Genomic DNA, 72,089 nt, shown 5'->3' with positions numbered 1-72,089 from the left:
ATCACCGGGGGCAAACTACCTGCCCTACAGGACACCTACACCACCCGATGTCACAGGAAGGCCATAAAGATCATCAAGGACAACAACCACCCGAGCCACTGCCTGTTCACCCCGCTATCATCCAGAAGGCGAGGTCAGTACAGGTGCATCAAAGCTGGGACCGAGAGAATGCTACCTTATATAATGTTACTTACCCTACATTATTCATCTCATATGCATATGTATATACTGTACTCTACATCATCGACTGCATCCTTATGTAACACATGTATCACTAGCCACTTTAACTATGCCACTTTGTTTACTTTGTCTACACACTCATCTCATATGTATATACTGTACTCGATACCATCTACTGTATGCTGCTCTGTACCATCACTCATTCATATATCCTTATGTACATGTTCCTTATCCCCTTACACTGTGTATAAGACAGTAGTTTTGGAATTGTTAGTTAGATTACTTGTTGGTTATCACTGCATTGTCGGAACTAGAAGCACAAGCTTACTTCTTACTTTTTTTTTTTCTTTTTTTTTCTTTTTTTTTTTCTTTCTTACGTCTTACTGTCTGTCCTGTCTTGTCTTGTCTTGTCTGGTCTTGTCTTTGCCGGGTGGAGAGGAACCAGGCTCTGAGGGGTGACCAGTCCTCTTCTGGCTGTGCCAGGTGGAGAGGAACCAGGCTCTGAGGGGTGGCCAGTCCTCTTCTGGCTGTACCGGGTGGAGAGGAACCAGGCTATGAGGGGTGGCCAGTCCTCTTCTGGCTGTACCGGGTGGAGAGGAACCAGGCTATGAGGGGTGGTCAGTCCTCTTCTGGCTGTGCCAGGTGGAGAGGAACCAGGCTCTGATGGGTGGCCAGTCCTCTTCTGGCTGTGCCAGGTGGAGAGGAACCAGGCTCTGATGGGTGGCCAGTCCTCTTCTGGCTGTGCCAGGTGGAGAGGAACCAGGCTCTGATGGGTGGCCAGTCCTCTTCTGGCTGTGCCAGGTGGAGAGGAACCAGGCTATGAGGGGTGGCCAGTCCTCTTCTGGCTGTGCCAGGTGGAGAGGAACCAGGCTATGAGGGGTGGCCAGTCCTCTTCTGGCTGTGCCAGGTGGAGGTTATAAGAGTACATGGCCATTTAAGGCCAGGTTGTTCTTCAAAATGTTCAAACGTTCATAGATGACCAGCAGGGTCAAATAATAATGACAGTGGTTGTAGAGGGTGCAACAGGTCGGTACCTCAGGAGTAAATGTCAGTTGGCTTTTCATAGCTGATCATTCAGAGGTCGAGACAGCAGGTGCGGTAGAGAGAGAGATATAAATAATAATATATATACACTGCTCAAAAAAATATAGGGAACACCAAAATAACACATAAATCATCCGCCAACTCCTGGACAGTCTGTGGTGCAATGTGACGTTGGTGGATGGAGTGAGATGTGCTCAATTGGATTCAGGTCTGGGGAACGGGAGTGCCAGTCCAAAAAAAGTTAAAGTTAAAAGTTAAACATTTGCCTCCATCCACTTCCTTATGTCTGAAACATAGGCTTCCAGGGTAGGCAAGCAAGTTCCATCGAAATGCTGTGTGTCATTCACATAGCAGTGAAAGTTTACATTGTGTTTCCGAATGACATCACCAAGAGGTAGATTATACAGTATAGTGAAAGCAATAGTGGTCCTAAAACTGAACCTTGAGGAACGCCAACACTTACAATTGATTTGTCAGAGGACAAACCATACACAGAGACAAACTGATATCTTTCCGACAGATAAGATCTTAACCAAGCTAGAACTTGTCCGTGTAGACCAGGACTGGGCAAAGGCCAGCCCGGGGGGCCTAATGTGGCCCACGACCTAATTCAATACGGCCCGCGGAATCATGCTCAGATCACATAAAGAATTTGCGATGGTAAAGTTTTGAAAAAAGTATTTGTTTATCAAAATAAAATTCCAATGAATACTGGCCTTTGTGTAATGATTTAACCGCTCGTGGGACATTTATTTTGAAGTATAAATAACAACTGCAGGAGGACAGACACGTCACAGTTACAAATAGTAGATAGCTAGAAATTGCGCAAAAATTAGTTTTTCAAGGAAAATGAAAGTAGACAATGAATATAGGGTGTTCCAGCAAGAGTGGAAATATTTATTTCTGTTTCAGGGAAAGCTGTGTGATTATAGTGTGAAAGAGGGCATCGCTGTCTTGAAAGACTACAACTTGTCCTGACATTTCCAGACGAAGCATGCAGAGAAATATAAGAATGTCTTCTGAGCAGAGGGCAAGTGCATCGAAAGAGTTGCTTTCTCACTTGCAAAAGCAGCAAAGACTTTTCACAAAACTGCATTCAGCATAAGACGGAATTGCGAGATCTAGCTATGTACTGTCCCACCAAATCGCTAAACATAGCAAGCCATTCACTGAGGGCGAATGTATTAAATAATGTTTAATTGACTCTGCAGCAATATTTTGCCCCGACAAGAGCTGTTTGAAAATGTTTCCCTGTCAAGATGAGCAGTGACACAGCGTGTTGAGGACATCACAGATCACCTTGGCCCTGGACGAGAGCAGTGACACAGCGTGTAGAGGACATCACCTTGGCCCTGGACGAGAGCAGTGACACAGCGTGTTGAGGACATCACCTTGGCCCTGGACGAGAGCAGTGACACAGCGTGTAGAGGACATCACCTTGGCCCTGGACGAGAGCAGTGACACAGCGTGTTGAGGACATCACCTTGGCCCTGGACGAGAGCAGTGACACAGCGTGTTGAGGACATCACCTTGGCCCTGGACGAGAGCAGTGACACAGCGTGTTGAGGACATCACCTTGGCCCTGGACGAGAGCAGTGACATAGCGTGTTGAGGACATCACAGATCACCTTGGCCCTGGACGAGAGCAGTGACATAGCGTGTTGAGGACATCACAGATCACCTTGGCCCTGGACGAGAGCAGTGACACAGCGTGTTGAGGACATCACCTTGGCCCTGGACGAGAGCAGTGACACAGCGTGTTGAGGACATCACCTTGGCCCTGGACGAGAGCAGTGACACAGCGTGTTGAGGACATCACCTTGGCCCTGGACGAGAGCAGTGACACAGCGTGTAGAGGACATCACCTTGGCCCTGGACGAGAGCAGTGACACAGCGTGTTGAGGACATCACCTTGGCCCTGGACGAGAGCAGTGACACAGCGTGTTGAGGACATCACCTTGGCCCTGGACGAGAGCAGTGACACAGCGTGTTGAGGACATCACCTTGGCCCTGGACGAGAGCAGTGACATAGCGTGTTGAGGACATCACAGATCACCTTGGCCCTGGACGAGAGCAGTGACATAGCGTGTTGAGGACATCACAGATCACCTTGGCCCTGGACGAGAGCAGTGACACAGCGTGTTGAGGACATCACCTTGGCCCTGGACGAGAGCAGTGACACAGCGTGTTGAGGACATCACCTTGGCCCTGGACGAGAGCAGTGACATGGTGCAGTGGTTGATCTTCTTACGAGGCGTAAACCCCAGACTTTGAAATGACAGAGGAGATTGATTCAGTGCTGTCCTTGAAGAACACCACCACAGGGAAAGATTTAATGGAGGAGGTTAATAAGTTTGTGGCAAAGCTGGGACTGAGTTTTGAAAAGTTATCCAGTGGGACCACTGATGGGTGCCCAAACTAGACAGGAAAAAACATTGGCCTTTTCGAGAAGGATATGAGATCAAGAAGCTGAGCTGAACCCAGATCAGACAATTATTTTCCTGCATTGCATTATTCATCAGGAGGTGCTCTGTTAATGTTCTCTGAAAATGAGCCATGTTGTGGATACAGTCACTAAAGTGGTGAACTTCATAAGAGGAAAATCTTTAAAACACAGGCAGTTTGTCTCGCTGTTGGAAGAGACGGCGTTGGGTCATGGAGATCTCCCCTGCCACACAAACGTGAGATGGCTGAGCTTGGGGAGGGTGCTTTAAAGCCTGAAGTCGGAGATTGCTGAGTTTTTGCAAATGAAAGGAAAATATGTGGATTTCCCTCAACTGCAAGGTAAAGAACGGTTGGCTGATTTTTCCTTCACCGTGAACATCATGGCCTCATGAATGAACTGAACTCCAAACTACAAGGGAAGGGCCTTTTTGCACATCAGATGTACAGCCTTGTCAAAGCCTTCAAGGGAAAATTACTCCTCCTGACCCGCCAAGTAGAAGACAACAATCTGACCCACCTTCCAACACTACTAGTCTGTTCCCTATCAGATGACACTACTAGTCTGTTCCCTATCAGATGACCTTCTGACACTACTAGTCTGTTCCCTATCAGATGACACTACTAGTCTGTTCCCTATCAGATGACACTACTAGTCTGTTCCCTATCAGATAACACTACTAGTCTGTTCCCTATCAGATGACACTACTAGTCTGTTCCCTATCAGATGACACTACTAGTCTGTTCCCTATCAGATGACACTACTAGTCTGTTCCCTATCAGATGACACTACTAGTCTGTTCCCTATCAGATAACACTACTAGTCTGTTCCCTATCAGATGACCTTCTGACACTACTAGTCTGTTCCCTATCAGATGACACTACTAGTCTGTTCCCTATCAGATGACCTTCTGACACTACTAGTCTGTTCCCTATCAGATGACACTACTAGTCTGTTCCCTATCAGATGACACTACTAGTCTGTTCCCTATCAGATAACACTACTAGTGTGTTCCCTATCAGACGACACTACTAGTCTGTTCCCTATCAGATGACCTTCTGACACTACTAGTCTGTTCCCTATCAGATAACACTACTAGTCTGTTCCCTATCAGATGACACTACTAGTCTGTTCCCTATCAGATGACACTACTAGTCTGTTCCCTATCAGATGACACTACTAGTCTGTTCCCTATCAGATGACACTACTAGTCTGTTCCCTATCAGATGACACTACTAGTCTGTTCCCTATCAGATGACACTACTAGTCTGTTCCCTATCAGATGACCTTCTGACACTACTAGTCTGTTCCCTATCAGATAACACTACTAGTCTGTTCCCTATCAGATGACACTACTAGTCTGTTCCCTATCAGATAACACTACTAGTCTGTTCCCTATCAGATGACACTACTAGTCTGTTCCCTATCAGATGACACTACTAGTCTGTTCCCTATCAGATGACCTTCTGACACTACTAGTCTGTTCCCTATCAGATGACACTACTAGTCTGTTCTCTATCAGATGACACTACTAGTCTGTTCCCTATCAGATAACACTACTAGTCTGTTCCCTATCAGATGACACTACTAGTCTGTTCCCTATCAGATAACACTACTAGTCTGTTCCCTATCAGATGACACTACTAGTCTGTTCCCTATCAGATGACACTACTAGTCTGTTCCCTATCAGACGACACTACTAGTCTGTTCCCTATCAGATGACACTACTAGTCTGTTCCCTATCAGATGACACTACTAGTCTGTTCCCTATCAGATGACACTACTAGTCTGTTCCCTATCAGATGACACTACTAGTCTGTTCCCTATCAGACGACACTACTAGTCTGTTCCCTATCAGATGACACTACTAGTGTCATTGTGGTCCTTCTGTAGCTCAGTTGGTAGAGCATGGCGCTATGTACAGTGGGTTCGATCCCCGTGACCACCCATACATAGAATGTATGCACACTTGTCTGTAAGTCGCTTTGGATAAAAGCGTCTGCTAAATAGCATATATTATTATTACAAGCATTTCGCTACACTCGCATTAACATCTGCTAACCATGTGTATGTGACAAATAAAATTTGATTTGATTTTGAGACTGAAAAACAGCTTCTATCTCAAGGCCATCAGACTGTTAAACAGCCACCACTAACATTGAGTGGCTACTGACTCAACTCCAGCCACTTTAATAATGGGAATTGATGGGAAATGATGTCAAATATATCACTAGCCACTTTGTTTACATACTCATCTCATATGTATATACTGCACTCAATACCATCTACTGTATCTTGCCTTGTACCATCACTCACTCATATATCTTTATGTACATCTTTATGTACATATTCTTATCCCCTTACACTTGTGTCTATAAGGTGTTGGAATTGTTAGCTAGATTACTTGTTGGTTATTATTGCATTGTCGAAACTAGAAGCACAAGCATTTCGCTACACTCGCATTAACATCTGCTAACCATGTGTATGTGACAAATAAAATTTGATTTGATTTGATTTGATTTGGTTTGGCCACATTCTCAAAGGCCTGCACAAGGCTTGTAAAGGAGAACAATGCAATAGTTCCTAAAAAGGTACAGTCACATTTGACATGGTATATTCATAAGAAATAATAATAATTATATAGGGTATTTTTCAAATGGAGAAAGTTTCTCGTGATGAGATCTTGCATGTGAGCGCTCCCACTGGGCAAAAATGGGTTGAATCAGCCTTTTAAAAAAAAAAAAGTTTAACCTTTATTTAACCAGGCAAGTCAGTTAAGAACAAATTCTTATTTTCAATGACGGCCTGGGAACAGTGGGTTAACTGCCTGTTCAGGGGCAGAACAACAGATTTGTACCTTGTCAGCTCAGGGGTTTGAACTCGCAACCTTCTGGTTACTAGTCCAAAGCTCTAACCACTAGGCTACGCTGCCACCCCAGCATTGTTGACATGACATGGTATGTTGTTAGGCTAGGGGACATAGTATTTTAATGATGTCACCATCATTTTATTTTCATACATTTTGGAGTAGAAAAGTCACCAGGGCTGCATTCAGTATGAAAAAAAAACATAATGCAACGTTCAATTAAAAGGAAACGGTGCTGTTCTGAACGACCAGTTGAAAAACGGGCAGGGGTTGGGTTGTGGGTTGAAAACGCACCGCTGCCCTTCAAATATGTCACTCATTGCTTCAAGCCACACCCACCAAATGGAGAAAAGGTAGACTACCTCAAAGTCTGTTCAAGAACATTGAAGAACGTTTTGGGGAAACGTGTCGTTCAGTACAAGCCATTACACAAACGTAGCAAATGTTCATTTGAACTGAACCTTCACCAGAACTGATTTTCTTACATTTGATCGACAAAACAATTGCCAAGCATGGTTACTTTCTGAACTGTTAGAGTTAGACCAACATTTTAAAGTAATACAGAAATGATTGGTAATTTCAGTTGTGGTTGGGATATATTGACCAAACTATCAGGAAAGTGTGGGATGTAATTTACCTTCAGAATTCAACAGAAAGAACCGTTTCACAGCTATTTTTTTATTATTTTTTATTGCCCACCGAGAAGGGTGTTGACTCCTCCAATATGCAACATTATGGTTTTTCCATTTAGTCCTATTTTGCTACCTTTGAAAAAAAATATTGGTTGCACTGTGGCGAGCTGCACATTCTACCCGGGCACCTCAATCAAAGCGTCCTATTTGTTCGGCGGATAAAATCATGAAACAGGAAAGTGCATTATCCTCATCATCTCCGCTGTGCCTGCCTGTTTCACTGAGGCCAGCTGCTGTAATGATAAGAGCCTCAGACAATCTCTCTCCACCCTCAACATTTCAAAATGTAATTGTGCGTAACAAACACAACTAGTTGTCCGTATTAAAAGAGAAGATGTTCTCAGCTTTCTGCAGGTATCATTTTTTCCCCTCAACTGTCATTATTGAGCTTAGAGAACACGGTTTTACAATCAAAATATCTAATATGGCTTTAAAATACGAATTGAGCAAAATACACATCGCCCAATCTCGAGTGCACTACCCTTCATTGCAAAGTTATTATCTGGATATTACGTTCACTGTTAGATCAATACATGGCTACTAGCAGTTGTGGCTATATTTAGAGTTAGCAAACGAGCTAATGTGTTTTGAGTTTCCACTTCCTCAGGTGGTAAATGAGCACCAACTGAATTAGGCCTTTATATGTTATTAATGCACATAAAGATGAAGGCAAATTAATCTCTGTTGACCTAAAAAAACTGAAATTCTGGAGCTCTGTTTTCAAGGTAAAACTGAACAAAACTATCCTAATTGTCAACCCAAAATTCATAACAATCACATTTTGAATCATGCATTCCTGTTTGGACTTGTTGGATGTAACAACATTGTAACAGTGTATTGAATGCCATCTCAGTAGCCTATTACACTTCTTAGTTAAGCATTGTGAAAGACTTTATAAAGGACCTTATGAGATGATTACTCAAAATGCTTCTATTGCGTGACACTGCAAAGTTTTTTGGGGGGAGGTGCCGTGCCACCAAATCATGGGCTGGTGCCATCAACTGAAAAAGTTAGTGGCTCACCAGTGCTACCAGGACAATGTGTTAGTCTGAAGCTCTGATCTGCAGAATGAATCTGTAGGCCTATATCTGTATATCTGTATCTTACATCACTGTGGTGTTGTAAAGTACATCTTTAGGCCTATAACTATATCCTACATCACTGTAGTGTTGTACCGTATATCTGTAGGCCTATACCTGTATCCTACATCACTGTAGTGTTGTACCGTATATCTGTAGGCCTATACCTGTATCCTACATCACTGTAGTGTTGTACCGTATATCTGTAGGCCTATACCTGTATCCTACATCACTGTAGTGTTGTACCGTATATCTGTAGGCCTATACCTGTATCCTACATCACTGTAGTGTTGTACCGTATATCTGTAGTATATCTGTAGGCCTATACCTGTATCCTACATCACTGTAGTGTTGTACCGTATATCTGTAGGCCTATACCTGTATCCTACATCACTGTAGTGTTGTACAGTAAATCTGTAGGCCTATACCTGTATCCTACATCACTGTAGTGTTGTACAGTACATCTGTAGGCCTATACCTGTATCCTACATCACTGTAGTGTTGTACAGTACATCTGTAGGCCTATACCTGTATCCTACATCACTGTAGTGTTGTACAGTACATCTGTAGGCCTATACCTGTATCCTACATCACTGTAGTGTTGTACAGTAAATATGTAGGCCTATACCTGTATCCTACATCGCTGTAGTGTTGTACAGTACATCTGTAGGCCTATACCTGTAACCTACATCACTGTAGTGTTGTACAGTAAATCTGTAGGCCTATACCTGTATCCTACATCACTGTAGTGTTGTACAGTACATCTGTAGGCCTATACCTGTAGCCTACATCACTGTAGTGTTGTACAGTACATCTGTAGGCCTATACCTGTATCCTACATCACTGTAGTGTTGTACAGTACATCTGTAGGCCTATACCTGTACCCTACATCACTGTAGTGTTGTACAGTACATCTGTAGGCCTATACCTGTATGCTACATCACTGTAGTGTTGTACAGTACATCTGTAGGCCTATACCTGTATGCTACATCACTGTAGTGTTGTACAGTACATCTGTAGGCCTATACCTGTATCCTACATCACTGTAGTGTTGTACAGTACATCTGTAGGCCTATACCTGTATCCTACATCACTGTAGTGTTGTACAGTACATCTGTAGGCCTATACCTGTAGCCTACATCACTGTAGTGTTGTACAGTACATCTGTAGGCCTATACCTGTATCCTACATCACTGTAGTGTTGTACAGTACATCTGTAGGCCTATACCTGTATCCTACATCACTGTAGTGTTGTACAGTACATCTGTAGGTCTATACCTGTATGCTACATCACTGTAGTGTTGTACAGTACATGTGTAGGCCTATACCTGTATCCTACATCACTGTAGTGTTGTACAGTAAATATGTAGGCCTATACCTGTAACCTACATCACTGTATTGTTGTACAGTACATCTGTTGGCCTATACCTGTATCCTACATCACTGTAGTGTTGTGCAGTACATATGTAGGCCTATATCTGTAACCTACATCACTGTATTGTTGTACAGTACATCTGTAGGCCTATACCTGTATCCTACATCACTGTAGTGTTGTACAGTACATCTGTAGACCCATACCTGTATCCTACATCACTGTAGTGTTGTACAGTACATATGTAGGTCTATACCTTTATCCTACATCACTGTAGTGTTGTACAGTACAGGCATTGGATTCAACGAATACGATCACAGTACAGCGGCTAAAATCGTTACCGTGCCTAGTAAAAGTCTACACACTCCTTGCACAGTTGTCCAATTCTGCTGCCTTAACTCAGGTTCGAAGACATACACAATGAAGACATTGTGTTTTTATTTTTTATTTTATATTAATTTAGAAAATGGTCAATTTTCTTTCACTTTGAAAGTCTGGAGCAGATTGTCTCGATCAGTAGGAAAAACCTTTTTTAGGCACTGTAAATAGTCATACAACACAATGGCTGTTCCAAGTTTGGACTTGTGTAATATCTAACTATAGGCAAATTCTATCAATTCTACACAAACAAGAAAGACATTCTCTGTCACAGTTAGGTTGTCTGAGATCGGCATTATCAGCGGCAAATGTAGCATTGCTAATTTGTCATGCTACTACAAATGCCCGGGATTCAGAGAGCTAATAGTGACAGAGAATTTTGACTTGCGTGCCTGATGGTTAGGAAGTCTGACAGCCCCCTCTTTGCTGTGTTAGCTATCGCGGTAATAAAGAGACATTGACTCATCAATTCTCAAACGATAATAAGGATATATGGCAAAGGATACGTGTGGGGAGATTGATCTTATTGTAATGTAAACATACAGTACATGCCTGTAATTCAATACATACCAAATTACAACTCCAGCTATGTTGTTGACATATTCTACATTGACACCTCCATGTTCTTCCCATGTGTATACATTCTTTCCTCTAGTTAGAGGCCTCCAGAAAAAGGGGTAAAACATATTTTCTCCTCAAATTGCCAAAGATGTCATATTTCACACCAAGAGAAATTATGATGAGAATACCAGAGACCAATAAATGAACAGCCTGCTGAAATATACACCCAAACGCATCACCAAATGCATACAGACGCACATTCATAGCAGATTTTTGGTTTTCTTTACAGTATAATTATCTTGTATTGTCTTGCCTGTTTTCGAGTTGTCAAGCATACAGCTATTTACAACTGTGGTGCAACCAGCCAAACTTCTCCTGAAGATAGTCAAGCTTGTCATAGCTGAGTATAAACATGAAATTTGAACCCACATCATTGCAGATACGCAGTAGTTTATCCAAGTATGTAATGTTGTGAGCAATCTTCCACAGCCAAGTAAATCAGTCCATTTACCAACAGCAAACCACAGAAGGAGGTTTCTCTCAGAGATTTCCTACGCTGTGCCATGGTGAATAAACATCTGTTGAGGAGCACTCAAGCCTATTTCTTTCATCTACAACAAACAAACCATTCCAGCAAACCACCGAGGCACAGGCTGCAGCTGGCAGCCCAGGGAGATTAAGTGTGAAAATGGACAAGACAAGCAAAGCAACAGCATCAGAAAAAAAAGAGAAAGAAGATAATACAGTTTTTCACATACACTCCGGGAAAGAATATCTGAAGGGAGCGCTTTCGAGAAAACTGTGGAGTGATGCTCGGAGGAAGAGAGCCTCCCTTTTTGACGGGAAAGGATACTTCTCAATATGAACTAAATCTGTGCGTTTTTTAAAGTAACACTTATGGAAAGCATTCAAGGCTTATCTGAACTACACCCTCCCACAGTACGAAGTAGTGTCCTGACAGTGAACACGCCTCGCAGGGCCAGATACTTCACTACCTAAACCTGCTCACTCAACTATGTTGGCAGTAGTCAGAGTGATGACCCACTACCTATACCTGCTCACTCAACTACTGTATGTTGACAGTAGCCAGAGTGATGACCTACTACCTATACCTACTCACTCAACTACTGTATGTTGGCAGTAGTCAGAGTGATGACCCACTATCTACACCTGCTCACTCAACTATGTCGGCAGTAGCCAGACTGATGACCCACTACCTATACCTGCTCACTCAACTACTGTATGTTGGAGGTAGCCAGAGTGATGACCCACTACCTATACCTGCTCACTCAACTACTGTATGTTGGCAGTAGTCAGAGTGATGACCCACTACCTATACCTGCTCACTCAACTACTGTATGTTGGAGGTAGCCAGAGTGAGGGAAAGGAATGTGCTACCATGCTGGAGCCCTTGCCAGGCACACACGGGGCTGCATTCCCAGCAAATACAGCTGTTTCCGTGGATAGACTTCAACACAGTTTGCATCCTGGGGGATAACGTCATCCTCCCACCCTCTTCGACACCCTTCTGGAACAGGCAGGGGCTGTCAGGAGGCTGGGATGGTGAGACAGATCTGGAACACTCTTCTCAGTGAGAGACCCCAGGGTCAAAGGATCCACACCCAATGACACAGAATACAGTATGAGCCACATGACCATGGGGGAACACGTCCACCAATGACCCAATCATGCGCCGTTCTGCAGCCCCTGCCCTTGAGTTACAGTCAAGAGTCAGTTACATTTTTCTTGACCTAGGCTACATAATGACTGTCCATGCATTTTCTCAATTCATCAGTTGTAAACTGTAATTCAAGGTATAGTGAATTTGGGGGACTCCACACCCTACACACTCCAGCCATGTTCCTCTTGAATGGTTTGTAACCAGCGGGTTATGCCACATGGGCAGGGTAAGATTCTGAGCCACAGCACATCCCGAATGCCACTGCCTCATGTTACAGCTATCGGGTTCATGTTTCATTTCAGTTTTGGGTGGTGAGAGGTTGTGTGTTGTGTTGGCACGAGTGAAATTAAACATGAAACCGATAGCTGTAACATGAGGCAGTGGCATTCGGGATGCGCTGTGAGCCCAGATCCAAAACACCCTTTAAGTGACAGCCTTGAGTAGTCCTCTAACGTCAGTGGTTAAGCAGATAGGCTGCCGTCTCATGTGTGTCAACATGGTCTTGGATTGTAAAGTGTCTCTGAATATCGCCCTCTCAAGGAATTGACTTACCAACATTAGTTTTCAGTTCCCCGTAGTTTTCCTGATCGGCCTCATACTCTGATGAAATTGCTGAAGTTGAAATTGCTAGCCTCCAGTTTGTGCTCATTCAATTTTAGATCCTTGTACTTTTTCTCCTCCAAGGATGAGTTTTTGGCTTTCTGTCAAAAAAACGTAGGAAATTTAGCGAGCAGGCATTTCCGCATACCTCACAGCAAAACGACTCCACACAGAGTCTCTCAAGCTGGAAGTCGGTGATTGCATAATCTATTGGGAGGCTGGAATTCCCAGTACAGTAACCATAAATGTTTTTCTCATAATTGCTTTGGATGGTGGCCTGGAGCTTTTGAATTGAATATATGTTATAATAAATTGTCTGATTCATCTGGTAACATTTATGCACTTCAAATCAGATTTTTGGCGGTTGATTTCACTAAACAACAGCAAATATTTGAATAATTGACCACTGTTCAATGTCCCAAATGTGTTAATTGTCCACTTTTATCATGAGATCAGAACAGTCAAGTCTGAGGGGTCGGTGGGAAACGTTGTGTTATTAGATATTGCTACTAGTGCTGACATGGGGTTCAAGAAACTGTGAACACATGCCCACTTAGATTTATGATATGTGTTCGCTAATAGACAAAAATGATGTGAAACACAATTCCTGCCGAAAGTCTAGTTGCCACGTAACTTAGAAGGGTCATACACGCTGTTCTATCACCAGAGAAGTCCATTTATCAAGTGCCGCCGACGTGCCGAGCACACAAAGGACAACACATCCTTCGCTTTGCTATGTTTCCCTTTCTTCTGTCTCTTTCTCTGTTATTTAAAACTCTTTCTATAAAACCTTAACAACTACTCACAAAAACAAAGAAACAACCCTATTCCTTCTTTGTGAGAAGGACGTGGACTTTATTAGAGAACTGATATGCGTCTTTAACTGTGAAGGAATAAGTCATTTGGGTCTAGTGTTTTCCTTTCTCTAGGGGCCCTATCCTCCCTTTTCGACCAAACCCGAACACGCTTTTTCAACTACTAGACTACAGTTCTTCAACAAATGCAGCTGCTTTATATTTTCTATTGAATTTAACTGCCAGGAGGAAAATGCTCAGGTTTTTCCATCTGTGTTTCGTTGAGGTACAAAGTCAACTTTTCTTAATGGGTCCATGTTGGGAAATGCCTTGAAACTATACTGCCCGGAGGCAGGTGAAGACCAGAGTGGCACAACACCAAAAATAAACGATTCATGATTGGGATATCTGAAGTCCCATGTCGGCCATGAAAGATAGGTCATCAATGGAGTTGCCTTATCATGCCCGTTTCTCTTTCAGTTGATAACAATACACAGCTGGGAGGGAAAGTGTCACAAGACCTCTTGGCTTTGACTTTATATGTGACAGAATATAAATTACTTTTATTTGCACGCCATAACAGCAGAGAAAATGGTCCATTATTAATTGTGACTTGTGATATTATTCTTCCCAAATGTGAGCAAAGATCATTATTTGAAGAAAAAGTGAGAGCACATGAAGGACACATTTCACAAAGGCAACGAGAGACAGAAAGCGTTGGGTTCAAAACACTGCCGGTCTGCTGTGGCAGAGCCTTTTTTTTGTATAGCCTGTTTATTTTCCACTGACTCAAGTCGAAAAGGAAAAGTTTCCCATTTCATCCTACTGCTCCTTCTACCTCACGCCAAACTCAGACGAGAATCTCTGACCATGACACAGGAGGCACACAAAGAAGCACAATGGCAAACCATCAACGAGCGTCCAAGAGGAGGGCGGTTTCAGCAGAAAGGAGGTAGTGGGGAAAAAAGAGACCTCTTTTTAAGTCGGCATGCCCCGTAACAGCAGTCGCTAAACCCTTCTCTTTATTGACATTTCTCCCTCTCTCTGCTTTTGTTCACCTTGGCCTGATTGCATCAGCACCAGAATAACCTCAGAGGGAATGGCTGCAGTTTTCCCATGAAAGTCTCTCTGCATTTGCAAAAGCATAGAAAAGGGAACGTTGGCTAATGATGAAATTTACAACACGACTCATTACAGCGGTAATGAGGACAGGAAAAGGATCATTTAAAAAAAGGGCCAAATCAGCTCACAATAACATGCTGGTTTTTATAATTACTTTTTGAGTCATTTTAAGGCTGCCCACTGAGCGTAAACTGGTTGAATCCACGTTGTTTCCATGCCATTTCAACAACAATAATGTATTGTGATGACGAATCAACATGGAAATAGATTGGATTTACAAAAAGTCATAAAGTCATTCGGGAATTGTTGTCTTTTTTTCACCCAACTTTTAATCTAAATCCAATGAGATGGTTACATTTTTTTGCTGATTTCCCCTTCGAATTGACGTTAGTTGACAACTCAGGATTGAACTGAAATCTGTGCCCAGTGGGTGCTGTTCAACAGCTAATTCTGCCAGCCTTAGATTACCATCTTTTATGCTAGCCGAGTTTCTTGCTCAGAACTGCGTTTATTCTTGAACTTCTCCAAACTTGTATCAGAAAGGAAGAAAAAAATGTAAACAGGAAAAACTTCCGATGAAAGGTTGAGTGTGTCGAGAGCGTAGAGAGACAGCAATCTTCAAGCTCTTATTAACTGATGGAGGCTTTGTGCACTTTCAAAAACCCATTCAGCAACACCTTACGCCTGTCTGCCTAGTCTTTCCTCCCCCATTCCTCTTATCTCTCATCTGCCAAGTCGCATCTCTCCGTCTCTCAATGTGTCAGAGAGACCAAGCCAGAGCACGCTCGGTCCCCCTCCCTCCAAACCCCCAGCACTTAAAATCCCGGGATCTATAAGAAACAAGCAGTCCGTTTCCAAACTGCGTGCCACTGCGCTCAACTGATAGAAATCACGATAAGCACAACAATATTGGAGGGGGAAGAGAGCACTATCCGCTTTGGCTACTTCACACCAACCGTTTAATTTGTTTTGACTCCTTTTTATCTCCTGCTACAATAAAGGAACTGTGGATGATCAACATATCTTCTCTCCAGAAAGAGACAGAAAATCCTCTAAGCATGAAGTGCACTTGAAGTGCATGGAGGCAGGTGAAAAGCTGGCAGCCTTCAACACTCCACGAGGACATACACCCATACCCATAAGTACAGCAAAGTCAGGAGTGAGGATCAAACTCTAAGCTTTAGATGATTTCTCTGGCACCCTGATCACTTCCACAGGGCATTGAACACTGCCACTGAGACACACAGTGCCGCAGGTGACGTCAGGAGCAGTGCTCCTCTTACCTGTAACCTGGAGAGAACTCAGAAGATCTAAGGTTTGATTAGAGGCAATGTGAAATCATTCAAAAGCCAGCCTTTGTTTGTTCTTCTAAGATATCTATAGAGAATCTCCATCTGACAGGCTTATGAGGGTGTGGAGCAGTTCTTATACATTCCCTTAGGGTTTGATCATGCCCCAGCTGCAGGATAGAGCAACACACGCACAGTATACACATGCTCGTCGTCCAATGCTTACAGTAGGCTTCTATGATGTAAGTGCATAGGTAAAAGAGACGATTCCTGCAGGTGCAACATCACAGGAGACGAACTCTGGTCCCTTTACCACAAATCAGCAGAGGCGGAAGTCACCTAGCATAAATATTATGATTTATTAAACTACCTGAACGGCTCATAGCAGTGCATTGCGGTGCACAGTTTCCCAGTGATAATTTCCGTTCCCTCTGTCGACGCGGCCCTAAACTGTCAATTCCCATATCGGACGCTCAATTACTGCTCTGGGACTGGATAGCCCAGATTATGGAGACAGCAGCTGTGGAGTCACGCAACACTGGAGCAAATGGTCATAGGGGATAATTGTCCCAGGGCGGCTGAAAGTGTGTGTTAGAAATTGGGTAGTGAGGGGATATGTGAAACAAGCCCCATGTTATAGCTTATGCGTGATGGGATGAATGGCAAATATTCCCATCTGTCAGTAGAAAAGCTAGAGTGTTCATTCATTATTTGGATGTTGGAAAAGAAGGCCATTATCTTGTGACATTTGCACCCGTCTGCTTCCTACGTCAACACTACTGAGGATGTTGTATGAATTTGTTACAATGGGAAGAGGAAGAGGAGGAAAAGGAAGAAGAAAAAGATACGGATGGAGAGTTGATATGTATTGGTGGGAATACAGAAACGTTTGGGGACACGTTGAGTAACTGTGTGCGTGAAGTGTCTGTGATTACTCTTAAGGGCTTTGTATGTATTTGTTCATGACCCCCCAGACTTACAAGATAAAACCCAGACATCTTGCCATATAGAGACAAAAACAGAGCATCTCACCCATTTTTCATCCCGTTCGCACAGCAGACTTAACCATTTCAAGACACCTCTGCCTGTTGCCTGTTGTTCCAAGAAACCCTTCATACTACTGCAGCAGTGCTACTGTATACTGAGAGTGACCTTATGGAAGAAATGGTACTGGGATTGTTGAGGCGAGGTGACTGAGTGCGAATCAAAGACAGGGCAGCAATTTTCTGCCAATCTTCCATCCAGGGCCTCGGGGAGCAGAGCACATTTCTCAGTTGAATTTCAGAGCCACCGATAATGTTACGATTAAAGGCAGAGAAGTTAATCCACCGGCCCTGTGATTCTTGACATTTGTGATATGAAGCACTGGGCCGCCTGAGGGGAGTATCGCGCTTGTTTAAAGCATCTGTGAATAAGTGGAGAGCGCTGGCTCGTCTCCCTCAGATCCCTTTCCTAAGACACAGACAAGTCTTAATGAAGATGTCACAGTTCCTCCTTCTCATCACTGACCACAAGAGAACCACGTCTTACTTACTGTCTTACTAACAACTTGCATACAGTGGCAGGCTTTGTGCCTCTGGTTGGTGAATGAGGCTCCACCTTACTCAGTCTCGATATGTTCTCCATTTTACAGTATGCTGATTATGGCGGAGGCCTGGGGAGTAGTGCCGGATGGTCAGGTATTCTCACCTCTGCACAACAACAATAACAAAAACAACAAACAATCCTCCGCTTCTGCTCATTCAATCATCGGGACAATTAAAACAAACATCCGCCCACTTAAGGTCAGACATCTTTTTCGAGACAGGAGGTCTGCCATGGGCATATACAGACTTTCGGATTCTTAATTTAGAGTCAGATCGTAAACAGGAAACACAATCTTGAATCAAGAAAATAATGCCGGAATTATTCCACATGGATCCGGGACCTAGTTGTAGCTGTACAATAAAGGGAACCTGTTGATTTGTCCACAGTAATGATGGATAGGAATGGGAAAACATGCTTTGGAGAGAAGCATCTATTTCCTCCACTCCTTCCGATTACACACGTCACTGGAATTATGGAATACAAGTTTAACTATTAATAATACAAGTTAACAATCAGGAAAGCCTTGTCATTTACAGACCACAAGGGCATCACCAGTGTCGTCATTGCTGACCAAATCCAGGCATAGATGGAATTCTTTTTATCAGACGGGTTTCCTGTTAACTTCCAAGTGCTTCCTGGATCAGGGCAGATGTGGTTGTGTTGCGGTTCTGTGACTCACTCCGCTCCCGGGAGGGTTGCCCATCAGGCAGATCCCCACTGGTCCATCAGGAAGACCTCCACTGGCCCATCAGGAAGACCGTTACTGGCCTACAGTCACGTCGCCACAACAGACCGCGTCCTGAGACTGCATGTTCGACATTATAAGCTTTTCTTTAACGCAAACATAATTAGAGATAATACGATGCAAATGTTTTTGATCTTTATTGGCAAGTTTGTGTCGACTCGTACATTCCTATCTTAATAACTCGGGGCGTTTTTAACGGTTTGTAAATCCACAAGCAGTCAATTTCCGCAGCCAGATGCACCTGGAACCCCGCAAGTATACACCAGCTTACTCAATATAAACAGACAAATCCCTACTGATATTCGACAGTAAAAAAAAAAATGCCTCTTAATACAGTCATCCCAAAAGGCATAGAAATGAGTCCTAAAACATGGAACGTAAAAAAAATGGAGTATGATGGAATGTGGGAATTATACGGCCAACCCCAGATTGAGCAGGGACTATGCTATTTCCCAAAATGTCAGTCATTGTGCAACTTCTGGGACACAGGGGCTTTAAGAGACAAAGGCTGGGCTATGTGAGGTTTAGGGTGGGGCCTTGGGGGGCCGTTCTCAGGTCTCTACAGCAGTAAAAAGTCCCTTTTTTTGTGACAGCACATAGAAAAGGTATCGGGGTTTTGACCAAGGGAACACCATCCATCATGTGTCACTGTTCCCCTTTAGTGACTCTCTAGCGCTGTAGGCCAGCCTCAGTTAGCTTACGAGAACCATCATATATCAACTTACATATTATGGAAAACACGGTTTGTGTTTGAAGGATTAAAAGGTAAAATAATGAGCTACGGTTTCCAATTTATGAAATATTTTCTGTGTAGTGTGAACCATTTCCCTGTTCGAACGCTAACATTTATGGTTCAGTCATATTTTGACTGCAGCTTCTGTATTCTGCTGGAAAGGGTGAACCTAAGCAAACCTGCAAAACCAATGTGAAGGGTTGGGTAAGGGGGAAATTCTGTAGATATTTCTGATCAGAACAAATATGATTTTACCCCCCAAAAAACATCCATATCCTTTTTGGAAATAAACCAGCTTTATTTGTATTTATTATGAATCCTCATTAGCTGGTGCCAAGGAGGCAGGTACTGTTCCTGGGTTCCAGCAAAATGAAGGCAATTATACAATTTTAAAAACATTACAATAAATTCACAACAGATTTCACAACACGATTCCAGGACCGAGGAGTGGACAGTGTCAGGAACAAACATGCAGTTATCTGGGCCCCCGTGGGTTCGGCTGAGAACGCTGCTCCTCACGGACCAACTTCCCTATTTCACAGCTGAGTGCTATTGCCAGGCACAGGGTGGGAAGGATGGTCTCGGGGCCCAAGGGTGTAGCCGCGGGGCTATAGCGGTGTGACAGCGCATCCGGCTTGATATTCTTGGATCCCGGTCGGTAGCAGAGGGAGAAGTTAAACTGGGTGAAAAGCAGGGCCCACCTAGGTTTCCTGGAATTGAGACACTTGGCGGTGCGGAGATATTCCAGGTTCTTGTGATCCGTCCACACAATGAACGAATGTTCCGCCCCCTCCAACTAGTGTCTCCACTCCTCCAACTCCGTTCTTCACCGCGAGAAGATCACGATTTCTCACATCGTAATTCCTCTCTGTGGTGTTGAGGCAATGAGAGAAGAAGGCGCAGGGATGTAAATTGAGGTCCGGTGCAAAACGGACTCTGGCAGTCCTCCACATGTACCTCTTCCATATCTGCACCAGGTGGTAAGCGTTCCACAGGTCCAACTTGGAGAAAACGGTGGCCCCCTGGAGCGGCTCGAAGGCCGAGGCGATGAGTGGTAGCGGGTAGCGGTTCTTCACCGTGATGTCATTGAGGTCCGGCAATCGATGCACAGGCGCAGAGTTTTGTCCTTCTTCTCCACAAAGAAGAACCCTGCACCGGCATGGGAGGCAAAAGGACAGATACACCCTGCAGTCAAGGCTCAGGAGAAGACCCAGATGCAGGCCGTTTCGAAGTAACAAAACAGGGGAGCAGGCAAAGAACAGGTAAAGGGCAGGCAGAGGACAGTAGTCTAGAGCAGGGTCCGAAAGGTACAGAACGGCAGGCAGGCTCAGGGTCAGGCAGAGGTCAGTAGTCCAGAGCAGAGTCTGAAAGGTACAGAACGGCATGCAGGCTCAGGGTCAGGCAGAGGTCAGTAGCCCAGAGCAGAGTCTGAAAGGTACAGAACGACAGGCAGGGTCATGGCAGGCAGAATGGTCAAAAACCAGGTAAGCTCGAAAACAGAAACTAGAGACAGAAATGAGCATGGGGGGGAAACGCTGTTAGGCTTTACAAAACAAAATGAACTGGCAACAAAAAAACAGAGAACACAGGTATAAATACACTTGGCATAATGAGGAAGATGGGTGACCCTTGGAGGGGGGGTGGAGACAAGCACAAAGGCAGGTGAATACAGATCAGGGTGTGACAGTGTATGCATGTGTCTGTGCCTATGTTTGTGTTGCTTCACAGTCCCCATAGTTCCTTAAGGTGTTAAGTGCATTGTTATCAGTTTTTTTAAATCTAATTTTACTGCTTGCATGAGTTACTTGATGTGGGAAAAGAAGTTCCATGTAGTCATGGCTCCATGTAGTACTGTGTGCCTCCCATAGTCTGTCCTGGACTTGGGGACTGTGAAGAGACCTCTGGTGGCATGTCTTGTGGGGTACTTAATTGCTCCAATGGCGATAGTGAAACAGGTTGCATTCAACATGATGTGACAAACTATTCCTCTTCTCTATGGACAAAGCTGATAAGAGTACTTGTTACAGTTGTCGTGGTCGCCCGGATAGTTCTCACAATTCGGTACCAGAAATGCAACCTTTCCTCTTTACACGTCTAATAAACAAACGGGGGGGGGGGGGGGACAAGTGCATTTATTTCAGAGCATTTACAGGGAGGGTAGCTTTCTGACTGCTTTGTTCACCACAGAATGAAGCATTGGAAACGAAACCAGACAAATTACTCAGAGTCAGTGAAACAAACAACTCGAGAGATTGGATCAAGCCAATGAGTCTGCTAAGTTTTTCCTAAGGGGACACTGACTTGAAATAACGCAAAACATTTCAACGCCATGCCCTTAGTCTCTAAGGACTGGAGTTTTAGACAGAGAATAGTAGAAGGGAGCTACATTCAAAGACTACTTTATCATCAAGAGCATGTGGTTGGTTATTATGATAAACCTTGACACCCCCCACCACTCCTCCTTCCCTACCCCCGCCTGCCTTTCCTTCCCTCTCTGTCTTTAGTGGGAGGGTCGATGTGTGTGGGGGGGGCATTGTGGGTGGGGTGGTCCCCTTCTCCAGGACCCACAGAGTCAATGATACATAAGCCACATGACCGACTGGGCTCCTGTTATCCAAGGCAAACAGAGGACTTGCACACACATACAGCCAGACAGACCTGCTTCAAACTGCAAGCTGACTCCCAGCACATTCACAGCTCCACTGAACTTGGCACAGGCTGCCGTGTTCTCAGAGAAGGAGGGAAAAAAAGCTGCACACCTCCGTGGGAGAGCTCAGATAAAGACGTGCCTTCAGTCTTGGAGTGGCGTTGTCTGTCACACACTGATATACAAATACGCATTTAGACACACACACATACAGAAATACACACACGCACCAGGCAGGCAGGCAGGCAGCCAGACACACACACACACACACTCCCAGGCACACACCAGGGTGCATACAGAGGCACGCGCACACTCTTACACACACACAGAGAGAGAAGCAAACAGTCTTGCTCTCTCCCTCTCTCTCCCTTGCGCGCTCAGTCGCTCTCTCTGCCTCTCTCCCTCCCTCCCATCCACACACACACACACACCACTACAGTATATCAGCTAGCGACTACCGGAGAGCCAGAGGGGAGTGCAGAAATGAATGTGAAGATCCTGACGCTGGTGATTGTGCTCTTGGTGTCTCTGCTGTGTTCTGCCAGTGCTGGTGAGTACAGGGCTCGCTCGGGCTTCTGCCTGTAGCCTCCCTATGCTTTCTATTTTCTCCCTCTATATCGGCCCTGAGGCTCGGCTAAGGCAGCTGTAGTTGATCAGTTACCCAGTGTGATTAGCCTTGTGTGCCACTGAAAGGGAAGGAATATCAGTGACTGTGTACAGTACTGCAGTGCAGTGGTTTCCATGTTATTGTTGCCGGGGCTGTATTTTGTGTTGAAGTTTATAAGGTGCTATAGGTCATATGCTTTCACTTGATTCAGCTTGAGGGACAGCAGAGATTGTGGCTCATATGAAATATTTAGGGGCTTTTATTGATGGCCATTGCTGTCTATGCTGAGTGCTGTGGCTGAGTGTTGTCAAGGCTGTATTGCCAAATGACTGTTGTGACTGTTATGAAACGGACAGTGGACATGGCATGGCACATGTACTGCAAAGGTAGTTGTACAAATGTAATTTCACCTGATCTAACGCATTTATAATGTATCAGTGTATTGCTATAAGTACATTGTAGCAACGCTCATGCCTGTTCTCATGGTAATCCAATGCTCTAATTCATTTGGTGTGCTGCTGATGAGGATTGTATTTAGAATGTCTATGGGGGAGGCACATAATCCTAGATGCATGGTTGGATGGTCTCTTGAGGAGCTCAATTTGTGCTCCTTTGTCACAGTACATTTCCGTAAGATGCTGCCGCAGCTCTGGAGCCATTGTGTTGGACTCGAGTGTGAAATGAGAATCTCTGTGCGTACAAATTACGACAAGCCACAACGAACGTGGAGAATAGTATCTGGAGGTATTTCTCAGTGGTGGGTCATGGGAGTAGGAGCCTTGAGTGATGTGGGAGGTGTGTGTGTGGGGGGGGCTGACCATTGGCCGGCCTGCAGATGTGGTGCAGGTAACAGTGGAGTGTGAAAACACAACAGTGGGTCTTGTGTCAATGCTTCTAGCTACCTCTCTGAGGATTGACATCTATCTATGAACCACTGCTGGTTGGCATGTGCGTGTACATAATTGTGCATCTGTGTATATCTACTTGTATTAGTGCCTGACTGTACATGCATCTGCGAGGTATACTGGCCACACTTGGTGTATAAAACGGCAAGGTGCAGCAGTGAGAGCTCATGTCTCCCTTGCTTCCGAGCGTTGCATTCATCACGGTGTGACGTGCTATTTTTGGTCTCGGCCACACGAGTAAATGGGAAGCAATTATCCTGCATTACGGTCAGTGTCGTTTTTCACAGCCCCTGCGTGTGCCTGACCATGTTCCACGCCCGAGAGCTCACCACCGCGCTACACGTCCCCTTCCCTGTGCTCTGATGACGGAGGAAAAGAAGCTGTGCGAGCTCAAAAATGCTTATTCAAATTATTCTACGTCTTTCAGGACATGCTGCCTATATCTGCTCTTTCTCCTTGCCTGTTTCCCTGGCTGGTACTATAGAATTGTCTACATTGAGAGGGAGAAAGGGAGGCTACTGTATAGCAGCGTTAGTGGGTGTGGGGAGAGATGGATGCTGCTAGTTGGAGCTGGAGTCTGTGTCTGTGCCTGTGCAGCACCAGCCTCTGCTACATGCGCTGTGCTGTCGCGGGAAGGTGTCGGGTGAAGGCTCTGTGTGTAGGAAGTGGGTGTGAAGCCTTTCATCTTGAGACAAATGCTTTTCCAGTTCACTAGGAGTTTTCCCAGGTTATCTGTTTTCAGGCGTGTGTGTGTGTAGGCTGAAGCACTGGCATGGTCAGGCAGAGAAAGGGTGGGGACTTGTGTGTGTGTGTGTGTGTGTGTGTGTGTGTGTGTGTGTGTGTGTGTGTGTGTGTGTGTGTGTGTGTGTGTGTGTGTGTGTGTGTGTGTGTGTGTGTGTGTGTGTGTGTGTGTGTGTGTGTGTGTGTGTGTGTGTGTGTGTGTGTGTGTGTGTGTGTGTGTGTGTGTGTGTGTGTGTGTGTGTGTGTGTGTGTGTGTGTGTGTGTGTGTGTGTGTGTGTGTGTGTGCCTGCTTGTGTGTCTATGTGTGTGTGTTTGGCAGTCAGAGCTCATGGTGCAACAGGCGACAGAACCTCAATCTAACACTCCCCTCCGGCAGTTCTTCAGTGTCACCGAGTAGATTCAGTAGCACTACAGTGGCCTTGCTGGTTCTATATCACCATCCCTGAACAGCATACCGTACCTCAATTACCCATCTTCAAAAAGGCACACTCTACCTTGAGAGCAAGAGAGAGCAGGCAAAGCCTCAGATGTGGTATTCATAATTCATTCTGAAGGCGATCACTTGTCTTCCTCCCCCTCTAACTCTTAAGGGCTGGTATGTAAACAATCCGTATTGTGGAAACAGTCTGGCCTCTCAGGCCTGTCAGCCGAGATATCAAAACCCCATCTTTCACAGGCACAGAAACACCTCCGCCCATATCCCTAAATGCAGAGAGTTGCACAGGAGGAAAACAACAGATGCTGACATACACACACCACACACACACACACACACACACACACACACACACAAAAGGCACAATGCTTCTGAGGTGTGTGATGTTAGAGGCCTGGTTGACTCCCGGTTGACACCCAGGCACATTTGAACAGGTGAGGTGGTTGTTGGTTTTGTGAGGTGGGCATGATAGGAGGGCTCCTCTTACTGGAATTATATATGGGAGACATCATCTGCATTCGAGTAGGGAGGCAATTTCACGTGAGCTGTCAGCAATGCTATCATTCCATGTTAAACTTTGATGTGTTTTCGGTTCTCGGGATTCGGGCACCAGCATAGTCCCATCTCAGCTGCACCTGTGGTGCTTTCTGGGTCAGGGAGAGCCACAGAGAGGCCCGGAGAAAAGAAATACAGGCCCTCATTAAGGCACCTACATCCACACAATGTTTCTTTTCAACAATCAAAAAAAAAGAGGGAAAAGGGAGGCGGCGAGGAAAAGCCAAGATATTTGGCGAAACAACATCAATGGGACCTATGCTAACAGTACACAGGAAGCCTTAAATCATAATCCCAGCTCCTTCACACTGGCTCTGGTAATGTAAAGAGTTTTTTCGTGTCCGCTGTTGCTGCAGTGATTATATGGGCCGTAGAGAGAACAAAAACAGGCAAACTTTTCCAGATGTCCTGTAATAACATAATAATGGTGGGCAAAACATTTGCGACAGAGTGGGCGCAGTAGTTAGGTTATTAGGGGATTATGGGGAATCATTCACAGGGTCTAGCTTAGCTGGGCGAGTGAGTGGCAGCTGGGTTTGTCTTGTTCTCTCCCACACACACAGATACACATGCAGAATAACACATTGTGAATAACCTGGATTTCCTCTCTACGCAACGCTGGCAGAGAATCAGAGCCAAACCATCAGTTTCAAGATAGGACAGCTGAGAAACACTGCACAGACACTCACGGCTCTGTTTCTTTACAGAGGCAAGCAGACATGCGCAATAGACAGCGAGAATGTTTGACCACTGGCTACAGTATGGTGCATGGTGACAATCCTGAATGGACACATCATGTAGGCCTAGTTTCATTCTTTCACCCCCAAATCAGGAAAAGCAAATGATTTTATCAGCAACCTCTACTAACTTGCTAACTACTTGTTGCCCTCGCCACTTGCCTGTCATGTAAATGAATGACAAACATGGAGAAACCAAAATACAGTCCTAAATCCCTAGTAAAAATCCATAGCCTGCGATTTACTGTTTTGAAAAAACAGTCGGATCTTGTTGACGTCAATAATAAAGTATTGGGACTTTATTCGTGTTTTTGCGATAAGCCACTTCATACTGTACATTGGTATGACTCCCACTCGCCGTGGACTTCATATAAACCGTCCACAATTGCGTTAGAGGAGAGGGAAGAGATTTGGGGGGGAAATCATAAGTCAATCGGTAGGCTCCATGAAGTTAGCATATGCGACTGCTGAGGCGCTGTATTGTAATTCAGAAATCCGCTGAATGAATAAATCAACTCACTTAGAACTTCGGCCAGAGGTGTAGGCCTATGCATTAGGAAAAAGACACAGGGAGCGGAAAATAGAAGGAAAAAAAGAAAGGGAAGACAGAGAGAGAGAGCGGCCATCTTGGAGCACAAGGGTCGTTTAAGCTTTCAGTGGCGAGGGGAGCGCCATGCACGACACTGAAATATTAAAAAGCCTCTAAAAACTTCACAGCTGGTGGTCTCACTTGCCTTCCCAAATTGTTGCAGGTGGACGAACAAGAGCAATAAAAGGTGGCATGCAACGGTAGTAAAACAATTAGTCTTGAAACGCTCTCTGCCTCTGCCTGACCCTGAATCCATTATGTGGTCCTAGCTGTTCCGGAGTCGGGCCTAAGTCTGTCTCCCTCATATGAGAGCTATGAGAATGCTGCCCTGGGGCAGATGGTTGGGGTTACCCACCATGCTAGCCAGGCCTCTTCTAAGCACCACCAGATCCCTATCCCCAGGCCCAGGTTACTCCTATTCTCGCACCTAATAGCTTAATCAAAGCCAGATATTTTTCAAAAAGCTGCGCTAGTTCCACCAGGGGCTCAATATTAATGTGATTTATGACTCCCTGTTCAAACATTAAGTGTTACATTTAAAGTGGGTGTCAATTGGGATACGATCGGAGTGGACATTTTTATTAACAGCACACCAAAAACCACTGAATAAATATTCTAGAGCCGTTGGAATGAATGAATGGAGCTTTAATTACCTACGCGGTCAATTTACGCAAAACATGGAAGGGGAAAATATTACTCTTGAACAGTGGTGGTCACAGGTATCATTTCCCATCATTTCTTGTGGCCAAACACTGTTTTGTTTCATCTCATTCTTTCATGACAGATATCCATAATTCAATGCTTGGAAAACACAGGAGCAGCTGGACATCACTTTCGAATGAGGTGAAACAGAAAGACAGTGGAATGAAAATATAACCAAAGGCAACTTTGTTTCCCTATTAATGCTAAAATCACATACAGCACACTCAATATGGACACAGTCCGTTTACCTGGTCCAAGGCAAGACACAGCTGGCACTTGTTAGGGACTGTTATTGATAAGGAGGACTGGGGAGATTCATGCAAATTCCGAAGTCGTGGATCATGCATTGGGGACGATGGGGCTGTGCAAAGGGGGCTTTGCAGATTTTAGGAACACTTACCAGTGCCCACACTGGGTTTAGTCTTACCTCCCAGGCCCTAGGCCACAGGATATCCTTATTTCGGCTATGCCTCTTTATTCTCTCAAAGACACGCATATAAAGTCAAGGTGGTGGAGGTGTACCTCCTTTCTCTCCCCACCCCTCCCGATTTAATTGAAACGCATGGAACTAGAAACTATCAGATCACTTTTCCTTCCTATACCCAAGTGGGCTACGCAGGGAATCATTCATTTATGAAACAATACATTATTCACGGCGGGAGGAAGTTGCCATTGTGCGTAGTTTGTTTACTAATGGTATTTGACTATTTCACGCATGCAGAAGAGAGAGAGAGAGAGAGAGAGAGAGAGAGAGAGAGAGAGAGAGAGAGAGAGAGAGAGAGAGAGAGAGAGAGAGAGAGAGAGAGAGAGAGAGAGAGAGAGAGAGAGAGAGAGAGAGAGAGAGAGAGAGATCCATCGTGGGTCAACCAGCCTGTGACTGATGGATGGAATCTCTCAATATGTTTCCTAATGGCCATATTTGGAGTAGGGCTGGACCTCCCACAGTACCTCTTTCTCGATCTCATTTACTGATGAGGAGAGAGAACGGTTCCCTCCTTTCTTTGCTGGCCCCTGACGATGAACAGATGTTTGTGAAAGAGGAAAACAAGAAGTGGGATACATAACCATATGTCTCGTTCAGGCAGAACGTTTAGTCAAGTAGCGGCGGAACATCTCAACATCTCAACGGGGCGGTAGGGTAGCCTAGTGGTTAGCGCGTTGGACTAGTAACTGGAAGGTTGCAAGTTCAAACCCCTGAGCTGACAAGGTATAAATCTGTAGTTCTGCCCCTGAACAGGTAGTTAACCCACTGTTCCTAGGCCGTCATTGAAAGTAAGAATTTGTTCTTAACTGGATAAATAAATAAAAAATGCTCCAGGACAAACACGCACAGCCACTTTAATAATGGGAAATGATGTAAATATATCACTAGCCACTTTAAACAATGCTACCTTATATAATGTTACATACCCTACATTATTCATCTCATATGTATATACTGTACTCTATATCATCGACTGCATCCTTATGTAATACATGTATCACTATGCCACTTTGTTTACATACTCATCTCATATGTATATACTGTACTCGATACCATCTACTGTATCTTGCCTATGCTGCTCTGTACCATCACTCATTCATATATCTTTATGTACATATTCTTTATCCCCTTACACTGTGTATAAGACAGTAGTTTTGGAATTGTTATTTAGATTACTTGTTGGTTATTACTGCATTGTCGGAACTAGAAGCACAAGCATTTCGCTACACTCGCATTAACATCTGCTAACCATGTGTATGTGACAAATAAAATTGGATTTGATTTTGAGGTTAGCATGTGCAGTGCGTTTGTCAACAAAACGCTGTAAGAAGCTTATATATTGAAGTTTTAATTGACCCAAGGGACAAGTATCTATACCACAGTTTGTATATAAAACCCTTTTAGAAAAGCCTTACCCCTTGACTCGAACGTTCACAGGAATATTGTTATAAATGCAGGTGGCATAAATCCTGCTACTACTAGGATGTCTGCCAGTCGGGTAAGAGTAGCTGACTAGGCTGTTCACCTATGTGTGCATTTGCAGTTTTACCTAACCATGTCCGACGTCAAAATGCCCTCATTAGCTGAGAAACAGCCTCATGCAATGTTGATGCTATGTTCCTTTAAATCCTACCCTAATGGAGAGGCACTGATCCCTAAAGTAGCAGAACTGCAGTGAACCTTTGGCGTCTCACATACACACACACACACACACCTCCCCTATAACATGGGAGAGGGAACGTCAGTTCACAGCAGGGGGGCAGTGATGACACAAGAGAGGGAAGGGGCGAGAGCTGGTGCTTCACATTTGATTAGCGTGCCCATGGAAACGGACGGTTGGAGGATCCCTCTGCCCTTGCCTTGCTTTTTCTGGAGATTAAAGCTACACCCACCTCTCCTCCTCGCTGATTAGTCTACATACCGACCAACGTGCTGGGCCTCGGCCCGCTACTGCTTACTGGAATATCCAGGTCTAAATCGCCATTCGCCTACTGCTACCTCCAGCCTCCTACTCGGGGTGTTAAATCCTCTCTCAGACAGCAGGCTGCTACCGAGTTCAGGGAGAAATCCATCTTCAAATGCTATGCGTGATCGGCTCTCCGATTTTGCCTTGTATTTAAAAGGCCCTAAAATGTCGTAAACTCCTCGCCATAGACTCACACCAATCCACTGAGTTGGATGGTGGATGAATGAAAGCAGCCAGGAGGTCCAGTGGTGGACTCCGTTGCCTCAGTAGTTGATGCCTTCAGCATCGCTGGCGCCGCCCGAGGCCCTTTGAACGCGCAGAGCTTTGACCATAGCTACCAGAGCAGGCTGCCCCGTCTCACACTTCATCACGAAGCACTCTCGCTCATTTGGGAGCATGTGCAGTTCACTCAGAGGGCTGCAACCTCGCAGCCGACCGAGGGGGTAAGGTGGGGCACAAAGGGACATCTGCCGAAACAAAGCGGTCTGCGAAATTTCTTTAAAAAAAAAAAAAAAATCTGAGCCCTCAACTTCAGTGAGTGACAGTTAGCAGAGTTTATAACGGGGGTTAAGTTAGAGCTGGGAACGTGCAGCGGGCCCTACATTTAATGCACTTTCGTTTCCTCTGGGGAGTGGTTAGGGACAAAGCCAGCCTTCATTTCACCCCCACAAACCCATTATTATCACAGACGAGCACCACAATGCTACATATCAAACAGGGAACAGTGGAACACACTGCTTGGAACACTCCGCTTGCCATGAAAGCAAAAGGCTGACACACACACATACAGGGCCCAAGCCCCTCTCGCCCAGGGGAAAGGGTTGAACAAAATAAGCTGCCCAGTCAGGTTAATTATGCGCTGAAATTTGTAAACTGGGAAACCTGATCCATTTCAACTGACAATGTCATTCTTTTTGCTCCCCGAGTGCATTTCACAGTGGCTGCCATGGTAACATGGGTCTGAAAGTCCGCTAGGGAATGGCACCAGTTTCTGCCAAGGCCCAGAGTTACTGGTAGGCATGCGATTAGCAGCACACTGACAGACTCCGGCTTCAACGGGCAGAACATTTCCAAATGGGGGTTCTGAATGCTGAACAGGGCAGGGGTGTCTGCTCCTTCCACTGCGTTTCCACATCTGAGGTAGTGGTAGATGCAAAGGCGAAGGCTCGACTAGCAGACGGCTAGCAAATCCACCACCATACTTCAGCAGCATCAGCAGGAGCTCTGCTCTTGCTAGGGCCAAAAGAGCGAAGCTAGGAAAATGGGTTGGCTTGTACTGCATGCACTTGCCTGATTAACGTGTCTCATTTGTGCCTAAACATTCTCGATCCCCCTCATATACCCCTGGAGGGTGTGGGGTGTGTCTGTGTGTGTCTGGGTCTGTGGGTTAGTGTGTCTGCGGGAGTACTAAACACACAGGGAATCACTAGCTACACGTCCGTGCCTTATTTTAGTGAATGAAGGAAGCATGTGATGGAGACAGTGTACGTCACACTAATAACCATAGCTACACTCACTAGGGTATTTATTCTTACTCTCACGCAAACACATCCCTAGCAGTGTTCCCCATAAGGATCCCCCAGGCAAATGCACGGAATTAGGTGCAAAGCAAACTGTCTCAGTGTTCTGTATGTACAGCTACAGACTATGTGTATGCAATGGTGTGTCTAAAATGCTGCAGATGGTGTTAATGGTATGACATACACATAATGAAGTGCCATCGTACCATTCACCGAAGATGGCTCTTCCCTCGGCTAATTGGACTACCATGAAGCAGAGTGTCTTTTCTGCGGGGGTTATTACTTCCACGGAAAAGGGACATGCTGTACTGTAGGCTGCACTGATCCATGGTCCTCTGGCTCAGTGGGTTTTGAACAGAAAATGCATCTCTGTCTGAATCAATGGAGCTCATTATCACGTCCCTGTCACCTGTGACATGAGGCACTGAGCCGTTGCCAGCATCATACATGAGCCAGACGACGCCCCATGGTAGATGTGGCATCAAGCGGCGATGCACTGGGCTAGGCACTGGGCTAGGCACTGGAGCCAGTGTTTTACCAAGCGAGGCTGCTGGTTCTCTTCTTTTCTGTTCTTTCCTGTTCTCTCCTCCACCTTCTGGTCCCTCCCCTTCTCATCTCTTCTGTTCTCCTCTCCTCTTTCTTCCACTCTCTTCTCGCCTGTTCTCTCATGTCCTCCACCCTCATCTCTCGCCATGGTTACTGCAGAGCAGAGCCCGGTTCCAGTCCGATGCTCTCGTTTCCACTCTATGGCAGCTGCTTGTTTACACATCAAGGGCCTCTCAGGCTGCCTCATCCTCTGCTTCCATGGAAGGATGGAGCGGAGAGAGCAAGATGTAGGGTGTGGAGGATCAGGAGGAAGGAGGGATGGAGGGACAGATGAAGAAAGAGAGAAAACAGAGCAAGAGGGATTGTTTTCCAATCGCTCTGTGAACCGTGAAAGATAATCGATGAGACGGTGCACTGATTCATAATCAGTTTAGCTGAGCAATGAGCAAAGACTAGTCCAGTTAAGAATCAGATGAGATTAGTTGAAACGATGTATTCATTCGTTTTTACGCACAGAAAATGAAACACTGCAAGGATTCAATTTCAGTGCGACACGCTTGAGGAGCCTTGTTGATTCTGTATCCCATCCATAAATAACCAGTTCAGCCTTCTCACCTGTTGCTGGTTTACTCATGGACCTGGAAAGAGAACAAATCTCATATTTCCTGGCGACAGAGTTAAGTCTAAAGCCATTGGTAAATGTACAAGTCCAGAGATATGTTATGTGTGCATCTTGGCATCCTACACAAATCAGCTTTTCTCTACAAAAGAAACAGTGCTCCTCATTCTCCATCCCCTGTGCGCTTCCTCCATCGGCGTGCCACGTCTCAGCAATGTGATATCCAATTAGCCCATGTGGCTATCGATCGCTAGACTTGGCACCAGACAGCAGGCATCCATTTCTCCCTCTCTCTCCGACAGAACGACAAGCGCTGGGAGACGTACAACACGGCCCGGTTGACGGGGATGCAGGGGCATTGACAGGGAAGGGCTGTCAGAAACGCTGTGTATCGGCCGGTTCTGAAATGAGATCGAGAAAGTGAAAAAGGCAACATAATGGATGGCACCTGAGGAGTGTGGTGAAACAAAGGAAGGGGAATTAGATAGCAGCCGACTGGTGATGTATCATTAAAGCCTGGACGCAGGCCAGCTTGTGACACAGCTCTGCTTCTCTCAGTCTTCCTCTCGCTCTCTCTCTCTCTCTCTCTCTCACCACTTCCCTCTCAGACAGGTCTGGAGAGGCAGCAGCGGTAGCTACAATATTTCCGGCATTCCAGAAATTCCCTATTAATTCGAGTTTACTTAGGGAATTACCAGAAGGGGAAGAAATGCCTGAGTTTGGTTGTGATGAGGGCCTGGGCTCTGGGGTCAGATGTTGAGATAAGGAGGGGTGGTGTCGCGAGAAATATCTAACCTCTGCCATATTGCTTCCTTACCCGCTGATCATGTTTGTGGGAATCCCACAGTGGGAAAATATCACATGGGATGCTACATGTGCTGGATCCATTTTCACAGCAATACGATAGTATAGTGGTTTTTGTTTATGGAGATGAAATGTGCATTAACAAATGATTGCTTTGAGTTGGGCCTCATTTACAAGGTATTATGTCATTTGGATGGCTGCCTTCTCATCCCATCTATCCAGATATGGCTAAGGGTACATGCCTGGAACTGGCCCAGCTTGATACCTTCTCTCCTGTTGGGAAGAGTCAATCCATAACTGCCAGTCTTATCACTGGGTCCTGGCTTATTTTTAGCAGCTTTCATTACACCTTTCTTTCCTGTGGCCAGACGAGCGGTAGGGCTGAGATCTGTCAGGAGATGTGCTCCCGTCAGAGCCCAGAGTTGAGCAGCGGCTGACAGCTCGCCGTGGCAGGAAACATCTAAATTGTCTCATTACAGATCCGGGTTATGACAGACTGAGCGACCCAGAGAGGAGAGAGAAGCGGGTGATGAGTTGTGTTCAGCACAGCCGGGCCGGGTGTAATTACTGTGTGTGTGTGTGTGTGTGTGTGTGTGTGTGTGTGTGTGTGTGTGTGTGTGTGTGTGTGTGTGTGTGTGTGTGTGTGCGTGCGTGCGTGCGTGCGTGCGTGCGTGCGTGCGTGCGTGCGTGCGTGCGTGCGTGCGTGCGTGCGTGTGTGTGTGCGCGTGTGTGCGCATATGTCAAAGTGCCTTGAGATGTCTGGCATTTCATGGGGATATACATCGAAAACATTTTTTTAAATGACATTTGCCTTTTGGTACAATAACGGTTATTCACCATTGTGTAAAACCCTTCAAATCGTGGCGCTGTCTCCATTTCCTGATTCTAATGCTATTCTAAACTGTTTAGAACATGATCAATGAATATCAAGTGTCAAAATATGTTGGGGGTTCAACCACTGTACATGATATGTGTGCTGATACGTCTGCTTTCACTGTAATGGCAGGTGGATAATGAATTAAATTCAGGCAAAAGCTGTTCCCCATTCAAATGTGTTTACCTTGTCAGCTGGAGAAGGGGTCTGCATGTGTGCAGCGGAAAGATGTTAATTCAATGCTCCTTAACAGAAGATGAGGATCCACCATCCACCACCCCACTGACAGCCCTTGCTAGTTAATTCGTCAGCCTCCGTTTCTCCAGGTGTGTTTTGATGTGCTGGATACAGGAAGCAGACATGGGGGGGAGACAGTAATGGTCTCCAGACACTTTCCATAAACCTAGTCAATGGGGAGAATCACTAGAGGCTAAATGTAATCATGGCTTTGACAACTTCTCTATTGCGGCCCTTAAGTATCTCTGCTCCTTTTCCCACCTGTACGGGAGGATGTGGATGATTGTCCAGTCTAGGAGAAGACATAACACCTAAGGAAGGTTCTTCCCGGGAGAATTCTAAAAATGGTGCCAGTCTCTCCTATGGGAGGAGCCTGGAATGTCATGACACCATGTGAGTGATGTCACTTTGGTTTTTGACAGGAAAACCCTAATGGGAATTGTTGTTTATTTTCTCAGGAAAGGTATTTATCTGCTAAATGACTTAAATGTAAATGTAAAATGTAAAAGATGCCTCTTTTAGGAACGCACACGCATCTTTGGTTTCGGATGGACGTGAGGTTGAGAACGGAAATGTGTGACGAATTCTGATCGATGAAGTATAGCTTAGATTTCAAATGCAAAAATATTCACTTGGTCGGAAATAACCCAGCTAGCACATTTGGTTCCTTGGATGTTTTGGGAACATACTATGTTTTTGGTTTCACATTGGTTGTGGGAATGAAGCCAGATGATTCTTGACCGGGTCAAGCAGAAAGATTTGAAAATGTTCTGAAAACAGAAGTGAACATTTTGAACTGTTCTGGGGTTACGTTCATTAGGTTGCAGAGGAGGTCCTAAAAAGGTTTTACTCCTTGAAAGGTTTTTCCCTGGGAGGTTTTATTGCCGCTCTGAGAACGTAGATGATAGGTGATTTGGAGGTGTTTGAATAAGTTCCTTAAAACTTTCACTGAATGTTTCAATAAGACTTTTCATAACAACTGTTAAGATTATTTTGGGTTTACTTTTTGAACTCCAAGCACAGATGGGACACATGGAAATGAATTTCCTTATGCGTTAATCATGCAAACACGTGCATTTTTTTATTGTGACACGGCATCATTGACATTGTTCTCTATCGACTGTGCCATCCGAAACTGTTAATTTTTGTATATTCAAACAGACCACGTTTCAAAGGAAACACGCACTCATTAACCCTTTACACTCGTACCTGTATACGGGTTGAAAATGGCAGATTTGAACACTGACAAGTGCCTAAACTGAAACGCAATGGCTGTACGGTAACATGCTATACATGGCGTCAGAGCTCAGGTTCTCCGCTTCACAACTCTGTGTGGGTTTTGACTGACAGCCATTCTGAACATGCCCCCATCCCTCCCACTAATTTGGCAACTTTTTCAAATATTTTTCTCCAACTGAGGGAAATGCTGTAAATTAAGAGGACTGAATGTATTTTGAAAGCAAGCCAAACACAAGCCAAATGAGCACTTCAAATGTCCATATCTAAAAGTCTATGTTTATGTCAACGTTTATGATCACTAGGTTTGATGTACAGTTACAAGATGACATAGCATTATACCCTGGGTTATTCTAAACAGAATGAGCCTATGTTTGTTGTAGTGTGGAGAAAATCTGCTGTGGACCACGAATCTGAATGCACTCATGACTCCTTTCTTTGCCCACCAAAATGACCATCTGCTTCTCTGAATTGCCTTGTGAAGCCTTAACACTGTAAGATCGTATTTTATAACTTAGCTAGTCATGTTGGCAATAGAACAAGCTGTCAAATGAGCCCCACCTGACCCAGATTGCAATTCATAATGGACCGTTTTTGGATTGCGTAAACAACAACAGTAAGTGTGTGATGGTGGGGATGCAGTGATTGCTCTAGTTCCTCAATGGCACAGCTAGGAGAGCTCAAAAACACACTTTATAGTCTTCTGTGAGTCATAAAAGTGAATTGAAATTACACTTGGAGACACCAGTTTGACCTCTAACTCAAACCATTGTCATTTTGTTGTGTCTCATGTTGCACCTACCCCACATTTTTAAGAATATTTTTATGTTACTGAATGTATCCAGAGTATTTTCACACAGGAAATGTAGAATGCACATAAAATAAAATAAATGTAATGTTTGGATTCAGTCGTGTATCCATATAGACCAATTCCTACAAATTGTTATTATTTTTTTTATTTAACCTTTATTTAACCAGATGGGCCAGTTGAGAGCAAGTTCTCATTTACAACTGAGACCTGGCCAAGATAAAGCAAAGCAGTGCAACACAAACAACAACAGAGTTACACATGGAATAAACAAGCGTACAGTCAATAACACAATAGAAAGATCTATATACAGTGTGTGCAAATGAAGTAAGGAGGTAAGGCAATAAATAGGCCAATAGTGGGGAAGTAATTACAATTTAGCAATTAACACTGGAGTGATATATGTGCAGATGAGGATGTGCAAGTAGAAATACTGGTGTTCAAAAGAGAAGAAAAACTAAAACAAATATGGGGATGAGATAGGTAGTTAGATGGGCTGTGTACAGCTGTAGCGATCGGTAAGCTGCTCTGACAGCTGACGCTTAAAGTTAGTGAGGGAGATACAGTATGTCTCCAACTTCAGTGTTGAGTTAAGATCAGTTGTGGCCAATCAGTGGGTGTGGCCAACACAGTTGAACACACTTAACAAGATAGAGGACAGACAGTTTTGTTAATGCTAAGAACGGAATGTATATGTTTTCAAATAACAGTCTTAGAACATTCTCTGAATGTTACTAAAGTTTTCTAGTGGTTTTTCTAGAACGTTTTTTTCACATTCTGAGAACGGAATGTAGGTTTTTAAATAGCATTCTTAGAACGGTACAAACGTTTTCTTGTGTTTTTTATGGAAAGGTTTCTTTAACGTTCTCGGAACAATTTATGAACATGACTTTACATAGAACCATGGGGAAACCTGTGTAGGCAATGTTATCCTCAAGTACTGAAATTCCCACAGAAGAATGTTGTTTCTGAACATTCTCTGAACTATTTGAGAAAATTCACAATGTCCAACCAGTTGGAGAACGTTCCTAGAACATTACCAAAGTTGTGATTAAATGTAACCATGTTTGAACTTTTAGGAAAAGTTCTGTTAATAAAGTCATGAAATACTAAGAAAATAACATTTACTTGTCAAGTTCCTTAAATGTGCTGAGAATGTTCCAAAGTCAAGCAACTATCCTACACCATTTCCAATTGTGGGAAGGTTGTGTGCAATATAACACATAGGAGAACCACGCTTTCACCAAGCTCCAAGAACATTATACGCTAGCTAGGAAGGGTTGTGATTGATGGATGACATCATGTTTTACGAGCTTGTCAACTTGTTCAGTTAATTAGGTTAGCAAATTGTAAATTAATTCCATACAAGAGTTGATTTCATTCATCTTTTAGTTACTATAATTTCAATTTTAAAAATGTAACAAAGCCTTACTAGAATATTCCATTGTGAGACATTCAATCTTTTTGACAAGTTCAGACAAAAAGTCCAACTAAACTAAGTACTGACATTTTATGTGACTAAAGCAATGAATGGGGGGTTGTGTGAAAGATCACCCACATTAAATATCATATAATGGTATCAAGATACTCAACAAACAAAAAACTTGGAAGTCTGTACTCTCTCAAGAACGTCTTTGAGTTTGCAAAAAGGTCGAAGAGGTTACAGAGACACTGAAGTGGATCAAACCATTTGGAGAAGAGGCTTAAAAGATCAAGCCACACTTATTGAGAAATGACTAGAAACATCTGGGTTCACTCTCTGACACACACACACACACACACACACACACACACACACACACACACACACACACACACACACACACACACACACACACACACACACACACACACACACACACACACACACACACACACACACACACACACACACACACACACACACACACACACACACACACACACACACACACACACACACACACACACACACACACACACACACACACACACACACACACACACACACAATGTGGGACACATACTACTATTTAGCCTGTCCCTAATCTTGGGTCAAACACAGGGTGCTGTGGTATGTACCTTCACCAAACCTGGTGTGTGAGACATCTGTAATCTTGAAGTGAGTCACAAGGGACATGAGACACTACGGTTTGAGTTTCCCACCGAGGTCGAGCTACATCTGCTGTGTTTTGGTTCCACCACGTTGACTTGATGAACTTCAATGCATGGGTGGGCTAAGAGAGGCCCGCACACATGCTATCTTTGCATATATCTTCGATTGGCTCATCCTCAATAGCTCTTATCCATATTTGTGTCTTATGTACACATGACTGAGAGTGAGATCACGGAATTCACAATCAAAATGAGGATCAATCTAGCTGAGGATAGAAGTAGCGAAACTCATTGATAGGCTACATATAGTACATGTGCACAGGGAGGCCATTTTAGGGTGCTAACATGCATCACCTCTGGTCCTACAGAAGTAGAAAAACTAATTGATAAAGTACATGTGTGTAGTGGTGGCCATTTTGGGGTGCTAACAAGAGATTATTGTCATTCTACAGGTCCCATCATGGCCTCCACGGAGCATGGCACAGCACTAGAAGAGGCGGGCGCCGTGAGAAGGCTGGTCCAGCAGAACCCCGGCAGGGGTGGCCAGAGCCACAGACCGGCCGGCTGGAAGAGGAGACGCCCACGACCCCGTCTCTCCCACAAGGGGCCCATGCCATTCTAGAGCAAGGTGAGTTCCATACCGCACCACACATCTCGATGCATAGGCCCCTGTTGCCAAAGTTCGTTCCCTTTCAAGAGAGTATCTTACCCTTTATCTGGTCATCAGGGCTGATGATGAAAACGGCGGTCTAGTGTGAGATCCAGGCCTTTGTGACTGATCCCTCTCTTGGATGTATCGCTCAGCATGTTTAGTCAGTGTGTGGAAAAGTCCAACTGTAACAGGAAGAAAAGGACATCTGTAAATGGCTATCACGTCCTCCCCTCTCAACTCAATCACAACACAGGGACGTTATTGTTGGCACAGGCAAAGCCTACTGGTTTAATGTATTCATCTTACTCTAGAAGTGTTGTTTACACAGTGAAAGCTAATATATTGCTTTTTGAGGGAGGTCGATTATCCTCAGAAACATAATCTGGGTGAGTCAACTCTAGAGGAACAAACGTTTTCCTTCAATCTGATAATGTCAATTAAAATATTTCACCAAAGATAATACTTAGCGGGGTTGAGTTCGTTGCAGTGCCACCGTAGTGTATCTTTCACGTGAAAGAATATTTTACTTTCCGTCAATAAAAACAAGACTTTGTGTGAAACGTCTTTCGTCCCAAAATGTGTGAAAATATTGTCTTTTCACCTTCTACCGGCACTGTCTGCACACACTTTTCAACGCTGTTACAAAAACATACCCTGTGTCATTCAATTAACTCCAAGTAGGTTTTACGGGAAAAATAGCACTCACGAAAATCACACAGCACCACAGCTAGCATCTGAGCAGACAATCAGTGCCCTTGGTTAATAATATACGTAATCAGAGCTGTAATTCTAAAGCCTCAGTGTGCTCTTGTTGACGGATAGCACTGGTGAAGGTACACTACTGTTCAAAAGTTTGGGGTCACTTAGAAATGTCCTTGTTTTTGAAAGAAAAGCACATTTTATGTCCATTGAAATAACATAAAATGTATCAGAAATACAGTGTAGAAATGGTTAATGTTGTAAATGACTATTGTAGCTGGAAATGGCTGATTTTGAATGGAATATCTACATAGGTGTACAATGGGCCATTATCAGCAACCATCACTCCTGTGGTCCAATGGCAAGTTGTGTTAGCTAATCCAAGTTTAGCATTTTAAAAGGCTAATTGATCAATAAAAAACCCTTTTGCAATTATGTTAGCACAGCTGAAAACTGTTGTGCTGATTAAATAATCAATAAAACTGGCCTTATTTAGACTAGTTGAGTATCTGGAGCATCAGCATTTGTGGGTTCAATTACAGGCTCAAAATGGCCAGAAACAAAGAACTTTCTTCTCAAACTTGTCAGTCTATTCCTGTTCTGAGAAGTGAAGGCTATTCCATGCGAGAAATTGCCAAATCCACAAATGCTGATGTTCCAGATATTCAACTATTTATAATGATCAATTAGCCTTTTAAAATGATAAACTTGGATTAGCTAACACAACTTGCCATTGGAACACAGGAGTGATGATTACTGATAATGGGCCACTGTACACCTATGTAGATATTCCATTCAAAATCAGCCATTTCCAGCTACAATAGTCATTTACAACATTGACAATGTCTACACTGTATTTCCTATCAATTTGATGTTCTTTTAATGGACAGAAAAATGTGTTTTTCTTTTAAAAAACAAGGACTTTTCTAAGTGACCCCAAACTTCTGAACAGTAGTGTATGTTCTACCATGATGGTCTTGAATGGAGGGCCATTCGCCCAGGCATGTGCAAGATCTGCCATGAATTGAGGAACCCAAGACCCATTCACATGTCTCTCCCAGATCACATGAGATACAGGGGGAGCTTGGCAGGATACAACATCCCTGCAGGAGGTGCCAGCCACACAACACCAGCCTGCCATAAATTAATCCCAGTAATAAACGAGGCTGCCTGGGATGAGGAAGATGTGTCATTCCCCTTAAGGCATGCTTAATCAGTTTAAAAGGGAAGTGGATAAAAGCCCTAGAAGGTGAGAAGCTCCACTTTCTTTTGTCCCCACATGGGTTTTACAATCTATGGAAAATTAAGGATTGTTATTGTTTTTTGTAGCATTTTTGGAGAGAGAATTATTTAGACTTTCCTCTCCAAGCCCAAGGGAACTTGGCACAAAGGTGCAAGCAAGGAACAAGTCCCAAGCTAGGAGATTCGTGCTCATGGGACAACACAGGACCTCAAAGGTTCAATGTTATGCGCAGCCCAAAAAATGTAGCATTGCGCGGTCAATGGCTTATTGTCAGTGTCAGAATGGGGGCCGCACAATGAGGGAAACTTCAGGAAGTTGGTGGAGCTCTATAAAAGAGAACGGCTCACTGACTCACAATGCTTTCACTGCTAACAGCACTTCAATCACAACAAGACAAAGATTTCTATGTTCTCTGGCTCCTCTTGCCTTGTTATGTTCATAGTTCACCTCATTTAGAGCTTTTTCTCTGCAAATCAATCAAATGTATTTATAAAGCCCTTCTTACATCAGCTGATGTCACAAAGTGCTGGACAGAAACCCAGCCTAAAACCCCAAACAGCAAGCAATGCAGGTGTAGAAACATGGTGGCTAGGAAAAACAACCTAGAAAGGCCAGAACCTAGGATGAAACCTAGAGAGGAACCAGGCTATTAGGGATGGCCGTTCTTCTTCTGGCTGTGCCGGGTGGAGATGATAACAGAACATGGCCAAGATGTTCAAATGTTCATAGATGACCAGCAGGGTCAAATAATAATAATCACAGCGGTGCAACAGGTCAGCACCTCAGGAGTAAATGTCAGTTGGCTTTTCATAGCCGATCATTCAGAGTATCTCTACTGTTCCTGGTGTCTCTAGAGAGTTGAAAACAGCAGGTCTGGGACAGGAAGCACGTCCGGTGAACAGGTCAGGGTTCCATAGTCGCAGGCGGAACAGTTGAAACTGGAGCAGCAGCACGGCCAGGTGGACTGGGGACAGCAAGGAGTCATCAGGCAAGGTAGTCCTGAGGCATGGTCCTAGGGCTCATGTCCTCCGAGAGAGAGAAAGAAAAAAATAAGGATAGAAAGAGAGAAAAAGAGAGAAAGAGAGAGAGAGAATTAGAGAGCGCATACTTAAATTCACACAGGACACCGGATAAGACAGGAGAAATACTCCAGATATAACAAACTGACCCTAGCCCCCCGACACATAAACTACTGCAGCATAAATACTGGAGGCTGAGACCAGAGGGGTCGGGAGACACCGTGGCTCCATCCGAAGATACCCCCCGGACAGGGCCAAACAGGCAGGATATAACCCCACCCATTTTGCCAAAGCACAGCCACCACACCACTAGAAGGATATTTTCAACCACCAACTTACCATTCTGAGACAAGGCCGAGTATAGCCCACAAAGATCTCCGCCACGGCACAACCCAAGTGGGGGGGGGGCGCCAACCCGGACAGGAAGATCACGTCAGTGACTCAACCCATTCAAGTGACGCACCCCTCCTAGGGACGGCATGGAAGAGCACCAGTAAGCCTGTGACTCAACCCCTGTAATAGGGTTAGAGGCAGAGAATCCCAGTGGAGAGAGTGGAACTGGCCAGGCATAGACGGCAAGAGTGGTTTGTTACTCCAGTGCCTTTCAGTTCACCTTCACACTCCTGGGCCAGACTACACTCAATCGTATGACCTACTGAAGAGATGAGTCTTCAATAAAGACTTAAAGGTTGAGACCGAGTCTGCGTCTCTCACATGGGTAGGCAGACCATCCTATAAAAATGGAGCTCTATAGGAGAAAGCCCTGCCTCCAGCTGTTTGCTTAGAAATACTAGGGACAGTAAGGAGGTCTGCGTCTTGTGACCGTAGCTTACGTGTAGGTTAGTACGGCAGGACCAAATCGGAAAGATAGGTAGTAGCAAGCCCATGTAATGCTTTGTAGGTTAGCAGTAAAACCTTGAAATTAGCCCTTGCCTTAACAGGAAGCCAGTGTAGAGAGGCTAGCACTGGAGAAATATGATCAAATGTTTTGGCTCTAGTCAAGATTCTAAACTGAAGTTTATTGAGTGCTTTATCCGGGTTGCCGGAAAGTAGAGCATTGCAGTAGTCTAACCTAGAAGTGACAAAAGCATGGATACACTTTTCTGCATCATTTTTGGACAGAACGTTTCTGATTTTTGCAATGTTACGTAGATGGAAAAAGCTGTCCTTAAAACAGTCGTGATATGTTCTTCAGAAGAGAGTTTAGGGACCAGATTAACACCAAGGTCCTTTACAGTTTTATTTGAGAAGACTGTACAACCATCAAGATTAATTGTCAGATTCAACAGAAGATTTCTTTGTTTCTTGGGACCTAGAACAAGCATCTCTGTTTTGTCCGAGTTTAAAAGTAGAACATTTGCAGACATCCACTTCCTTAAGTCTGGAACACAGGCTTCCTGGGAGGGCAATTTTGGGGCTTCACCGTGTTTCATCGAAATGTACAGCTGTGTGTCATCTGCATAGCAGTGAAAGTTAACATTATGTTTCCGAATGCAAAGATCTGCATCCTCATAACAAGTCATTACAGTTAGCTCAACCTGACCAGCATGCCATCAAGCCATTCGTTTGCATTGGTTGGAATGTTGAGAAAGTTAGGAGACCCTATAGGAGGATGCCATTGTCTACTGTGCTTCATTGACTCCATGATACAACCATCAAAACCCTTCATGAAGAAGAATCTTCTTTCATCAACATGTTCAACTGAACCAGAGAATATATAAAACATTCTCCCCCAGCTGAGTGCAGTCTGGGAATGATCTCTTCACGAGGCCTGATAACCAGCAGGGATTTAGCCGGCAGGCATCATTGAAACCACTCTGTCTTTTTTCATGTCTCCTCCTTTCTTTTCTTTTTCTGATGGAAGGATGCATGTCTTGAGAAAAAGCTGTTGCAGCACATTGTTTCACCCCGGAGGAAAGATCTAAGCTCGACCGAGTTCAACGGAGGCACGAGTTGGAGAAAAAATAGATTTCTTAATATGCCCGAATAATTATCCAAGTCATAATTGTCCCTAATTAGTGTACGTTATGAGTAGGGAAGGTGCTTCACTTGACAATATCCATCACTCTACTTAAACCACACCAGATCCAGAACCACAACCTCCACCTTCCTCCGTTTCATTGTCAAAGGCAGCTCATCCATTATATTCTGACACCTCAGGCAAGAGGGAGGTGAACTTGACTTTTAGGCACGTTACACAAACGAGATGTGCGGAAATATTCGAGAAGAGACTGAGACTAGGGTCATCCCTTTGAGATGCTGTCGAGTCGCCGAGCTGAGGAGGTGCTACAGGATTACAAAAATGTTGGACGACGGGATTGCAACAGAAGCACGTTTTCAACGGTTCCTTAGGGAGTCTCCATAGATTGGGCAAACGAGTCCTACAGTTAGCTCTCTATCACAACAATATAGAGACTGTCTGCGGACGTTTTGTCCAAAAATGATTTGTTAAATATGCTTATTCAGAGTAAATATTGCTAGTTAGCAATCAAGATGAAATGTTTTTATTTATTTATTGAAAAGTTCTCATTCAATTTACCTCTTTGGATATGGCTAGCACAAAATAACTTTTCTAGCTAGCACGCTAACAGGCACCTGCCGTGGTGGATTGTGATGACGGTCAGACTTAGTGAAAAATATTGCCGTTGCCTCACATAAAACCACACCTCTTGAACTTTTTGCAACAAGAAATGATAACTCTTCTGCCCAAAGAATAGAGTTCGCTACACTTTGTCAGTCTGCACTTTGCACCCCTGACACGGACTCTCTAATACATTCAGAAAATCTGACCATACTGAGATCATACTACAGAGAAAATAAACAATAGAGTACAGACACAAACAACGACCCAGAGGGTGAGTAAGATTCACATCAGAACACTGGCATTGCACAACCACAGAAATATGCCATCTGGAAAAAAGGTTGGGCTCTCGTCAATCAATGAACCCGGTTGTCGAGCAACAAAGTTCACCGAGAGCACTAGCCATCTAAAAACATAAAAGGCCAGGGAAAGATAAAATATTGTCCCATTGACAGGAACTCATCAAATCAAATCAAATCAATTTTTATTTGTCACATACACATGGTTAGCAGATGTTAATGCAAGTGTAGCGAAATGCTTGTGCTTCTAGTTCCGACCATGCAGTAATATCTAACAAGTAATCTAACAATTTCACAACAACTACCTTATACACACAAGTGTAAAGGAATGAATAAGAATGTGTACATAAAAATACATATGGATGAGCGATGACCGAACGGCATAGGCAAGATGCAGTAGAAGGTATAGAGTACAGTATAGACATATGAGATGAGTAGTGTAGGGTATGTAAACATTATATAAAGTGGCATAGTTTAAAGTGACTAGTGATACATTTATTACATCCGATTTTTAATTATTAAAGTGGCTAGAGATTGAGTCAGTATGTTGGCAGCAGCCACTCAATGTTAGTGATGGCTGTTTAACAGTCTGATGGCCTTGAGATAGAAGCTGTTTTTCAGTCTCTCGGTTCCAGCTTTGATGCACCTGTACTGACCTTGCCTTCTGGATGATAGCGGGGTGAACAGGCAGTGGCTCGGGTGGTTGTTGTCCTTCATGATCGTTTTGGCCTTCCTGTGACATTGGGTGGTGTAGGTGTCCTGGATAGCAGATAGTTTGCCCCCGGTGATGCGTTGTGCAGACCTCATTACCCTCTGGAGAGCCTTACGGTTGTGGGTGGAGAAATTGCCGTACCAGGCGGTGATACAGCCCGACAGGATGCTCTCAATTTTGCATCTGTAAAAGTTTGTGAGGGTTTTGGTGACAAGCCAAATTTCTTCAGCCACTTTCTTCGCGCCTTCTTCACCACGCTTGCCTGTGTGGGAGGACCATTTCAGTTTGTCCATGATGTGTACACCGAGGATAACATCCGGCGCCGCCAGAGATGGCTGCCTCGCTTCGCGTTCTCAGGAAACTATACAGTATTTAGTTTTTTTATGTATTATTTCTTACATTGTTACCCCAGGGAATCTTAAGTTTTATTACATACATCCGGGAGGAACTATTGGGTATAAGAGCAATGTCATCTTACCAACATTATGACCAGGAATACGACTTTCCCGAAGCAGATCCTCTGTTTGGTCCACCACCCAAGACAATGGATCGGATCCCAGCCGGCGACCCAAAACAATGGCGCCGGAGGAGGGTCAGAAGATGCGGACTTCTGGTCAGGCTCCGTAAACGGGCACATCGCGCACCGCTCCCAAGTTTACTACTCGCCAACATTCAGTCTCTTGACAACAAGGCAGACAAAATCCGAGCAAGGGTTGCCTTCCAGAAAGACATCAGAGATTGTAACGTTCTTTGTTTCATGGAAACGTGGCTCACTCGAGACACGCTATCGGAGTCGGTACAGCCACCTGGTTTCTTCACGCATCGCACCGACAGAAACAAACATCTCTCTGGTAAGAAGAAGGGTGGGTGGGTATGCCTTATGATTAACGAGACGTGGTGTGATCATAACAACATACAGGAACTCAAGTCCTTTTGCTCACCTAACCTAGAATTCCTTACAATCAAATGTCGGCAACATTATCTACCAAGAGAATTATCTTCGATTATAATCAAAGCCGTATATATCTCCCCCCAAGCAGACACATCGATGGCCCTGAACGAACTTCATTGGACTCTATGTAAACTGGAAACCACATATCCTGAGGCTGCATTCATTGTAGCTGGGGATTTTAACAAGGTTAATCTGAAAACAAAACTCCCTAAATTTGATCAGGATATCGAATGCGTGACCCGGGCTGAAAAAATCATGGACCATTGTTACTCTAACTTCCACGACGCATACAAAGCCCTGCTCCGCCCTCCTTTCGGAAAATCTGACCACGACTCTATTTTGTTGCTCCCAGCCTATAGACAGAAACTAAAACAGGAAATGCCCATGCTCAGGTCTGTTCAACGCTGGTCCGACCAATCTGATTCCAAGCTTCAAGATTTTTTTGATCACGTGGACTGGGAAATGTTCTGCATAGCGTCGGACAATAACATTGATGTATACGCTGATTCGGGGGGTGAGTTTATTAGCAAGTGCATCGGTGATGTTGTACCCACAGCAAATATTAAAATCTTCCCCAACCAGAAACCGTGGATTGAATGCAGCATTCATGCAAAACTGAAAGCGCGAACCACTGATTTCAATCAGGGCAAGGCGACCGGAAACATGACCGAATACAAACAGTGTAGCTATTCCCTCCGCAAGGCAATCAAACAAACTAAGTGTCAGTATAGAGACCAAGTAGAGTAGCAATTCAACAGCTCGAACACGAGAGGTATGTGGCAGAGTCTACAGTCAATCACGGTGCACAAAGAGAAAACCAGCCCCGTTGCGGACAAAGATGTCCTGCTCCCAGACAAACTAAACAACTTCTTTGCTCGCTTTGAGGACAATACAGTGCCAACAACATGGTCCGCTACAAAAACCTGCAGGCTCTCCTTTACCGCAGCCAACATGAGTAACTAAAAACGTGTTAACCCTCACAAGGCTGCCGGCCCAGACGGCATCCCTAGCCGTAAGCATAGTACAATAGAAACAACTAGTGTTCTTTTCCACAATGGTTTTTTAATTTGTTTTTGTTTTTATCCCTTCAGACAGTAAACTGCAATTTCTGTTTTAATCAGCTGGTTATATCTTTGTGTTTGAGGGCGATTTGATTCAACATTAGTATTTCCAATCAAACATTGCATTATTTAACTCAAGAACTAATGTTGTGAAAATTACACCAACCAACACTGAATCCTAGAGGGCTTTCTATTGTAAGGGGGAAATAAAATGGCTGCATGACTCACATAAATGCTCATGAAAATTTCACTGAACTTACAGCACTTTTGTCGTCTCTGTTTTTGTTTTGCAGGCACTGCTTCGAGCGCCCACCCCCAAGTTCTGATTTCTATGCTCTTCCTTTGCCTTGGGGGGCCTTGCAACGATGGGCCTACGCTTGCCCAGCCTGAAGAGTGATGTCCCATAGCACCTGCTGGTTCTTCAAGCAACTCTTCTCTGTCCACAAAACAATCAGGCCAAGCCACTCACCCTCAGCTCTAAGAAGAATTGGGGGCAGGGAAAGGGGGGGGGGTACTGAGCCCAAGCTATCAGATTCTATTTCGCTCTCTCTCTCTCTCTCTCACTCCCTTGCTCCATATCTCTGTCTCCTCCCCCAAGTGTTTTCTATCATTTGCTTTCTAGAGCCCTGTCATAGCTGGTCTCGTCGGTGTTGCACACTTTGCATGATGTGTGGTTGACAGGGAGCCTGGTTCCAAACAGTCTTAGTCTTAAAGCGTCAGTCACTTCTCCATGGTGTGGTATTCCCGTCCTCTCAGATCCAAGGTGACCACAGCCATTAGTTCCATTGCCGTGTAACTACTTCTGGCTTTACTAGTAAAACGGGTGGTGAGAGTGAGGAAAGGCAGTGGCAGAGTTCCACAAGTTGACTGCATTTATTCTACAACATGTTTCGCAGATCCATTAAATCCAGGTTAGCAAATTCACTCAAGACACTCTCACCTGTCTGCAGCAAAACTCAATCCGAGGTTTTCCTTTCAGAAAGTAGAGAAAGGGTAAAGGATAATGATTCCTTTTTTATTTCATGATAATTTCAGCAAAAGATGTGAAGTAAACAAAAATTGGACCCGAGTGAGGATTCCATTTCACCATTTGAAACAGCATATGTAGTCAAAACAATCATGATAATTACTTCACCTGAAAGATTCTTTAATCCAAAGCTTTTACACATTACTAACCCCATTAACACCTCGGGGAGGTTAAGCAATTTTCCCAACGTTACAGACACGTTGTCCCACCTGAGATAAGAGTCCTCTGATCCCAATTCCCAATCCTCAGCCTCCTTGCCACTCTGAAGCCCCCTTGTAGCTTCTCCACACGACTGTTAACTGGCAGGGGGGGTCTGGTCTGCTCTCTGAACGACAGACTCCCTTGCCTTTTAATGAAGTGCCAAATAATAAACTACTCCACAATGCTGCCAGGAACGAAGGAACGAAAGGAAGAGAGAAATGGTAAACACATTACCTCTTGTTTGAAGTCTCGATAACACTGACACATGTGCATTACGATGCATTTCTAGACAACAAGAAAAATCCCATTTAGAGGCAGTGGTAGCAAGGAGTCCAGTTAAATTAGACCAAAAACACGTTTCAAGCAGACATGCTGTCAGCTCAGTAAATATACCACCATGTTCAGCCTACCAATAGTGCTACTCTTCTCTGACTGTTTAGTGTGAGGCTGTTTCGACCCTTTGACCGAGATCTTTGATTGATGGAATGTGTTACGCCTTTCCATCATACTGGAATATATTACTGTTTGGTTCAGATTTTTTGTTTCTGGTTTCATTTCTTTTTTCTCAGGGTGCTGTGATAGAAGCTTGTGCCAGAGCAGTCTCTATTTTGCACATTTATTTAAGAAACACAAACATTTATATATGATAAGCATATTGACGTATACTGTATCTTTACTCTCCCTGCCTATGTATAACACCACTATAGCCATGTATCCAGATTCAGTCCTTGCCTATGTCATTATGGTTCTTTACGCCTCTGTTGGGTACAGTTGCCTTTTTAGCTTGCGCTTCCACAGCACAGGTGGTCATGGCTTTGATCATGATGTTCATCAAATCCCATGGCTCATTTCTCTCAGATGGGCCTCCCCATAGGCTGGCAGGGGCCACTCACAGGCTGAGCTTATTGTCAAATTGGCTTAGATTGGAACCACACCCCACCCACCCCCCTCTACAACTTTAAACCCCCTGATGATTTATGTAACATGCTACAATTGGGATATTTAGAGCAGATGCCATCCAATCAGCATCCAGTTTGCTATTAGATATGGAGGGATGGGGGAAATCTGTTTTTGGGTTGGTCTCTTAATCCAAATCTGGTTTCAACTACAGTAAGAATGGCTTTCACTACTAGACTGTTACCAATCACCCCACAATTATTTTTACATGTGGCCAAGAGAGGAAATTGTAAGGTTGTTTTTTTAACCTGCTTGGTTTCAACCAAGATTTCCAATATGTTATCTTTCCCCCATTACTGTTTCTCACCCAGAGATTAGAATTGAAAATCAGTTTCCCGGCACCTCTGCCTCCCAGCATGGGACGCTCTTAATAAGAGAGCATCTCAAATCACAGTGGAAACTCACCCAGCCAAGCTCACCTTGATTAAAAATGTATTCAATCTTAAGGGCACTGTGAAATCATCATTTCAGTCACACCATGATTATTTCATACCCTCTCAGACAGAGCATTTATTAATGCTCCTTCTAAATAAGACAGCTTTTTCTCAGTGTCTTTACTCACATATTATTATGAGGGGAGGTAGCTAGTAGGGAGATAGGAGCTGGGGATGGGCATTAACCACAAGAGTTGGGCTGGATTGGCTCAAAATAATAGGTTTAAAATCACTATTTTCCGGTCTGAGAAGCTACTGTTATGGAAGCAGAGCAATGTCTGTATCCGCACTGCTCTTCATGAATGTATCCCCACCATCTGCACCAGCCGAGCCGCCCCTCCAAATGCATACCCAATGTTTATGCATAGAGTACAATTTGAGTCTTGGTCTCCCCAAATCACTGCTAGTCCACCCTGGTTGGTTATCAGTTGGATCCAAACTTCCAAAGCCAAATATCAATCACCTGGCTTTGCTCCAAGACTACTTTGTACGGGCAAGCCAGGCTGCACTTTTGCAATTCCATTATGCTGCTGGTAAAAGAAAAAACTGAAAACCCTTGGTATAAAATGGCTCTCCAGTGTTTTGTGACAATTTTTGGTCGTCTGATTCTTGTCTAGCTGGTTGTCCAAAGCATACTTTTTTAAATACAGTGTGGAATACAGCTGTATGTTTTGTGGCCATAAACAATAATAGAGCATTTTGTCTGCAGTGCAATATGTCGTAGACAGGTGAGAGCTTCACGCATTCTTCTCCCATAAAACATGCCTCACAGGCCTCCATTTTAGGTTCATGGAGCTTGTGGTGTAGAAGGACAAGCGCACCCAGGCTCAAACTGAAATGGGAAACTAATACATTTTCCTTAATGGTCTTTTCCAGCAAAGCTCACGCAAGAGAAACGATTCCCATCCTCTCATCTTGTTTCCTCTCAATCCTCTTATTTGTGACATCACAAGGCCCAAGTAATGTTCCTATGCACATGTTAGCATGTTTTCACTGGTTTGTTTGTTTGTTCCGAGAAGAACGTACCATGTTTGTGCTCAGCTCATTTTCCACTTTTAGAAATGTTCACTTGGCTGGGAGTGTGTATGGAGTGGCAGTGGAGGGACGCATGTGTATGACTGGTGGAGAAAGGAGTCTAGCAGCTAGCAAGCTAGTGATCAAAACTGCAGCTTAGCCATGGGTCACTGTCTCGCTCTAGCTGTAGGCAGTCCCCACAAAGAGTCAATCAAAACCACTAAGTTTTTCATCTTTGATGTCGCTGTCACTTTCTCTCAGCTCTTGACAAGCTACAGTAAAACCCCTTTTCTAAACGTAACACGGTCCACCAAGAAAAACGGCATGCAATACATTCCATGGATTTACCTTATGCATCTAAACCCGTCATACATCTCACGCACAGAGTGGGGGTATCTGCAGGATCAAGTGGCTAAGATTCAATCCCGATGCAGTCGCACAATTCCACAGGCGGGACAATCCAAAGGATAACTAGATTTGATCTCCCGCGGGAGATGAAAATTATCTGTCATTATCTCGCTGCCTCAAATGAGACCTTCATACCCCAGGATAGAGAAGGCCCCTCCTCCCATTGATTATGACAATGTTCTCCATCTACATGGCAAACTGGGTCCACCATCAATACCATTCAGAGTAGTTGAGGGCTCCAGTGTTTAGGCTGAAATGCCATTGCAACAGTGTTACTTACTAGGTCACAAGCAAACTGCAGTTAAAAAGAGATGTAATTACACCTGAACTTCTTTACTACTGTCGAAGGTATGTGCTCATATTACTCACCAGGCCAACTGTACAGTCCCTGTCTCTGTTTTGATGTTGAACTGGGCAAAAATTAAATAAATAAATGAAGAAAACAAGTGTATCAGAAATGGTTGAAATACTGTGTACATATTTGAACTTTTGGTTTCTAATTTATAAAATATAAGCTTTAGCTCTTGGAGTACTTTTTTTTTTCCTTTCACGCGTAGCTTTGTGTTTTTATTTTCTATTTCTGTAAAGTGTGTAAATATATCTTTATGATAATAAGTCATATTAAAAAATCTTATTTTAAGAATCTATTGTGTTTTGTCCTCTTTGCGATGGTCCCTCCGAAACTAAGCATGTTAATGGGTGTTACTACTGAAAGCAATTGATAAAATTGCAGCATTATTGCAGAGGAAATAATAAAAGTATGATAATGATAATTAAAGTATGTACACTACCGGTCAAAAGTTTTAGAACACCTACTCATTTCAAGGTTTTTCTTTATTTTTTACTATTTTCTACATTTTAGAATAATAGTGAAGACATCAAAACTATGAAGTAACACATATGGAATGTAGTAACCGAAAAAGTGTTAAATAAATCAAAATATATTTGAGATTCTTCAAAGAGCCACCCTTTACCTTGACGACAGGATTGCGCACTCTTGTCATTCTCTCAACCAGCTTCATGAGGTAGTCCCTAGAATGCATTTAAATTAACAGGTGTGCCTTCTTAAAAGTTCATTTGTGGAATGCATTTCCTTCTTAATGCGTTTGAGACAATTAGTTTTATTGTGACAAGGTAGGGGTGGTATACAGAAGATAGCCCTATTTGGTAAAAGACCAAGTTCATATTATGGCAAGAACAGCTCAAATAAGCAGAGAAACGACAGTCCATCATTACTTGAAGAAAGACATGAAGTTCAGTCAATACAGACATTTTCAAGAACATTGAAAGTTTCTTCAAGTCCAGTCGCAAAAACCATCAAGCTCTATGATGAAACTGTCTCTCATGAGGACCGCCACAGGAATGGAAGACTCTGCTGCTGAGGACAAGTTCATTAGAGTTACCAGCCTCAGAAATTGCAGCCCAAATAAATGCTTTACAGAGATAAAGTAACAGACACATCTCAGCATTAACTGTTCAGAGGAGACTGTGTGAATCAGGCCTTTATGGTTGAATTGCTGCAAAGAAACCACTACTACAGGACACCTGTAGACTTGCTTGGGCCAAGAAACACGAGCAATGGAAAATTAGACATGGAGGAAATTTGTCCAAATTTGAGATTTTTTTTCCAACCGCCGTGTCTTTGTGAGACGCGGTGGGGGTGAACGGATGATCTCCGCATTTTTATTTCCCACCAGGAGGTGTTATGGTGTGGGAGTGCTTTACTGGTGACACTGTCTGTGATTTATTTAGAATTCAAGGCACACTTAAACAGCATGGCTACCACAGCATTCTGCAGCGATATGCCATCCATCTGGTTTGGGCTTAGTGGGACTATCGTTTGTTTGCCCAACACACCTCCAGGCTGAGTAAGGGCTATTTTACCAAGAAGGAGAGTGATGGAGTGCTGCATCAGATGACCTGGTATCCACAACAATCCCCCGATCTCAACCAAACTGAGATGGTTTGGGATGAGTCGGACCATAAAGTGAAGGAAAAGCAGCCAACAAATGCTCAGCATATGTGGGAACTCCTTCAAGACTGTTAGAATAGTTTTTACACCTGCATTGTTTGCTGTTTGGGGTTTTAGGCTGGGTTTCTGTACAGCACTTTGAGATATCAGCTGATGTACGAAGGGCTATATAAATAAATTTGATTTGATTTGATTTGATTTGATTTTGATTTGAATAGCATTCCAAAGCTGTCATCAAGGCAAAGGGTGGCTATTTGAAGAATCTCAAATGTCATATGTGTTATTTCATAGTTTTTACAATGTAGAATAGTACAAAAAAAAAGAAAAACCCTTTAATGCGTAGGTGTTCTAAAACGTTTGACCAGTAGTGTACATTAAATTATAATATTTATATTTGCATTTGACATTCAACAGCTATCCAAGTCAGCCCTGTCATCAGCTCTTGTGCCAGTGTTTACCAGTCTTGTAACTCTGCTATAGAATAGAACTAACTTTGGTCCTTAGAGAACGCTGTCAGAAGCGCTGTTTATACCTGTCACTAACATGTGTCCTTATCTTGTCCCGATCTTGCCCGTTTACACTTATAAGATCTGATCAAAATCAGTTCACAATGCATCTTTTAATCATCTACACCTGTCTAAAAATGTGAGCACAATCAAAATGAGGACAAGCTCATGACAAAGGGAGCATGTTGGAACCAGGTATAAAACGTGGCTATAGCCAATGCCAGGTAATAGGACACATGCAAAGAACTCCACCCACATCTCTGTTAGAATGCTATATCAAACCCATGACCATCAAGTAACACCTTGCCTGTGACAGGTTCCTAAAGCTTGAACTCCTTATTAAGCATAATGCACATTAATACAGCATAATTGCTGAGTATGAATATCGCGGAGAAGTCCAGCTGTATTAGCGTTTAGCGATCATGCAACGTATTGCTACACAGGAACCGCTGATTCTATGATTACACTCAGCAAGGGATAATCTTAAAGGAATCCAGCTAAAGCAATTACAGTTGACATATTGAGTCATAACATTTATCTTCCTCCGTGAAATATCCGCGTATTACTCAACCGTCGCCTCAGGCTTCAAGCTGCTCTCTTCTAGCTTCTAAAAACAATAACGTCTTGAGATTGGTTTATATCACCACCTGCATCGCTAACCCCTTCTTTTGAGCTGTCCTTTAATTGACCCCCATGAACACATAGACCTATTAATATTGCCTATTATCACAAAGAGTAAAGGGTTTACTTCTAGTATTTTCTTTGGTCTTAAAAAAATGTCTAAACTCAAGTGACGTCACTGACTCCAGTGAAGTTCTATCACCTGACTTGGAATGTAGGTGACTGACTTTAACCCTCAAAGTGAAGTGTCCTACCAAAAGAGGAACATAATGTCAATTTTAATTTACGAAGTACCCTCTTTAAGTGTCTATTATGGTCTCACCTATCATGTAAGGAATCTTTGAAAAGACCTCTGACGGGAGTGTGCGGGTGAATAAGTTAAGGTAGATGTCTAAAGTCCTGCGTGGGAGCCACTCTCCTTCCACTAAGTCCAGTGGGATCACTCTGGGAAGTGCCTTGTTAGCATGCAGAGTTGACACGGCATGACAGACAGGAGGTACCCCCTCTGTGCTGCGGCACCCCCAAAAGCCGCCCAAGGCTATGTCATCAACCCCGGGTCAGCTGTATAATTGGGCTGGGGGTCACTGGGGCGATATGGAGCGTGACAATGAGGCTACAGAGTTACAGTGCAGTGCGAGGCAGAGAGCGTCGCCAGTGGGGCGTTACAGCCACCGGACGGCCCCTTTCAACGGTTAAAAGGCTCAGTACAAAGAGCGGCTCCAGTCTGTTCACTGTCATTGCTGGAATGCGTGTCACTGCCACTGCTTTCCAATCACAGAGATTGTCAACGGGCTGGGAGAAGAGGGGTAGGAAAGGTGCGTCCGCTTCAGTTGGGAGAGAAAAAGGTTTGAGGCGTAGAATATGATGAGCAAGGCACCATGGGAAATAAGTGTCAGAGTCCCTTGTGGCTCTCTTAATTATTGACAATATCCCCACGGCAAGCGAAGGAGAGCAGGGGAATCGACTGTGGAGGAGGCACACAGTGTGCTGTGCCTAGCTAGCTATGGAACACAGAGACAGGCTGCAGGAGGCAGAACATCTGTACTGCTGTTGGCACTGAGTCCCAGGATCACTTCTTCTGCCACATTATAAAAAAACCTTTACTGCAGTTGGCTGGCCCATTATACAACCAACAAAGCCCTCAGAACCACTGACAAATCAAATACTGGCGGATTCTATCCAGTCCAAGGCTCTATTTTGCTCGCAAGGACTGGATCGAAGATCTCACTAAATTGTGATCAAGTGGATCTGTCCACACTGCTCACTGCTGGATAGGCACCGGTTCAAAGGTAGAACATTCAGGAAGAACTAAAGAGAACACAACACCATGGGCAATCAACTACACAACAGCCTGTGAGAGATGCCACTTGGTTGTGGTGAGGGGTGGTGTTGTGTCTGCAACTGCTCTGAGATGAAAGGAAAACACTACGGATGGCAAGCAGAGAGCCTGGAGCCAGGTAAGAGGCAGGAACAACAGTCTGTCTAATTCACCTCAGCTGTGGTAACACCAGCAGCCTCTGCAGTGGGCCACGGATCACTGGAGTGGTCATAAAAACAAGGCCAGTACAAACACAGGACAGCCAGGGGAGTGGGGAGGGGAGAGGAAACTGGGAGACTGGGAGAGAGAGTGACTTCTGGCACCTTCTGTTGTTAAAGGTGGACAACAATATGACATCATAATAAAAAGGGTTGATTTCCTAATTAAAGACATGAACCGAAATCAAATATGCCAAGACTGCCACAGCTTTTCCTAATTTGAATCTTTCCTTTGGTGAATGTCCACATTGGGAATAGCCAATGGGGTGGCAGGTAGCCTAGTGGTTAAAGAGGTGAGCCAGCAACTGGAGGGTTGCCAGTTTGAATCCCGGGTCCAACGGGTTATTTCTGTCAGGAAGTGAGCTGGCAGCTGGAGGGTGTCACACCCTGACCATAGTTTGCTTTGTATGTTCTATGTTTTGTTTGTTCAAGGTGTGATCTGAGTGGGTATTCTATGTTGGATGTCTTGTTTGTCTGTTTCTGCGTTTGGGCCTGATATGGTTTTCAATCAGAGGCAGGTGTTAGTCATTGTCTCTGATTGGGAGCCATATTTAGGTAGCCTGTTTTATGTTGGGTTTTGTGGGTGATTGTTCCTGTCTTTGTGTTTGTTACATCAGATAGGGCTGTTTTCGGTTTTTCACGTTTTTGTATATTGTTCTATTTTCGTTTTGGTCCGCCTCTCCTTCAACAGAAGAAAACCGTGACAGAGGGTTACTGGTGTCAAATCCTAAACGCATTGTCTGCTGTTATGCCCTTGAGCAAGGCACTTTACCCCCCACAACAACAGCTACCCACTACTCTCAAAACCTAAATGTGTGTCTTTCAGGGGGGTTGAGTTAAAAACTGAAGCATCATTTTGGTTGGACATTGTGTGCAATTTACCAATAAAGTGATCTTAATTTCTTAGTGGCAGTCTTTGAAGATTAGAATTTTGTTGTTGATTTCTTAAGGAGGAAGTCGCCCTGCGGTACATAAAACTGCTGAGTCCAACTTTAAGGTGGAAATTCTCTCCAATGGGGAATGTACTGTAGAGAGAGTGTCTTATGATATCATCCCAAATTCCTTTGAAGTTAGAGAGCACTTCTAAAAAGGTATGGTGAGAATGCGGTGGGGGATGTTGGGTAATGTTGCACCTTTCATTGAACTAATTTCCTTCGTCACTGAGCCTAAACTGTCCTCCAGGATTAAATCTCACACTGTACAGCTCAGCCACATTAGCCCTACATCGCAGGATGGGAACAAAGCAAGTGCACTGGACTATAGGCTAATGTATTCAGGGTCATACTGCACCTTTCCCATCATTCTATTGTTACACATTTGTGATGCGAAGAGACAGAGAAAGTCACCTTTCCCAGGCCTACTCGAAAAGCACATTTTGGGGGCATTTGGAAAAATGACAATTCCTTCCCCAGACATAGGCCGCTGTTAGTGACGGTCTCTTTCTGTGTGTCTGTCGGCTGTGGTCAGAGGAGTGTGGAGGAGAGGCGTGGTCAGAATAGTGTGGAGGAGAGGTGTGGTCAGAATAGTGTGGAGGAGCGGTGTGGTCAGAATAGTGTGGAGGAGAGGTGTGGTCAGAATAGTGTGGTCAGAAGAGGTGTGTGAATAGTGTGGAGGAGCGGTGTGGTCAGAATGTGGAGTGTGGAGAAGAGGAGTGTGGTCAGAATAGTGTGGAGGAGAGGTGTGGTCAGAATAGTGTGGAGGAGAGGTGTGGTCAGAATAGTGTGGAGGAGCGGTGTGGTCAGAATAGTGTGGAGTGGTCAGAATAGTGTGGAGGAGAGGTGTGGTCAGAATAGTGTGGAGGAGTGGTGGTCAGAATAGTGTGGAGGAGGAGAGGTGTGGTCAGAATAGTGTGGAGGAGCGGTGTGGTCAGAATAGTGTGGAGGAGAGGTGTGGTCAGAATAGTGTGGAGGAGAGGTGTGGTGGGAATAGTGTGGAGGAGAGGTGTGGTCAGAATAGTGTGGAGGAGAGGTGTGGTCAGAATAGTGTGGAGGAGAGGTGTGGTCAGAATAGTGTGGAGGAGCGGCGTGGTCAGAATAGTGTGGAGGAGAGGTGTGATCAGAATAGTGTGGAGGAGCGGTGTGGTCAGAATAGTGTGGAGAAGAGGTGTGGTCAGAATAGTGTAGAGGAGCGGTGTGCAGAGAGGCCTGAGGTCGTAGGCTGTTGTCAGAATAGCGTGGAGGAGCGGTGGGCAGAGAAGCCTGAGGTTGTTGGAGGCCGATGCACACAGTGCTATAATCTTTACGTGTACATTTCTGTCAGTAAACACAATCCCATAAGGGGTTCCGGTGATATTGCAAAATGGAGCAAGGCCTTCTGCTGTGCTGTCATGTTTAAAATAACCAAATAGGTATGTTTTCTGTTGTTATTGGGAGTCTTGTACGATTAACACTTGCAAACATGGTTTGTTTGTCAGCAGGATGACACGTCAATAGACAAGAACAACATTTGAGGTGTCCGTTTGTCCTTGTGTTCCATGAAACAGGCCTGTCTCTAAACCCCAGAGGCAACACATGCAAGAGCCAACATAGGGCAGGGAGGAAGTCAGATCGCAAAAAGCGAAATGTATCAGTTGTGTGCATGGTAGAGATTGCCGGATGACAATAGCACATCCTGGGCCCTGGATGAATACCTTTGAAGCTCACACCAGTAAACCTTTCTCCCTCACCCACACAGCAGCCCACCCAATCCCAAAACAACATTTAAATAAACATTTTGCTGCTGTTCAGGGGGTGCATTGCCGTGCAGTTATCTTGTTAGGGCCAATTAATTAAGAGGCCATGTCTTTAAGGGGCCGAAGCAAGGCTTGTCAGCAATATTTAGGGTGATTTCTTTCACCAAACTGTTGTGTTTTTTTGTCCTTTTTTTCTGCCAACAGTGAAAATTGACTGGAAGTGCAGATATAATGAAGTTATATGGGCAGCTTCAAGTTGAAAGAATGGGACAGTGACAGTCCTTAAAACAACAGGGGGAAAAACTCATCACAATGAAAATCCATTCAGCTTCTCCCTCCCCCAGTTCCCTTTGTAACTTAGCGGTTTTCCAAAAGCACATCACACAACAATGACTCTTGAGTACAGTGGCCATGTCCTTACTGGATGTCTTCCCAGTCAAAATAGAACAGGAATAAACATATAACTGAATGCAGCAGGAAACAGGGTACAAAAGCATAAAAAACTGAAGACAATGATGCTGTGACACACACTAACCTATAATTGCACACAGCACAGGATGCGAGGCCAGTCATTGGCTGCCTCTCCAGGGCCCTGTGGCCTCCGAGGATGAAAGCCATCATGAAATTGCACAGGATCAGCAAATCACTGTCAGATGGCCACCGGCTAAACCTTTCCAAAAGAAACCCATTTTCCCATAAGCGTGAAGACGTTTACAAAGCACAAGGTAGGGAGAGAGACAAGGATAGACTAGAATTTGTAGTGGCCTAATAGACAGATGTCAACGCAATGATCTTAAAACACAATCCCCGAACAGGCTCCATTAGCAAAGGAGAGGAGAAATTGAGCTTTTAAATCTCGATAGTGGTCCCCCACAATGACAACATTACCTCAAGCTGCTTGAACGCATTAGGTTACTTGGAAAGTAGTGTAGTAGTACTCGAAAGATCTTGGCTCTGGAGATTCATTCATCCGATGAGACAGAAACAGGTTGCCTTAGTGAATACTATACAGCTCATAAATGCATTAGCTTGGAGACGGAGACATTAAGTGAAGCAGCAAGTATTTGGGCCACGTCCAGACAGCTCTAATCTGCCAGCATGGATTAGATGAACCCTATTAAAACTGTAATAGCAGATTTCCCTAAATCACTGCCAAAGCTTTCCTCTTTAACAAGCTTTTGAAGATGTGCACTAAGACCAGCCCCCTTTAACCGTCAGGCTGTTCTTGATGCCTTAATGCAGGTCAACTCTCAGGTGCCACAAACCAGCTGCAGAGAAAAGAGATAGAAAGAACAGCAACATAAGAACCTCAGAGGGAGAAATACACATATTTGTTTATTGAATGAGAAGGAGAGCGAGAAGTAGAGAGTAAGAACATGGAGTGGACCCAGAAACCAGCCAACTCCCTATTCCTCCTCTATCTCTCCCTCTCTCTGACAGACACAGCATTTCAGGCCCAGCCAGTCGTTTCTGCCCCCCACACCCCCACCCCACCCTCCCCCACACTAAGGAGAAGACTGTGTAGACCCATCTACACCTCAGTGTGAAGCCAATGCTCCACACATCAACATCAGTCAGGCAGCGGCAGTGGCAGGCGCATCATTTCTGGCAGACAACCGCTCTCTAATCGTGCCAAGTGGAACCATACTGTGCTGGCTCAGATATTTTCTCTTAACATTGTCCAGTTCCAACAACTACGGTGGATGCGTAGCCAGGCCAGCACAATACAGTTTGGCTTGGCTCACTGGTATGGAAAGGGTATTAGACAGCCACTCAAACTGTATGTACTGCAGATCACAGTATACATGGGTGTAAATATGAGCCATATGCAAATATAAAATAATTGTCCTTGCCCCCACAATCCCAGTGGAGTAAATCTGCATTTTCTAATTTCTCCCTTTAGGTCCTTAATTGATTAAAAATGAATATGGTATGGTAATATTAGGCAGGCTTTTAACTGTGACTGGTTGTAGGCGATATTTGACGTCGGATTCCCTGCGGTTAATGAAAGTGGTGTCTTATCATCTAATTATTTTCTCAGAATTGTTTATCAAACACAAACCCTGAATTCCTTTCCTCCTCCACTCTGGGCATGTGTGTGTGTGACATATCTGGTTAGCATTCCGAGCCCAGGGTTAGTAAACACAGACGGGAGGAATATACAGAGCAGATTACCGAAAAGATATGCATAGGGTGCTAAGAGCTAGCATCGTGAGGCCGTGACTGTTAGCAGATAGCATAGCTATTGCTACTACTAACGCATAGCATCCTAGTAATGTATAGCATATGCTAGCAATGCATACCAAGCTAATGGGTATTATAGATATACAGCGCCTCTTGAAAGTCTACAAACCCCTTGCACACCTTTACATCTTGCTGCCTTAACATTTGATCTAAAAATTAAATCTGCCAATGTACATAACCTACTCCACATTTCCAAAATCAACGAAAAATAATATAAAGCTTTCCAAATAAATAAATAAATGAAGATTACAGCCACAAAACATTTTGAAAAAGATTCAACATACATCCACATTTTTAAGCTCAGTGAATTTGGTTGGGAGTCATTGATGGACAGCAATATTCAAACCCTGTCTCTGGTTTTCAAGCAAATTTAAGTCAGGACTGAGACTTGACCATTCAGGAACACTCAACATTTATTGGAAAGCCATTCTGGGGTGTCATTTTCAGCCCTGAAAAAAATACAACTCTATCCCAGGGTTAGGTATTCAGAAGCCTATGGCAAAGGCTCCTTTAACTTGTGATCTGTTCTTTGCTCCATTCATATTTATTTTGACCCTGACAAACTCCACAGTCCCTGGCGGTGACAAGCAGTCCTATAGCATGATGCTGCCAACACTATACTTGAATATACAGAGGATCAACAGCATTGCTTTCACTCCAAATTACTGGCCTGTATGACAAAGTTCAAAGAATGAGGCCTGTTTGCAACGAGGATGTTTAGTAATACTACAAGACAACACGGCAAAGAATTGAACCTTTTGGCCTCAATAAAAAAATACAGGCTTGGGTCAACTCCAATACAACACAAAACAGAGTGAAAACCTCTGTATTGTGGGTGGCAGGATCATATTATTGGTATGCTTGTAACCGGCATGGACTGGGGAGTTTATCAGGATCCAAATAAATATGAAAAGAGCAAAGCTCAGGTAAAAAGTTTGAGGAAAACACGCCTCAGTTTTCTAAAAACCTAACCCTGGGGAAGAGTTTTTATTTTCAGTGGGACAATTACAAAAACACGTATGCCAAAGACACAAAGAGTATTCCTGAGTGGTCCAGCCTTAGACCTGACTTGAAAATTTGCTTGAAAATCAGAGATAAGGTTTGCTGTCCAGCAATGACTCACAACCAAATGTGCTGAGCTTGAGCAATTTTGACCAAAAACAATGGATAAATGTGGCCCTAAGAGTTGTCCAAAGTTGGTAGAATCCTATTGAGAATGATTCACAGCTGTGTAATGGCTGCCAAAAGTGCATCCAAGACATACGCAATCAAGACATCTTAAGGCAGCAAAATGTGAAGACCGTGCAAGGGGTGTGTAGAGTTTCACGAGCGGATAGGGGATGTGGTTGCTGTGTTACAGGGATACACAACATGGAGGTGCAGCCTGGGATAATAGTCTCACTCTCAGCCGTATGGCTTCATAACATCAACGTTAGCCTGGCTGGTTAAGGGAAGGCAAGCTCCTGAGTTCTCAGAGTTCCCAGGGTTCCTGGGGAATGGATTGTCCACCGCGAGGGCAGGCAACTGCCAAGGCCACGTGACAGAGCGTGCTGTCAGGCAATGGACGAACCCAAACCTAGCCAATCACAGCTCAGACAAACACAGAGGATTATTACATGATTATTAAATGTACACACAGAGAGATAAGGGTAGTACTGGAGAGGGGCTATTTGGCAGGCTAGTTGGACCTGTTCTTCAAAGTTTACATGTGTCAACCATAACATGATCACAAACATAATCTAGCCTTGTATTGGAAGTCATTACAGTGTTATTACTGAGAAATATCAGAAGTATTTTATATATCTACCTGTGTTCAGTATTGTCTATGACATTTTGGGAAATCAATATAGACATGCCTAATATTCTCGAGTTAACTACTCGCAGCTGTAAACCTGGCTACAGTAAGAGTAACATACTTTACTATGTTATGAATAATGATATAAATAATGATATGAATCATGTTCATCGCACTGCGGTCAAAGCACTTCAACTCAATAGCCTCACAGTGTATAGAGAGACAATTCCCAAGGTTTTGAACATTAACAGCCAAATCACTTTTCTCTCTTTGCTCAGGAAAGTGGTATCCACATGGGTGTCATCTCCTCAACAGCTCCTTTAGTTGTGTAAACATGACGTCGAGCACACGGACAGCCTGAAATATTGTCAGTGTAATCTAATTTGAACAGGAACACAATGTAAAAAAAAACAAAGCCATACACTTTGAGGAAAAAAAGACAGTTGGTTGCTAAATCCGGAACTAGGAACGGCTTGCTGGAGCTCATCTGAGCGGTTGGCTGGATATGCCCTCACCCGCTATTTGCTGCCGATTGGTTTTGGTTCTGCCCATTATTGTGCTGTCCGGTTATTAAAACGTGATGTTGAGGCCCATTACAGTAACTTGGCCACCACACACACACACACACACACACACACACACACACACACACACACACACACACACACACACACACACACACACACACACACACACACACACACACACACACACACACACACACACACACACACACACACACACACACACACACACACACACGGACACAGCTGCTTCCATTCGAAAGGGTTTCATGTAAGTGTGGTTCTAAAAAAGGGAGAGCAATACAATCATTAGGATCCACTTACAAGAGGCTATTGAGATAAATAGATGCAATACAGCAGACATGCAAACTATAAGTGGCGATCAGGAAGTGTTAACATATGACCTGATGAAAGCATATCAACGAATGCAATAATAATACAGGCTAACACGGGGATATTCACACATCAGCAATGTAAACATGTTGCCAGAGAGGGAAAGAGAACTGAGTCTAGGGATATGAAGATGTATGGCCCTCTATGGCCTGGCTACAGATCTTATCTGAGGCAATTAACAACTGCACGTGTGGGGGCACGAGAGAGGCTGTACTTTGCAGTGGTAGCATGTAAACAATATAACCATTGTTAACACACTTAATACTGAGTAAGCTAGCTGCATTCAGTAAACACTCTTGTAACAATGAATAAACAATACTAACTGGATGAGGTAGCATGCACAGGGTTCATATAACCAGACAGTGCTACCATTAGCTCAGAGCTAGCAACAACAATTCAAACCTCTTACAAACTTATCTGCGCCGTTACATTGCACTGTAAGGTAACCATCACTCACTAATATTACATCTAATCTTATCCCATTAACATTTCCAACACTTAACTTCATTCACATTACCCATAAGCACTCTGTTACATTGCACCGGATGTCATGCATTTCAATGGATACATCCACAATGGAGTGGAATCGCAATGCCCCCTTCCGGTTGAAGGCTCCGTTGCGAGACTTTACGTTGTCTTCAGTCCAGACAGAGTCCGTCGAGGAACAGAAGTTACTAAACCACAGGAGAAGATGAAAATATGTGGTTTTTGGTGATGGCTTTATGGGATAGATAGTAATTTGTAAACTATTACTTATTCCTATAATTGAGTACTATTGTAATAGTAATGTTAAATAATACACATTGTCTGTTAAGCCAATTGTATTATATGACTGTTGCCTCCCATTTATTGTGATGGTTTGTTTTTGATAATAATTATGAGGTGAAGGTCACTAGATACAGTGGTATCTTCAAACTAACCTATATTTTAGTTAGCAAGCTAGCTAGCTAGCTGCTCTGCAGTGCAAGCTTGACTTGCTATAAAGTTAGAGTAACAAGTTGAGGAAAAGTAAGTAAACAAAACATGTTTTATTATCACCTGAAACAAAATATTTATCCTGTCTTGAATGAAAAGGTCATATATTGCAATCTCCCAAAAGAAATGCAATCTCTGACGAGAACTCAAGGGACAAGACTCCGTGAAGATAACGTACGGCATAATGAAATACATCACAATGTAAACAGGGCATTACTTATTTCAATGGATGCACACAACACTTTGGTTAGAAAACAGCATGTGAACAGTCCATAGGCGTTGATGTGTAGCACTAAGGGAGCCTACTGCTTACCAACTAAGGCTGGGGGCTTCTAACCAACTGAGGGCAGAGCCTGTGGATCTAGGGAGGCAGGTAACCGAAAGCCTGGCAGAGCAGAGGATCATGGGCTGACTAGGGTTGGAGACAGCGAAGCTAAAATGACTGACATACTAGTGCTGATAGCTTTGGGCCTGACAGGGAAACTGACTCTGAACCTGACAGGGAAACTGACTCTGGACCTGACAAGGAAAATTATTATAATTATGCAGGATTGACTGGACCTACCGCAGGGGCAGGGTACACTGGGGGGGGACATTCAAAGCCTGGACACTTTACATCTGCCAGGTTGGTAAGAAACTTAAACTCTGACCCCAGGAAGGAAGGTACTCTGACTCTCCAAGGAGGGAAGGGAACTCTGAGTCAACAAGGAAGAAAGGGAACTCTGACCCTACAGTGATGGCTTGAAATTGGATGTCTAGGTCAGGGGGGACATTAGGGATGACTTCTGGTCACCCAAGGTGATGTCCATATGGTTCCCAGAGGTGAGATCTGAAAGGTCTAGAGGTAGCAGGACCCTCAGGGATGGAACTAGCACAGTGCTAGCAGACAGGGCAGGAGAAGCCTCAATGTCCTGGCTGCACTTGACATCTGCAGTAGCTGCCGGCTGTGGCTCCATCCTACGAACAGACAAATAATCCAACGCTGGCTTGTCAAACCTCCGGCACCCAAGCATCAATGGAATTATGTTTTTGAGATGTTTACAAATTAATTAAGAATGAAAAGCTGAAATATCTTGAGTCAATAAATATTCAACCCCTTTGTTATTGCAAGCCTAAATAACTACAGCACTAAACATTTGCTTAACAAGTCACATAATACATTTCATGGACTAATACATTTGTTTAATATGATTTTTGAATGACTACTTCATCTCTGTACCCCACAGGTTATCCAATGCCTCACAATGAAGGGCCCCTCTTGGTAGATGGGTAAAAAAAGAAGACATTGAATATCCCTTTGAGCATGGTGAAGTTATTGATTACACTTTGGGTGGTGTATCAATACACCCAGTCACTCCAAAGATACAGGCGTTCTTCCTAACTCAGTTGCCGGAGAAGAAGGAAACTGCTCAGGGATTTCACCATGAGGTCAGTGGTGACTTTAACACAGTTACAGAGTGGCTGTGATAGGAGAGAACTGAGGATGGATCAACAACATTGTAGTTACTCCACAACACTAACCTAAATGACAGAGTGAAAAGAAAGAAGCCTGTACAGAATATAAATAGCCCAAAACATGCATCCAGCTTGCAACAAGGCACTGAAGTAATACTGCAAAAAAATGGTCCTTTTTGGTCCTGAATACAGAGTGTTATGTTTTTGGCAAATCTAATACAACACATTACTGAGTACCATTCTCCATATTTTCAAGCATAGTAGTGGCTGTATCGTGTTACAGGTATGCTTGTAATCGTTAAGGACTGGGGAGTTTTTCAGGATTAAAAAAAACAGAGTGGTGCTAACACAGGCAAAATCCTAGAGGAAAACCTGTTTCAATTTGCTTTCTACCAGACATTGGGGGGTGAATTCACCTTTGAGCAGGACAATAACCTACAACACGAGTCCAAACCTATACTGGTGTTGCTTACCAAGAAGACAGTGAATGTTCCTGAGTGGCCGAGCTACAGTTTTGACTTAAATATACGGCAATACCTGACAATGATTGTCTAGCAATGATCAACAACCAATTTTTTTTCTGTTATTTTACCAGGTAAGTTGACTGACAACACGTTCTCATTCTGGGGAATAGTTACAGTGGAGAGGAGGGGGATGAATGAGCCAAATGTAAACTGGGGACTATTAGGTGACCGTGATGGTTTGAGGGCCAGAATGGGAATTTAGCCAGGACACCAGGGTTAACACCCCTTCAATAAGTGCAATGGGATCTTTAATGACCTCAGAGAGTCAGGACACCTGTTTAACAGCCAATCTGAAAGACAGCACCCTACACAGGGCATTGGGATATTTTTTTAGACCAGAGGAAAAAGTGCCTCCTACTGGCCCTCCAACACCACTTGCAGCAGCATCTGGTCTCCCATCCAGGAACTGACCAGGACCAACCCTGCTTAGCTTGAGAAGCAAGCCAGCAGTGGTATGCATGATGGTATGCTGCTGGTGAATTTTAAAGAGCTTGAATAATTTAGAAAAGAATAATGTGCAAATGTTGCACAATCCAGGTCTGGAAAGATCTTAGAGACTTACCCAGAAAGACTCACAGCTGTAATCGCTGTCAAAGGTGCTTCAACAATGCATTGACTCAGGCGTGTGAATAATTACGTCAATTAAATATTTCAGCATTTCATTTTCAATCTTCAAAATTATTTTCTTTCTGCATGCATTTTGTATTTATATTTTGATGCGTGTATTTTCTGTAATTGATGTAATTCAGGGCTCATGTGTAAAATTAACCTTTGTCTCAGTATGACGTCCTGATCAAATGTATTTGCAAAAAAGTCTAAAAACATGTTTTCATTTGTCATTATGGGGTATTGTGTGTAGATGGCCTTCAAAATATATTTAATCCATTTTGAATTCAGTCTGTAACAAAACAACATCTGGAACGTTGATATGAATACTTTCTGAAGGCACTGTATAAGGATTTGTTACATTGACTACCATAATGAGTCTTCTATGTAAACACAAGCAGTGAGTAGAATAGAGCTTGAATAAAATTGTGTGTGTGTTTTGTTAATCTGATTAGCCACCAGTAGCTCTGTGGTCCCAGTAAGACGTAAGCAGTACGGAGGACCTTACAACGGAGTGGCCCTAGTCTTTCTGGTTTCTGTACATGGACTGTGCTATGTGCCAACAACACAATTCAAAAGGCAACAAGGAGAGAAACACAAACCATCCCAAAAGCTCTGTGAATTAGTCTTGGCTAACATCTGCTGGACAACAATGGTGCTCTATGCCTGACTGGGGTATCTGACACATTATTAGCCCGTTCGGTACACTTAACTTACAGTCGGGTAATCAAGCAAAAGCTTAAGGTTGCAGAGACAGAAAGACTAAGATAGAGATCTGGTACTATTCATGGCCACTACCCAGGGTCATTCCCAGCCTAGTTTTGTGGACCTCAGGAAGACTAGTGGTCGCTAAGGCATCAGGTGATGGGGATCAAGTAAAGAAGAATGTTCATACTATGGTTAAATATAGCCAGAGCAGAGTTATATAGCCTGGAATCCAAACGTATAATACTCTGTTTCACTATCCAAGAATTGGTACAAATGCGAACAAATACTATGGTTCTGGTAGAGAAAACACCTTTCAGTTCATACAGTATCCAAATGTGTAGCCTGTTCGTCATAGATGTCCTGTTTACAGCTTCTGTCATCGTTAAGCCATTGTAATGGGAGGCATGCAGAGGTAATGTGAAACATGTTCTAATGTGTTGAGGTCTTGTATAGGTCTGGTCCCATAACATATCCTCACATATGCTACAGTATATAGCACCTAACTGACAGAAGGGAACATTGTTGAGTTAAACATGACAGGCAACGGGCCTATGTCCTGGTCCTCACACAAGTATGATCAAATCAAAATCAAATCAAATGTATTTATATAGCCCTTCGTACATCAGCTGATATCTCAAAGTGCTGTACAGAAACCCAGCCTAAAACCCCAAACAGCAGGTGTAGAAGCACGGTGGCTAGGAAAAACTCCCTAGAAAGGCCAAAACCTAGAAAGAAACCTAGAGAGGAACCAGGCTAGACAATTGAATTAAAGCAGCCTACGTGCTAGACTAGATGTAAAGATATCTCAGTTGTTTCTGGTTGTTCGTGGCGATTTTGGATTCCATGTATGAAACGCAAACCATGCATCATCTGCTTGCTTTACATTACATTGCCTTAAATTGTTTCCCTTTCTTGTTGGTTGTGTAACAATGTGCAGCAACAAGATGTGTGTGTGCAAACATGAGGCACAATGCTCTCATTATCATGTGGCTACATCAGCTAACCGTGCAGTACACTGGGTCTGCATACGTGCAGGAAGGGTCCCTTCCTTCCTCTCTATAATACATTGTGCCTTTGTATATCCCCTGTAGAACTCTCCTTGGATAGGGAGTCTGATGTTTATGCAGTTGCCATGGCAAGGGCTGTCCTTTTGGAGAGGAGCAAGGGAGGTGTCGCATGATCCACATCATCCTTCCAGGGTAATCAGACAAGTCTGGATGCCAACCACAGAAATACCATCTCTCCTCTTTCGGCAGTCTGGATGTCAACCACAGAAATACCATCTCTCCTCTTTCGGCAGTCTGGATGTCAACCACAGAAATACCATCTCTCCTCTTTCGGCAGTCTGGATGTCAACCACAGAAATACCATCTCTCCTCTTTCGGCAGTCTGGATGTCAACCACAGAAATACCATCTCTCCTCTTTCGGCAGTCTGGATGCCAACCACAGAAATACCATCTTTCCTCTTTCGGCAGTCTGGATGTCAACCACATAAATACCATCTCTCCTATTTCGGCAGTCTGAATGAGTGCGCTGGTGAGAGAGGAATGAAGAGACGATGCATCACAATCAATCCAAAGAGAAGTAATTTTTGTTGCATTCATTGTAATACCACCCAGAAGAGAGTTAATGATAGCTGCTGAACTAGTCGAAATACAAATATTCCCACAATTGTGGAACAGATCCCACTGTAACAAATGTGATATGAATTCTGTATTTTTAGCTCTTTGTTTGTTTGCATTTCAAAGGTCCAAAATCTTCTCTGCTTTCGTTAGAGACTGCATTCCCTGTGAGACAATATGAATAGAATGTGTGCCAGAAGAATGTATGCCAGCTTTCTCATAGACACGCAGAAACAGATACAAATGTTTTCAGGGAATGGAAATGGTTAGGAGAGCTTTGTCAATACATTGACTTCACAAAACATTAGGAAGACCAGGTGAACACTATGATCCCTTATTGATGTCACTTGTTAAATCCACTTCATTCAGTGTAGATGAAGGGGAGGAGACAGGTTAAAGAAGGATTTTAAGCCTTGAGATCATTGAGATACTGAGTATGTGTGCCATTCAGAGGGTGAACGCGAAAGACAAACGATTTAAGTGCCTTTGAACTGGGTATGGTAGTAGGTGCCATGTGCACCGATTTGAGTGTGTCAAGAACTGCAACGCTGCTGGGTTTTTCAACAGTTTCCTGTGTGTATCAAGAATGGTCCACCACCCAAAGGACATCCAGTCAACTTGACACAACTCTGGGAAGCATTAGAGTCAACATGGGCCAGCATCCATGTGGAACACTTTCGACACCTTGTAGTCCACGCCCCCGACGAATTGAGGGTGTTCTGAGGGCGAAAGGGGGTGTAACTCAATATGAAGAAGGTGTTCCTAATGTTTTGTACACTCAGTGTATACATATCCTTAGACATTCAACAGTACTTTATGAGGTCATGTCATATTAAAGGCCAAGCAATTGAACTAATTATCAATTAAAAGACTTAATGCTCTGGCTTAAATTAATCAGCAACACACATGGCAAGTGTTTATGTACGCAGGGAATTTTAACTGTTGCCATTAAGAGAAAGGATTGAGTCTCTCACTCAAGTAATTTCCTATAAAAGTTGCAATACATTAATCTTTACTGTATTTCCAATGTTAAAACAACATTTATATTTGGATACACACATGAAACCGATTAAAAACATTTTAAAAAGCACTCAATATCGCTTCCATTCTGCCAAAGGGGCTTGGCAAAAGTCAAATTAAATATGCACCATGGACATGGTTGGTGATGCCCATAACATCAAGGGGTTTAAACTCTCCGAAATATGCTACTTAATTCGTGGTGCACATTTGGCACTCCCTCTCCGCCCTGTTTCTATGCACATTTGTCTCCATCTTTGGCTGGCAGCTGAGTTGGGCCTGGCCGCCAGCTCCTCTCTGATTGTTTGATGATTAAATACATCTTGATTTGCCGAGCTAGCTGTGTCGTAACCTTCCTGTGCGGGTGCAACCAGTCAGGTCTGCGTTCGTTCTCCACCTCCACTCCCCAAAGGCCTTCTGGGAACACCGTTATTAACCCTGCTAATTAGCCTGGTTAACCACGCCCCTGCTCCGGCTTCACTGTCTTTTAACCCCTCATTTTTCACTGTCTGGACTCTGGACCTGAGGATCGAGAAGGGGGGGGGGATTCTTCTAGCTAGCTCCTGTGAATATTAAACAGCAGTGACTGCAGGAATGCTAGCCTGCTAAATTGGCAGCAGATGCTGTTGGGGGGGATTGGGTTAAAACTTTTTTTTCTCTCCAACTGGAGCTGTAAAACATTACAGGGCAGACACGTCCTTGAGTGGAACCTCCATGGAGTTGAGGCGCAGGCGATATGGGCCCGGTGGCTCTGCTGGTTTATTGGTGGCTAAACACTCCACCAGGCATTTAATGGTCACTGATGAGGGGTCTTCAGGAAACATGTTCCCAAAGGGAGATACTCCTTTAACAGTCTGAATACAACAGGGATTGAGTCTCTGTAGAGCACTTGAGCCTTGCCCTGCCCCCATTGTAGGTGATAGCGGAAAAATAATTCTGAGATTAAGTGGAGGATAGCCTTCTTACTAACACCATGGAGTGATGTCATTGTGCTCCATATGTTGACCCCCTTTATGTAGGCCTCCTAAGCTTTTATCCGGATAATTAAAAACATGTCGGTTTTGTCTGCACAGTTTGCGTATTTTCGGCTTAGATGTCTTACGTCAGCTAACTGGAAGTCCCATTTGGGATTAGATGGGCACCAACATGTTTAATGTGTTCGCAAAGCTACATGGGAGTTAAGTTACCTGCTTGGTCTGTCAATGTTGTGAGAAACTAGACCTAGTCGTCTGGGACAAGATGAATGACTGGCACTCCAAGAAAATGATTTCGGAAATTTCTCCAAATACTAAAAACCAGCCATACCTCCAGGCTATGGCTGCCTACATAAATTGTAACGTGTCATTTTTGGGTTTCAAGCTGGATTTCTGGTGTTCTGGCTCCATGT

At 43.9% G+C, this 72,089-nt stretch overlaps 1 protein-coding gene across 1 annotated transcript; it reads left to right on the top strand.

Annotated features, from left to right (window-relative positions):
- The first annotated feature begins 22,106 nt into the window (after positions 1 to 22,106).
- Positions 22,107 to 52,177, top strand: apln (apelin). Its single transcript, XM_046324289.1, has 3 exons — positions 22,107 to 22,363; positions 38,726 to 38,901; positions 47,785 to 52,177. Exons 1-2 carry the CDS (start codon positions 22,297 to 22,299, stop codon positions 38,893 to 38,895), a joined length of 237 nt encoding a protein of 78 aa, XP_046180245.1. The 5' UTR covers positions 22,107 to 22,296; the 3' UTR covers positions 38,896 to 38,901; positions 47,785 to 52,177.
- The last annotated feature ends 19,912 nt before the right edge of the window (positions 52,178 to 72,089 follow it).

Source organism: Oncorhynchus gorbuscha, linkage group LG23, assembly GCF_021184085.1.
Source record: "Oncorhynchus gorbuscha isolate QuinsamMale2020 ecotype Even-year linkage group LG23, OgorEven_v1.0, whole genome shotgun sequence".
Classification (NCBI taxonomy): Eukaryota; Metazoa; Chordata; class Actinopteri; order Salmoniformes; family Salmonidae; genus Oncorhynchus; species Oncorhynchus gorbuscha.
This window is presented reverse-complemented; position numbering and strand designations above follow the sequence as displayed.

Coding starts and splice junctions, on each gene's coding strand:
- apln (XM_046324289.1), top strand. CDS start 22,297: ATGAATGTGAAGATCCTGACGCTGGTGATTGTGCTCTTGGTGTCTCTG. Junction 22,364..38,725: donor GCTGTGTTCTGCCAGTGCTG/GTGAGTACAGGG, acceptor GTCATTCTACAG/GTCCCATCATGGCCTCCACG.